Raw genomic sequence first — 72,089 nt, 5'->3', positions numbered from 1 at the left:
CCCCATAGGAGTTGGGAAAAAAGACCCTAAAAGTAGGTGGTCTGGTGGGTGGGTACCTACAGCATCATCTGTGGCAGGCTTAGGAGATGCACAGGTGTGGGGGAGAAGGGGTACTCTGAATGATGGTGCAGGCTTCCACAGCTGCTTTATTACCCTGCAAGGCCTCCATGGCATCCTCTGAGATCAGCTCTTCTTCAGATCCAGAACCTTCTTCTGCAGGGTGCCTGGGTTTTCTTCCATAGAAACACGATAATCCTGAGGAGGTGGTGGCCCTCTTCTCTGTACCACAGCAGCCTTGGTGCCATTGGGATGGGCCTATTCCTTTTTGTAGTCTCCCTGTAGCAGCAACACCTGGAAAACAGCTCCCCAATCAGCCTGATGAAAGATTTTCAGCAGCACTACTTTCCTGCTCCTAGGAGCCGTGAGGGTGGGACAGATTTTCTTCTTTCAGGCATTTCTTTCCCCACTTTTATGGCAGCGTGGAGCAGCCTGGGGTTGGCTCAGGGAGCACTGCTGCCTCTGTATCAGCCTGAGAAAGAGTCGACCAACCAGCAGCAGGACTGTGCCAACTGGGGACAGCATGGCCATCCAAGGAGTAAGTAGCTCATGGGAGAAACCTGGGCCCCACTTTTTTTCTTACATAGCATAGCATTTAATTTTTTCGATCTTAAAAATGTTTTATTAGTGCATTATAGTTATTCACAATAATTAATAATAGTGGGGCTCATTTTGACAAAAATCATACATGCATGGAGAAGAATTTGCTCCATTTTAGTCCTCAGTGCTTACTCTATCTGTCCCTCCTTCCTCCCTCTGTTCCGCTTCCCCTTCTCTACTTGTATTCAACATATTTATTATATTAAATGGTGCTTTGTAGGCATACACAACGGTGAAATTCATCATGGTATATTCATATATGAACACGGCATAATTCAGTCAATTTCATTTGACAGTTGCTTCTTTTCCTGTCTTTCTCCCTCATCCTCTATTTCCTTCTTCTACTCCACTGATTTCCATCTATTTTCTTTTTTATTTGATATTTTTAGATACCCATGACAGTAGTGTATATTTTGATGTATTATACATACATGGAGTGCAACCCATTCCAATTTGGATACAATTCTTTTGGTGGTACATGACATGAAGTTACAGTGGTCATGTATTCACATATAAGCATAGGCAAATATATCCAATTCATTCTACTGTCTTTCTTATACTGACCCTCTCCCTTCCCTTCATTTCTTTTTGATTAATCCAATCAACCCCTATACTTCCCTTTCCTACCCTCTCTTGTCATGGGTTAGCATCCACATATCTGAGAGAAAACATTTGGCCTTTGGTTTTGTTTTTTTTTGGAATTGGCTTATTTCACTTAGCATGATATTTTCCAGTTCCATCCATTTACTGGCAAATGCCACAATTTCATTCTTCTTTATGGCCAAGTATATTCTATTGTGTATATATACCATATTTTCTTTATCCATTCATCTGATGAAGGGTACCAGGTTTGGTTCGTTAACTTAGCAATTGTGAATTGAGCAGCTATAAACATTGATGTGGCTGTATCACTGCAGTATTCTGATTTCAACTCCTTTGGGTATAACCCAAGTAGTGGGATAACTGTGTCAAAAGATGGTTACACTCCAAGTTTTATGAGGAATCTCCTTATTGTTTTACAGAGTGGTTACACCAATTTGCACTCCCACCAGCAATGTGAGTGAACCATATTCCCCATATTTTTGCCAACATTTAGTGTTGCTTGTGTCCTTGATAATTGCCATTCTGACTAGAGTGAGATTAAATCTCAGTTTAGTTTTAATTTCTCTGACTAACAGAGTTATTGAACATTACTTTATATATCCTTCATATAGTTGTTGACCATTTGTATTTCTACAGCTGTGAAGGGCTTTTGTTTTGTTTGTGTACTGAATGATCCCAGGACTCCTACACACATTCATATTTGTTTCTCTTTCCTCATTTCTAGTCTTTTTTTCTTTTTTCCCCCCTGAAGATGTAATTTTCCCTTGTTCTGTATTTTCAGTGTTAGCAATTCTGATTAGCTGATTTTGATTTTGTTTTATGTATCGACTTTGCCACTACTCTGTCTCCCTTATCTCCTGTTCTCTAATTTCTATTTCTGACACCAAAATTTCAATCTCTCTTTCCTCCTTTAGATTCTTCTGTTTTCTCTTCATTTTCTCATTAACAACATATCCTAAGAACCAATTGCATCTGCCCTATTCACCCTTTGAAATTGCAAACAGTTTTCTACTCTCTTTTCTCTCCTTCTTTCCTCATACTCAACTCTATCCTTAATATTTTTAAAACTAATTGAGATACATAGCATCTACACTTACCATCAATGCCATAGCAATAATTAATATGGTGGAAACCATAGACAATACCTATTATTTGACTTTAAGCCACATATAATGCATAATTATTTACTGTTTTTACTAATGGAAATTACTCATCCCACTATCTACATATTGTACCAATTAACATTAGCTAGCTAAATAGGATCTAAGGACTTAGTCTACTGCTATATAATGTTTACATACATTACTATTATGATTGGGATCCCTCCACTCCAATCTAATGACATAGAGGGACACTATAAACTCATAAGGTAAAAACTCTACAGCATCAGACCTATCCAGATAGATGGGTAGACTATTTCAATAAGGAGATAGAGATCCTGAAGAAGAATGAGTCAGAAATCCTCAAAATGAAGGAATTAATAAGCCAACAATATAAAAAAGCAAGGGAACCAATGATCCCAAATAACAGAAACTATGGACAATAGACTCCATTGACACCACAGTGGAAGAAATGTCAGAGATGGACTTCATAAAATTCATGGTTAAGCTAATCTACCAGGTAAAAGATGGCATAAGAAATGAAATCAGAGAGAAAATTCAAGAAGTAATAGACTATTTCAATAAGGAGATAGAGATCCTGAAGAAGAATTAGTCAGAAATTCTCATAAAGGAAGGAATTAATAAGCCAAATTAAAAATTCAATGGAGGGTTTCACCAACACACTAGACAGAGTTTCAGGCAATGAAGACCCCCATCCTCTCTTGCAAGGTTTTCACTCCTTTGTCTTAGAAATTGGCTTCATGGCAATTAAGTCTCCCTGGGTCTCCAGAGGCTTAAAGGGTGATACTCTTTACTCTTTGCCCAGCCCATCTGTCTCTCTGTGACCCTCCTCCTGCTCCTTACCCACCATGATTCCTCTGGCTGCACTTGGGCCCTCTCCTCTCCCTTTTCATTACTCAAAGGAAAGGGAGGTGACTGGTTATCATAGATTTTACAATTTGGAATACCTGTTCAGGACTGGACTTCCATAAATGAGATCCTGTGAATCTGATATTTCTGAAGAAGCAGGAGCAGATTGGATGATCCAATTTAGGTGTCAGTGCCAAGTGACAGAGAGTTTATAGTCATAACTGAAAAGGCCAAGACACATTAGCCAAGGTCATTGGGAGAGAAGGGTGAGGATCTGCCCCCTCCCCACCAGCACATGCATATTTTCATGAGAGATGATACTCTGCTGGTAGAACTGGGGAATAAGTTTAGGCAAAAAGCTATAGAAAGTACAATAGAATGGCTCTTTTGGATCTGGGACACTTGTGCCGAAGATATACTCTTACTAGAGTAAACAGAGTAAGAGCATATCAGTTACCACATGCCCTACATTAAGCTGTATATATTAAACTGTAAATGAGGACACTGTCATCTCTTTATTTTTCTTGGTGATAGCTTCCTGAAACTATGCTTGGGACAATGTGGCGGAGTCACCCATGGCATCCTGTGATGGAAACCCATGGAAGAACTCCAAGACCTCCTAAGGCAGTTAGGGATGAAGCAGGCCCTTCATGCAGCAATCTTCATTGTCCTGATAATGAACCATTCACAGCAGAACTGAAGGACCACTCTTCAAGTATCTATGAGGCAGTGTCATAGATGTCTATAGTCATTTCTGAGCCCTTTACAGGCACTTCATATTTCTCAAGCCACTAGAAGGCAAAGGAAATACAAGAGGTCCAATGAGGAAAAGAAGGTCAATATATTTCCACATGAGGAGTGCAACAATGGTCTTTGTTCTTCCACAAGTGTATTTACATAATCTTATCCTATTTTATGTGATTGTGGTGGCAGCTGTGACTTGGACATAATCTGAATGAGTACTGAAGTTTTATTATGTTGATCATGTGGCTTTAATTTCTGTGTCATTATGCCACCAGCTCAAAGAGTGTAGGCACACTTCCAAGACAGAGGATGGGGTGTAAACTCCTCCAAGTTGGAAAGGCTTGGGGTCTCTCTCTGATGTTCAGGGGTTATTTGGCTGAGTCCTGCTATTGTACATAAATTTTCTAAATTCCAAAACAGACCTTCCTAGATATTGAGAAGCTGACATCACTCTACTCCATAATTAGGATGAATCTTAAAGACATTGTGTGACTTAATAAAAGCTTGGTCTTATGGGACTGGTAATTGGAACATCTCAAGTGCTTTTCTAAACAAAATCATTATAGAGGCATGGGGAATGGCCAGCTTCTTGTTGGGGAGTTGTTCTTCCTGCTGGGGAGGGTGTAAGCCACCTGAGAAATTAAAGTGTAGAATAGTTAGTGAAGTACAAAAGACAAAGAATCAGAAATATGTTTTCAAAAGTGGAGCCTCTGATAGGTTTAGTCCACACAGGTGTTAGAGCTACACAAAGAAAATTGCTCTAGTCGGGGGTACATCAAAGGCAGGAATAAAGTTTCAAGAGCAGAGTCTTGCTTTATGTTGTCTTGCAGTTCATCAGGTTGATTGGCATCTTGGCAGGAAACACCCATCTCAGGTGCCATGTGGGACATGGAAGAGCAGGATAGAAATTCACAATGTCTCTGGGCACTCTTACACAAAGGAAATGTCCACTGGAAGTTCCCAGACACCAGATGTTACTATCCACTAGGCTGAAATGCAGACAAAGTCCACACATAGCCCATGGATGGCTTGCAACATAGAGGAAATACATGCCTTGGGTATATTAGCACAAGAACATCCCTATAATATTTTTTTACTCCTGCCCTGATGGGTTTGAATGAGTCCTATGGAAATGTAAGGGCAATAAATGAGTTCAATTTGGGCCTTGGTCACAGCTCTGAAAGAGGCCAAAGATAAGGGATGCTTTTATAATTATGTCAAAATGAATCCTACTATTATGTATAACTAAAAAGAACTAATTAAAAAATAATTGATATCTCCACTTTGAGTACTACCATCACTAATGTAATAATTCATTTCCACCCTGAAGTCTACGTACATCCTCTCAAACCAAATTCACTATATTTGAGTTTTAGATTAAATATTAATTCCTCAGTGGTTCTTTCTTTGAACATCTTGTCTTTATTGGACACTTCATTCTATCCTATAATTTCTCACTATATATTTATTTATTTATTTCCTCATTTCTTTATTTCCTTTACACCCCTATTATACTAACTGCAGATAAGTCAATTCCATTACCACAGGCCAGTTTCCCTTTGGCTATTACTTCTAAACTCTCAGATTTCCCAAGAGATGAACAATAAAACTGAAACAGAGTCAAATGTAAATGCATGTGCAGAGTGTCCTTCTGGAGTTCCTTTAAATATGTGGAATAAATTTCAAGAATTACATAAAATCCATTCAGAAGGAAGTGAATGTTTCAGAGAGAATAAACTGAAGAATGAAAAAGAATCTCAAAGAGAAAAGTACTCAAAAACCAGGGGAAGGCATCAGTGATTGATTTGAAACCTCTGTTAAAAAATTAAAAAGGTGAAAATTCTGGTCTTGAAAAAAGGATAGACAATACTATGGAGGAGTGGGATTTTGAGAAGTTATAACCAGCTAGTTATTCAAGAAGTGAATGAAATGGAGAATTTTGTTGTCTGTCTATGAATCCAAGCATAGGGAGAAAGAACAGGTTTTAATTTATTTCCATAGAACTATAGTATAATATCAATATTGCTTTTCATCTATTTGGAATAGCATAGTTAGTGAGCTCCTTGTACTTACATATTTGTACCTGGTGTATTTGAACTTATTCTGGAACAGTTTTTTTTAAGATTCCCATTAGTTTATAATGGATTAGACTTAAGTGCAAAAAGTCTCAACTGATATTTTACATAAGTCTTTACAAATGACTTTAATTATGTTAAAAAATTGATTCTTTACTGGAACCAGTAGACTTTATTTTTCAAAGTCACAGAAAAAACAATTGATTAATTTTGTATAAATTTATATAAAGTATTGCAATTAAAAAAGGTCAGAATAGACAAAAGATCATATCAATATGTAACACCAGTAAAGTAAGGACATCATCCAATATTGTTATAAAGTTCTACCCAAATCCCAACACAGTTTGAAACTAATAACACAGTTATGAAACTAATCAACCTATGTCTAAATGCTCCCACAGAGGAGACTCTGTATGAATAATATGTTAACAGCTATGGTGTCTTTGGTGTTGTACATTATTTTGAGATATTTTTGGAATCAGCTTGACTTTTTGAATTTCATTTTCCCACATAATACTTTTCCTCTACTGAGTACAAATAAGGCTGTTTCCTCTTTGACCAAAAAAAATGGACTAAATGTGGCTCTCAAAGTCAGATACACAAAGAAGTTATCTTAAACACATTATTGAGAGGTTGCTTCCATAAAATCCAGGAAAGTAAAAATAAATTGGTTTTGTATAAATAACATACTTAAACTTGAAATAACATGAATTTAAATGCACTTGTTTTTAAAGATATTTGCAACTACTTTAACACTGTAGGAAAAATAAATGATATAAGTTAATGACAGGTGGACACATGAGCACACATTTTCCCTTTTAATTTGGGCTCCGACAAGATTCTGCTGGCTCTGGCCTGTCCCTGTAATGGGGGTCCACTTCATGCTTTGAGTATAAACTTTGCTGCTCGACTATAAGCAGCTTATTGTAAAACTTTTTCTCTTTCCTTTTCTTCTTGTTTTGCCTCTCACATTCATATCAGCAGGATAAACAGACCAAAATTGTTCCCGTCCTGTACTAAATTATCCTGTCCTTCACTGTCCGGGAGGAAGGGAGGAAGTGGGGAAGGGAGGGAGGAACTCTATACCTGAGGTCCAGCTCAATGGGTCACTCAAGGACAACTGATGGACACTAATGATTTATATCTACTGATAATATTTGGATTCCCCACCCTTGTGTTCCTCTTCTAAAAGCCCTGTGTTACTCCAGGCAGAGAAAATCACAGCCTCTAGGGCGGGAGTCCCAAGTTCCTCCTGTGCTAGCAAGTCAAGAAAAACTTTTTTCTTTTTCTCAAAACCTTGTCTTTGTTGTTAGATTTGCAATGGAGAAAAGACCAAGCTTTTTATATCATCCCAACTCATTGACCACAAGTCCTGATGTTTTGTATTCACACTGTATATGTTGGTCCCTTTCTAAATCTGTGTCAAGTGTTCTCCTAAAGACCCAGAGATTTACCTCTAAGAATTTTTTAATCTCCTCCTTGATGTCTTCTGTAACACATAGTTCATTCAGTTGCATATTGTTTAGTCTCCAGGTGAGGGACAAATTTTTATTTTTTATTTTGTCATTGATTTCCAATTTCATTCCATTATGATCTGATAAAATGCATGGTAGTATCTCTACTTTTTTGTATTTGCTGAGTTGCTTTGTGGCATAGTATATGGTCTATTTTAGAGAAGGATTCATGTGCTGCTGAGAAGAAAGTATATCCTCTTGATGCAGGTTGAAATATTCTATATATTTCAGTTAAGTCTAAATTGTGTTTTTTTATTGGTTGTTCAAAACATTACAACACTCTTGACATATCATATTTCATACATTAAATTCAAGTGGGTTATGAACTCCCATTTTTACCCCAAATACAGATTGCAGAATCACATCGGTTACACATCCACATTTTTACATAATGCCATATTAGTAACTGTTGTATTCTGCTACCTTTCCTATCCTCTACTATACCCCCTCCCCTCCCCTCCCATCTTCTCTCTCTACCCCATCTACTGTAATCATTTCTCTCCTTTTTTTTCCCATTCCTCTCACAACCTCTTATATGTAATTTTGTATAACAATGAGGGTCTCCTTCCATTTCCATGCAATTACCCTTTTCTCTCCCTTTCCCTCCCACCTCATGTCTCTGTTTAATGTTAATCTTTTCCTCCTGCTCTTCCTCCCTGCTCTGTTCTTAGTTGCTCTCATTATATCAAAGAAGACATTTGGCATTTGTTTTTTAGGAATTGGCTAGCTTCACTTAGCATAATCTGCTCTAGTGCCATCCATTTCCCTGCAAATTCCATGATTTTGTCATTTTTTAGTGCTGTGTAGTACTCCATTGTGTATAAATGCCACATTTTTTTTTTATTCATTCATCGATTGAAGGGCATCTGGGTTGGTTCCACAGTCTAGCTATTGTGAATTGTGCTGTTATGCACATCGATGTGGCAGTATCCCTGTAGTATGCTCTTTTAAGGTCTTCAGGGAATAGTCTGAGAAGGACAATAGCTGGATCAAATGGTGGTTCCATTCCCAGCTTTCCCAGGAATCTCCATACTGCTTTCCATATTGGCCGCACCAATTTGCAGTCCCACCAGCAATGTACAAGAGTACCCTTTTCCCCACATCCTCGCCAGCACTTGTTGTTGTTTGACTTCATAATGGCTGCCAATCTTACTGGATGGTATCTTAGGGTGGTTTTGATTTGCATTTCTCTGACTGCTAGAGATGGTGAGCATTTTTTCATGTACTTGTTGATTGATTGTATGTCCTCCTCTGAGAAGTGTCTGTTCAGGTCCTTGGCCCATTTGTTGATTGGGTTATTTGTTATCTTATTGTTTAATTTTTTGAGTTTTTTGTATACTCTGGATATTAGGGCTCTATATGAAGTGTGAGGAGTAAAAATTTGTTCCCATGATGTAGGCTCCCTATTTACCTCTCTTATTGTTTCTCTTGCTGAGAAAAAACTTTTTAGTTTAAGTAAGTCTCATTTGTTGATTCTTGTTATTAACTTTTGTGCTATGGGTGTCCTATTAAGGAATTTGGAGCCCGACCCCCAATATGTAGATCAGAGCCAACTTTTTCCCAGCACCATTTGTTGAAGATGCTATCCTTCCTCCATTGCATGCTTTTAGCCCCTTTATCAAATATAAGATAGTTGTAACTTTGTGGATTAGTCTCTGTGTCCTCTATTCTGTACCATTGGTCCACCCGCCTGTTTTGGTACCAGTACCATGCTGTTTTTGTTACTATTGCTCTGTAATATAGTTTGAAATCTGGTATCGCTATACCGCCCGATTCACACTTCCTGCTTAGAGTTGCTTTTGGTATTCTGGGTCTTTTATTTTTCCATATGAATTTCATGATTGCTTTATCTATTTCTACAAGAAATGCCATTGGGATTTTGATTGGCATTGCATTAAACCTATAGAGAACTTTTGGTAATATCGCCATTTTGATGATGTTAGTTCTGCCTATCCATGAACAGGGTATATTTTTCCATCTTCTAAGATTTTCTTCTATTTCTCTCTTTAGGGTTCTGTAGTTTTCATTGTATAAATCTTTCACCTCTTTTGTTAGGTTGATTCCCAAGTATTTTATTTTTTTTTTTGAGGATATTATGAATGGGGTGTTTTTCCTCATTTCCGTTTCAGAAGTTTTGTCACTGATATACAGAAATGCCTTTGATTTATGCGTGTTGATTTTATATCCTGCCACTTTGCTGAATTCATTTATTAGTTCTAGTAGTTTTTTTTGTAGACCCTTTTGGGTCTTCTAGGTATAGAATCATGTCATCCGCAAATAGTAATAATTTAAGTTCTTCTTTTCCTATTTTTATGCTTTTAATTTCTTTCGTCTGTCTAATTGCTCTGGCCAGTGTTTCGAGAACTATACTGAATAGAAGTGGTGATAGAGGGCATCCCTGTCTTGTTCCAGATTTTAGAGGGAGTGCCTTCCATTTTGAAGTTGATCCAACTGAGCCCTTGAGGGGTTCAAGTCCTGTCCAAAGTGTCTGCAAGTAGAAGCTCGGGATCTGTCTGGTACCACTATTGGGACTCTTCCCATGTTGCCTGTGCCCCATCCTTGCCTCCTCCTCTCCTCCCTCCTCCTGCTTCTCTGCAGCCCTCCTCCTCTCTGGCAGGTCTCCCACACTGCCTGCGCCTCCACACAGGATGTGCTTCCTGAAGTTCCTGGTCCAGATGGCCCGCGGAAGCTGCTCCTCATAAATCACCAGGCCTCACAGAGCTGTGCTCAGCCACTTTCTCCTCTCAATCTCCTCAAGTCCCGGTGCATGGGCCCCATCTGTCCAGTCAGCAGAACTGGCTCTTCCAGCCCAGGAAACATGCCTGTGGCCCCCTCCCCACCAGTGCCAGGAGCCGTGGAACAGATTCCTGGGAACTGGTGAGGGGCCTCCCAGACATCTCTGTTAGGGACTTGGAGGTGAACCCATGGGATGGGCAGGATACAGGAAGAGTAGTGCTTAAACATTTGCCTCAGGTAGATGTGGAGAGTGCTCTCGAATCCAGCTACCAGCCAGACTCCATCACCCCTGGACACTCAGACTTTTGCTCCCTAAGATACCATGTCACAGCGCCGATACATGCTTGGCACCACAGTGTCCTCAAATACCTTCCCAAATACAGAACAGCAGCTTCAGTGACAGTCCAAGTCTAAATTGATTGTGATATTGAGTTCTATAGTTTCTTTATTCAACTTTTGTCTGGAAGATCTATTTATATTGAATTTGTAAAAAACAAACAAACAAACAAACAAAAAACCACAGCATGTTAATTTTTGCCTTTTAACCCCTGCAATGATTAATATTTCTGTAAGGTAAGTTTTCATAAAATTTTGTCAGAAAGAAAAGGGTAACTTAACATGGAACATTCCAGAAATGTGATCTTCTCTGTAGGCTGTTAACAAATATCAGGGAAAAGCCAAGCAAACCCCCTCCTTCGCCAGCTTCCTTTCTCTGCCAATGATGCTGCATATAGGAAGGAGCTTTTTACTCCTATATTTCCAATGAGCTCCCCAGCTTCCTCCCCCAGTTGCAAAAGATGGCACCCTTCCTGAGTGAAATGGCTCCTCTGTCTTCGAGACTGCCAAGGTGGGTTCATGTTCCCCTTGTTGGCAGCCAGGGCACAGCACAGGATGCTCAGAGTTCATTGTTGAGTGGTTCCTGGCTGCCCCCTGTTGGATCTCCAGCTGAATGGTTGGACGTTGATAAGCAGGTATTTGATGTCACAATTTTGTAAGTGCAAAGGGAAATGCATCAAAGCAACTATCCCGTGTTTTAGTGACGGTAGATGGAGCTAACAGGAACCAACCTACCATGTCAAGACATAAAGTTCACTGAGTTTCCTTACACCTGCAATGAACAACAGGACTTTAAATCTTTAAAAAATACCATTTACAAAATCACTAAGAAATGGAACAGCTATAACTATAGCAAAATATGTACAAAAGTATATCCACAGAAAGCTGTGAAGTACTGTGGGAAGGAAATAAAATCTAAATAAATGAATAGATCACCTTTTTCATTATTTATAATTGAATATTTTTAAGATGCCAATTCATCTCAACTTGGTCAATACAACATTCCAAATCAGATTTTCATTAGCCTCTTTTATAGATTTTCACCAACTATTCATAACCTAGACTAGCCTACACAATACTGAATAACATTTTAAAGAAATAATACCTTCTCATTCCAGTACTTATTATAAAGCCCCAGGAATTCAGAGAGTGAGCATAAGGAAATGATAGTGCATCAATAAATAGAAAAGAAACCAGACTTCACACAGAGACTCATGCAAAAAAAGTCAAAGCAGCAATGGCAAAGAGTACTAATTTCTTTTTTATTGATTATTTTTAAAAAATAAATGAAAGTGGAATGCATTATAATTCTTTTTAAAAAAATTTTAAACATTTATATATTTTAATTTTTTATTGATTTTTTAAAGAACAAATGACAGTGGAATGCATTACAATTCTTATTACACATACACAACACAGTTTTTCTTATCTCTGGTTGGATATAAATTATGTTGACATCAATTTGTGTCTTCATACATGCACTTTGGATAATGATGTCTATCACATTCCACCATCCTTGCTAATCCTTCACCCCTCCCTTTTCCTCCAACACATCTGCCCTATCTAGAATTCATCTATTCCTCCCATGTTCCCCCTCCCTACCCCACTATGAGTCATCCTCCTTATATCAGAGAGAACATTCAGCATTTGTTTTTTTTGGGATTGGCTAACTTCACTTAGCTTTATCTTCTCCAATGTTATCCATTTACATGCAAATGTCATGATTTTATTCACTTTTATTGCTGAGTAAAATTCCATTGTATATATATGCCACCTTTTTTTTATCCATTCATCCACTGAAGAGCATCTAGGTTGGCTCCACAATTTAGCTATTGTGAATTGTGCTGCTATAAACATTGATGTGGCTGTGTCCCTGTAGTATGCTGTTTTTAAGTCTTTTGGGTATAGGCCAAGGAAAGGGATAGCTGGGTCAAATGGTGGTTCCATTCCCAGATTTCCAAGGAATCTCCATACTGCATTCCATATTGGCCTCACCAATTTGCAGTCCCACCAGCAATGTATGAGTGTACCTTTTCCCCCACATCCTCATCAACACTTACTGTTGTCTGTCTTCATAATAGCTGCCATTCTGACTGGAGTGAGATGATATCTTAGAGTAGTTTTGATTTGCATTTCTCTAATTGCTAGAGATGATGGACATTTTTTCATATATCTGTTGATTGATTGTATATCATCTCCTGAGAAGTGTCTCTTCAGGTCCTTGGCCCATTAGTTGATTGGATTATTTGGTTTTTTTTTTGGTGTTTAGCTTTTTGAGTTCTTTATATACCCTAGAGATTAGTGCTCTATCTGATGTTTGAGGGGTAAAAATTTGTTCCAAGGATGTAGGCTCTCTATTCACTTCACAGATTGTTTCTTTTGCTGAGAAGAAACTTTTTAGTAGCTACACTAACGAAGAGAAGGAGAAAGAAAACTCAAATATTCAGCATACGTGATGAAAAAGGTAATATCACAGCAGATACTACAGAAATACTGAGGATAATTAGAAATTATTTTGAGAATTTATACTCCAATAAAATAGAAGACATTAAAGGCATCCACAAATTTCTTAAATTATGTGATTTGCCCAAATTGAATAAGGAAGATATACACAATGTAAATAGACCAATGTCAAGTGATGAAATAGAAGACACCATCAGAAGCTTACCAACCAAGAAAAGCCCAAGACACACAGCCAAGTTCTACAAGACCTTTAAAGAAGAACTAATACCAATACTAATCTGGAAAAATAAGGGACTCTACAATTTATTTTAGTAAATATAAAAAGAGCAGCACTTCCAAACTCATTCTATGAGGCCAATATCACTCTGATCCCCAAACCAGGGAAAGACACATCAAAGAAAGAAAACTTCAGATCAATATCTCTAATGAACATAGATGCAAAAATTCTCAATAAAATTCTGGCAAATTGAATACAAAAACATATCAAAAGGATTGTGTGTTAAGGTCTGTAAACAAGTCAGATTGGCATCTGTTATTTTGCCAGAGAAATGTTAGAGTCTGTAAACAAGTCTGGATGGCGCCTGGCCAAATGCCAGAAGGAGCGGTTTGTGAAGTAACAAAATCGAGCCATTAAGTGTGGAGATTCCTTATTGGTTGACTGCTGTATCTAGTTTATGCTAATTAAGATAAGCTGTGCAAAATGTATAAATACCTCTGTTATCCTACAATAAACGGCTTCCATTCCTGCTGCATCAACGTACACAAGTCATTCGTCACCCCCGGTTATTTTGCCCAGCCAGCCGGGCTGCGGCAATTGTGCACCTTGATCAAGTGGGATTCATCCCAGGGATGCAAGGTTGGTTCAACATAAGGAAATCAATAAATGTAATTCATCACATCAATAAACTCAAAGATTAAGAATCATATGAGCATCTCAATAAATGCATAAAAAGCATTTGACAAAATACAGCACCTTTTCATGTTCAAAACACTAGAAAAACTAGGGATAACAGGAACATATCTCATCATCATAAAGGCTATCTATGCTAAGCCTCAAGCCAACATCATTCTAAATAGAGAATAATTAAAAGAATTCCCTCTAAAAACTGGAACAAGACAGGGATGCCCTCTTTCACCACTTCTATTCAACATAGTTCTTGAAACATTGACCAGAGTGATTAGATAGACTAAAGAAATCAAAGGGATATGTATAGGAAAAGAAGAATTTAAATTAGCACTATTTGCTGAAGATATGATTCTATTCCTAGAAGACCCAAAAACTCCACCAGAAAACTTCTAGGACTAGTAAATGAATTCAGCAAAGTAGCAGGATATAAAATCAACACACATAAATCAAAGACATTTCTGTATATCAGTGACAAATCATCTGAGAAGGAAGTGAGGAAAACTACCTCATTTACAATAACCTCAAAAAAAAAAAAGAACTTGAAAATCAACTTAACGAAAGAGGTGAAAGGTCTATACAATGAAAAATGCAGAGCCCTAAACAAAGAAATCAAAGAAGACCTTAGAAGATAGATCTACCTTGCTCTTTGATAGGAAGAATTAATATTATCAAAATGACCATACTACCAAAAGCACTATTCAGATTTAATGCAATTCTGATCAAAATCCAAATGGCATTCCTCATAGAAATAGAAAAATCAAATTTGACCCAGCTATCCCTCTCCTCGGGCTATACCCAAAGGACTTAAAAACAGCATTAAATCATGGAATTAATTTGGAGAAATAAGAGACCCAGAATAGTTAAAGCAACCCTAAGCCGGAAGAGTGAAGCATATGGCATCAGTATACCAGACCCTAAAGTATACTACAGTGCAATAGTAACAAAAACAGCATAGTGTTGGCACCAAAACAGACTGGTAGACTAATGGTACAGAATAGAGGTCACAGAGACTAACCCACAAAACTACAATTATCTTATATTAGACAAAGGTGCCCAAAACATGCACTGTTGAAAAGTTAGCCTCTTCAATAAATGGTGCTGGGAAAACTGGAAATCCATTTGCAACAAAATGAAATCAAACCCCTATCTCTCACCATGCACAAAACTCAACTGAAAATGGATCAAGGATTTAGGAATAAAACCAGAGACCCTGCATCTAAAAGAAGAGAAAGTAGGCCCTAATCTCCATCATGTGGGATTAGACCCCAACTTCCTTAATAAGATGCCTATGGTGCAAGAATTAAAATCAAGAATCAATGAATGGGATGGACACAAACTAGGGTATATAAAGAACTCAAAAAGGTAAGCACCAAAAAAACAATTAACCCAATCAACAAATGGGCCAAGGACCTGAACAGACACTTCTCAGAAGATGATATACAATCATTCAACAAATATCTAAAAAAAATGTTAATCATCACTAGCAATTAGAGAACTGCAAATCTAAACCACTCTAAGATTTCATCTCACTTCAGTTGGAATAACAGCTATTATGCACACAAACAACAATAAGTGTTGGTGAGGATGTGGGTAAAAAGGTACACTCATACACTGCTGGTGGACTGCAAATTGGTGCAGCCAATATGGAAAGCAGTATGGAGATTTCTTGGAAAATTGGGAATAAAATCAGCTTTTGATCCAGCTATCCCTCTCCTTGGTCTATACCAAAAGGATTTAAAAAGAGTATACTACCAGCCACATCAATGTTTATAGCAGCACAATTCACAATAGCTAAATTGAGGAGCCAACCTACATGCCCTTCAGTGGCTGAATGGATAAAAAAAAATGTGGCATATATACATTGGAATATTACTCAAGAATAAAAGAGAACAAAATCATGGCATCTGCATGTAAATGGATGGAGTTAGAGGAAATAATGCTAATTGAAGTTAGTCAGTCCCCCAAACCATATAAGGAGGCTGATTCATAGTAGGATAGGGAGAGGGAGCATGAGAGGGAGCATGAGAGGAATAGACGAACTGTAGATAGGGCCGAGTGGTTGGAAGGGAAGGGAGGGGGCATGGGGTTATAAATTATGGTGGAATGTGATGATCATTATTATCCAAAGTACAGGTATGAAGACATGAATTGGTGTGAATATACTTTGTATACATTTAGAGATATGAAAAATTGTGCTCTATATGTTTAATAAGAATTGTAATGCACTCCGCTGTCATATATAAATAAAAAATAAATCCAATAAAATGATAAAATAAATGTTTGTGAAAGTCATCTGCTTTCTATGCAGATTCTTTAAGAGCTTAAGAAATTATTTTTGTTTATGATCTTTATTTTAGAAAAAAAGTGGGCTAAATAATTTGCTTTCATCAAAAGTGTCTTTTTGACAATGTAAGATGAAAAAACTGCTGAAGTTTGTAGAAATATGTGCTTGGAAATTTCTTTTTAATTATCAAAATTCAGATGAACTTTCCACAATTCTACTTTTAAATTGTTTCTAAATGTTATTAGATGTGACAGTAGAACCACCTCATCTACAAAATAAAACAATATTCACACAGGCAGTTACCTTTAAACACGGATAAAGTATTGCTGGATTTTAGAAGGTTATCTGAGCCACTGATAGAAGTTTCTAAATATTCACAATTGGTACATGATGGTAGTAATAATAGGATTTTAAATATACATTTTAATGATTCTTAAAAGGATACACAGGCTTTAAATGAAATAGTAAACCTTCATGTTTAACTTTAAATTAATCTCTCTTGAAACGGAGAACTCAACAAAAATAATACAGGGTAAAGAATCTCCAGGCTGACATACAACTTGTTTGGATACGAAAATTTTGTCACAATAAAATCCTTCTATGCTCTCAGAATTGGCAAAAGAAGACTCTCTAAGTAATAATCAATAATTAGTTGAAAGAAAATTAGGATCATATAGAAAGAACACCCTATATTATGACAAATTCAGTAGCAACCACAAAGAACTAATATAACTTCTGGTGCCAAGGAACCAGATGGTACTGCTGGAAAGAATTATAGTTATGGGCTTCTAACCTAATTTTTTCCAAGGAAGGACAAAGCAGAAGAAGAGTGCAAGAAGTGTGATGGGGATAAGTCAATCACCACCAACCCAGTACATCCTTCTTATGACACTCGAATAACAAATTACAAATATCACGCCAGTGAATGTTTAAACGTTTAAATAGACTTAACATTAGTTGGCAATGATAAAATAATATGTAGTAAATAGTAAAATATAATCACAGTTTTTCAGCATAAGCTTGGCAACAGTACATTGATAATTGATTCAACTGCATATGATCTACCTGCAATAAATACTAAAGCAATTTTGTATAACTGTTGTGGAAGGGAAAAAATAAAGGTATCTTTTTTTTCTGATTTTCCCTTTTGCTTTATATTCAGTGACAGCATCTGTTAAAAATGTATATTTTCCAAAAGGAAAATTATGGCCAGATAATGGTTGCACATGATGGCTTGCTTCATAACTAAATATTTGACTTGCATACTTTACAAAGAATACTTTGTTCATGTTTTTTCAGAAAAAAATATTTTCCATTTTGTGCCATCTAAGGAATGTTAAAGGAACAGCAACATGTCAAGACATGTTCAAAGTCCAATCATATGGTAAAGACATTTTAATGATCTAAACTAAAAAAGCTTACATTGTTAATTTATACAATTGTGAAAAATTTAGTATCTGCTTTAGTCATGCTTTAAAAATGTAAGGCAGCTACACACTTAGGAGTAACTGGCAAAGCTTATGCTGAGGAAATTTGTTTTTTTCTTTCATTACCATCTTCCTTCAGCCTTCTATCACTAATGAATAAATACAGCTGTTCTGCATTATTCTAGCTTTAGGAGTTCAGGTACTAGAATAAGAAAATTAAAAATATAAAGATATTAGAGAAAATTCAGATTGTTAATTTTTTTAAATCTTAAGACTATATAAGAATATGTAATTTTACAATATAAATGTGTACAGATGCACTTAATAATATAGCAATTACACTGGCAGCCTTTGGATTTTGTCTCAAAGATCAATCAGTGACAGGCCAATTAGATTTCATTAATAAATACACTTGATATGGCAAAAAAGTTTTCTGCTGAATTAGTTTTTTTTTTTGTTCTTATAAGAGCAAAGATTGGATTGTTATCCAATCTTTGTCTTATACTTAAAGCTCCTAGAACAGTATTAGTAAAATCACAGGCACACACTAATTTGATCAATGTTATCTGAAACCTTTCTAATACATTCTCTAGCTTGGTATAGAAGGATAGGGAACACACGGTTAACATGAGTTGCTATTGCTGTACTTGAATCCTTATTGTAGGCAATGACAACCACAATGATAAAAAAAATTAATCTAAGAAGATGGGCTTTACCCAAACCACACCTAAGTCACATTTCCTTATTTAATAAAAATTGTGTAAAAAAACAGCTTGTCTAAAAGCTTGTAAAATGTAAAATGCACATCAGTGTTGAAATTCTTAGGACACATTCCTCCACAATAATTTTGCACTAAATAGCTGTTCAACCTTCATATTTCTGTACTAAATAACAAACTAACAATACTTTTTATCACCTTATAGGAATACAATTAATTCCCAGGTCCATAGTTTTCTATCCATAAAGATTCATAAAAATACACTAAAATATATTTTCAAATAAAAATCAGATAAAAGAGTGCAGGATTTAAAATAATGTTGATAGAGAAGAAATAATTTTTGATAACAAGATACCCTATTAATAAAGTTTAAAAGTAGCAAAACAGCAATAAATATATTGGGGAACAATTTTAAACTAAAAGAGCTATTAGTATGTAAAACCGAAATATTGTTTATGTAAAGAAAAATGCTTACCTCTCATGCACTTTTATCATCAAAAGGAAAACTGTAGATATCAGATAACCAAAGAATGAAGTCTTTCTGAATTTCAATATAATTCACATTTTTATCTCATTATTACTTTTCTAACAAAATATCCAGTTGATGGCTTTCAGGTTCACTTTGGTCAAATTCTCATACTATTATTTCATTATTTTCCTATCATCTGACGGAAATAGGAAGCTAAATACAATTTATCCAAATAAAAATATCACTGAAATTTAACATAGGCCATGACACACATGAATCACCACATGAAAGTGGTTAAAGTAAAAAACTGAATATTCAATTGTAAAAAGATCACAGTGTTATAAACTCTTCTTTTAGCTACTTCCATTTTGAAATGTAAATAGCTATGATATGATTAAATGCAATATTATTTAACACAACTTACATTACCTACATTCAAACATTTTGTAACGTCATAATAGATAAGAGCTAAGAGTGGGTATGTCCTTTGTGCCAGGACCTTCCTTATCCTTACTACAATTTTATGAGATACTATAAATGTTCATAAATTAAGAAAGTAAGGCTTACAGAGAAAATATTTTTTCCAAAGTCACCATGTCAAATCTAGATATGACAATCCAAAAAATGGAATAGGTGTTAATTTATTCAACTTACGCATAAGGAAAAGAAGGCTCAGAGAATTTGAGTCTTAACCAAAGTGCACTTAACCAAAAGTGCATAGTATGATCTGGAACCCAGGCACACAGCAATTCATCCTTCCCTTTCTCCCCTGTCCTTCCTCCTCTCCAGGCACCCATCTCCGCCTCTGCCTCAGGCCATGGGGGTACCAACCGCCCACCCTGAGTTCCTTTAGCGAAGATCCTTACTACTTACCTCCTATAAGCTGTGCTTTGTGGACGCCCCGGGTCCACAACTCTAGCGTGCGCAGCGGCTACAGCACCATGTGCTCCGCTTACTCCAGCTATTTGGTGCCTGTCTCCTAGCTCCCCGTGCACCACAGCTACTCGTCCTGTTCTGGCTCTTTGATACACAGTCTGGAGAACCTAGACCTGAGCCAGGTAGCCGCCATTAGCAATGACCTCAAGTCCATCGGCACTCAGGAGAAGGCGCAGCTCTAGGACCTCAACGACCACTTTGCCAGCTTCCTCGAGCATGTGCAAGAGCTGGAGCAGCAGAACAAGGTGCTGAAAGCGGAGATGCTGGTGCTGCTTCCTAAGCACTCCAAGCCGTCCCACTTCTGGGCGCTGTAGGAGCAGGAGATTCGCGACTTGCTCCTGGCGGCGGAAGACGCTACCACAGAGAAGCAGATGCTCCAGGGAGAACGCGAAGGGCTGGAGAAGACTGAGCAACCTGCAAGCGCGCTATAAAGAGGAGGTGCTGAGCTGCTTGAAGCCGAGGGCTGGCTGATGGGGGTGCACAAAGGCGCAGATGAGGCGGCGCTGGCCGGCGCTGAACTCGAAAAGCGTATCATCAGCCTGATGGATGAAATCTCTTTTCTGAAAAAAAGTGCAAGAAGAGGAGAATGCAGAATTTCAGATGCAGATCCAGTACACAGAGATCTCGCTGGAGATGGACCTGTTCTCCAAGTCCGACCTCTCCACCGCGCTCAAGGACATCCTCGCGCAATATGAGAAGCTGGCCTCCAAGAACATGCAGAATGCCTAAGAGTGCAAGAGCCACTTCACCGTGCTGCCTGTGAATACATCAAGAACACCCACGCGGTGCGCGCCTCTTAGAAAGAGGTGAGGAGAGGTGATGAGAGCCATCGCTTGCTCAAGGCCAAGACCCTGGAGATTGAAGCGTGCTGGGGTATGGACGAAGCCCTTTAGAAGCAGCTGCAGGAGCTAGAGGACAAGCAGAACGCCGACATCAGTGCTATGCAGGACACCATCAACAAATTACAAAATGAACTGAGAACCACAAAGAGCGAAATGGCACGTTACCTAAAAGAATACCCAGACCTCCTCCGCGTGAAGATGGCTTTGGGTATGGAGATTATAGTTTAGAGTAAACTCTTGGAAGACAGAGACCCGGCTCAGTTTCACCAGTGTGGGCAGCTTAACTAGCAGCTACTCCCAAAGTTCCCAGCTCTTTGGCTGATCTGCCTTTGGAAATGGAAGTCTGCAGACCGGCTCCTACTTGATGTCCGCCCACTTCTTCTCCTCTTAACTACACCATCCACGTCCAGGAAGAACAGATAGAGGTGGACAAGACCATCGAGGCTGCCAAAGCCTAGGAGGCCAAGGACAAGCCGCTCTCTGAAGGGGAAGCTGAAGAGGAGGAGAAGGAAAAGGAGAGGCTGAGGAAGAGGAGGGAGCTGAAGAGGAAGAAGCTGCCAAGGAAGAACTGAAGAAGCAAAAAAGGAAGAAGATGGAGGAGGTGAAGGTGAAGAAGAAGAAACAAGGAGCCCAAGAGGATGAGAAGAAAGATGAAAGTGCTGGGGAGGAACAAGCAACTAAGAAGAAAGATCCATCCAGCACCCTTTCCTTAATTATTCCAGGAAAAATTCTCCTGAAATCAGGTCAACCTCATCACCAACCAACCTGTGGAGTTCCAGACCTTTCATAAATTAAGAAGTCAATATATGTATAATTCTGAGATGACTTTGGTTGGACATTCAGCGTTGTGCTATGAATTTTCTCCGTATGCAGAGTATCCTTCGGCTTGCCAAGTGTGGCTTTCTGGCTTGCTGCCAGCCTGTGCATGGTCCACACTTATGAGTTCAGGATTTATGGCAAATGTGAGTCATTCAGAGGTTTACCATAAAAACATAACATGAATAAATGAATTCACTAATGTCAAGGTCAGACTTCATGGAAAAATAGTCCTTTGAACCTTTGGTGGCTAGAAATTAAAGTCCTTGAGTTATCTGCAATAAATAGTAAATAAAGTTACATTGAATAACATATTTCTTGCTGTGGTTGTTGACTTAATTAAAATCCCTTAATTATGGCATAATATAAACTATAAACAAGTGGACTATTGATCTACAATTTCTTTTTTTGTAAAATCAAAATTTTAACAACTAAAATATCTTTTCTTCTTTAATTGGAAATTCTTAGGGCTATAATTAGGTTGTGACTATTCATAAAATCTTTTCTCTCAAAAATTTTATTGGTACTAAACATGAGTAAGTACGAGAGTCCATAAGTGAAAATATACTTTGCCCCATATGTGTACTATATTATGTGAAGAATGGTTTCTAGGAGACAATTCTGAAATTATGTGACAAGTATATCCTTTATTGTAAACTAGTATGTAATAATACAATATGGGTAGAATAGGAATTCTACATATTTGTCATTATTAACATTTTTCATCTAATTATCATGGTCAGAAGTTGAAATCTGAGCACGTGATATAGTCAAGAGGAATAATTTTTTAAATTAGCATGTAATTTAGGGAGAAGAAAGAATACCAAAGGTCATTTGCCACTGGAAGTATGTTGCCTGAAATCCTGAGCTTATGATTCAGTGTGGTATTAGCTTCCTTCTATTGTCTCAAATAGACAATATTTAATGCCAAACAGTTTAAAACCCTTTAAAAACTACAGATACCAGTAATGAAATTGTTATCAGTCACTTAGGGGAGAGATAATGTATTTGTATGTTACATTGGCATTGTTCTGCATGTCTTAATTGGGAAATACTTGGATTCCAGTGAAAACTTATCTAGTTGGAAGTTTCATTGAATGTACATCCCATCTGTCCACATGCACCTTAAGTTTATGAATACTCTTGCACTTGCATTTGGTATGGAATAGAGAGGAAATTTATTGACTATTTTCTGCTCTGCTTCAGTTTTTGAGCAATTGCTTTGTTAGCCAGTTTTGCTCAATATGTGTTTTTTAGGACTTTAAAGGTTATGGATTTCACTTGAAACCAAAGTGGTCTACATTTAAAGTTATTTGATCTTTTTGCACTGTATCTAGTCAAACATATGTGACTAAGCAAATAGGTAAAATATTTCTTTATCTATCATGATATGGATGGTACCAAGAAGGCTCTCAGCATTTCAGCCTGGGTAAAGATTAGGAGCCTCCTCAGAAACCAGGCTCTTCCCATTGATGCCGATGGGATGATGCATGTGGTAATTCTCAGACAGATGCAAAATACATGTAAAACAATTTGCCAAATGGAAACTGCTGGTCGGTTTGAGGAACACTTGGTTGAAGTAAGTCCACTGTCCATCTCTCTCTTGTGTGCCATAATAAAATATTCAAAAACCTAAAAAAAAGAGATCTGGAAACTGGAATTCCCATTTTTCCCTACCCACAAAAAACAAATGTAGACAAAACATTAGGGCAAGGATCAATGACCAGTGGAATGGGGTTATGGGATTTCCTTAGTATGTATCTATACTTTCCATCCCCTTATCCTTCATTATCTGAGCCCCAGATCTCCTAAAAAGTTAGGGTTAAGCATTCTCTTTCACACATCTCCAAGTGTGCATCAAATGAATTGAGAGGCAACTTGATAGAGCTAATACATTCATGTACTCTTCCTAGGATATCCCAGAGAGAGGTATTTGTCTGTTTATACGCAGAGTCCTTACCTGACCCAATGTGAAACACAGAATAACCTTGTCCCCCCAAATTTGTTGAAGATTCACAACAAACCTCCAGAATAAAAATGTTAAATTATAGACAGAGTTCATAAAAGTCATACAGAAAATGAGAGAAGTTACTTCCATCTCAGCTGAATAGGCAAACTTTAAAGAAAGAATGGAATGAATGAGTATAATTTGGATATGGAAAAGGCCTAAGGGGTATGCTGGGGTATTTGTTTTTTTATGTGTATGAGTGAATAATTTTTAATTTTAGAGTGTAAATTTTGCACAAGGGAGACTGAATACAGCAAGGGATACTAATCTGGCTATGAATAGGCTTGTAGAAGGAAAAACTGGGTAAATAAATCATTTAGAAAGTTATAATCCAAATTCAGCATTCAGGGTGAACCAAAGTGGTAGCAGAGACAATAAGGACAACAATCTTCCCCTGCCCAGCCTGACTCACACACAGGATCCTCGCAGAAACCGATCATTCCATGCAGTGATAATCATATCAACTGCTTTGTGAAGGCTCAGAGATGATTTACGTTTAAGGAGGTATTTTTTAAGAGTTGAGCTACCAAATATAAAGACTAGCCCTTTTCAAAAAAGCCCATCATTCCCTCTAAAAAGCAGCCCCTTACATTTTCATCTTTCTTATCTACCAAACCTAGTTTCATCAGTGTAAGAGAGAAAGGTAATTCCAGAGCAATAAGTCTTCTGTGGAGAGTGCTCTACCTTGGACAGCTATCACCAAAGTTCTGTTTTGGTAATTGATGCTGTATTTGCAACATGGTGGTCACAAGGCATACTTGATACTTCAAAGAAATTTAGAGATAGAATGAATGCTGAATCAATTAATTAACAATGATATGACACAGCAAACAAACAAAAACCAGAAAGTCTAAGGAAGTCATAGAACAGCAAAACTCAGATACCAGTGTCTTCACCTTTGATGAATTTAAGACAGAAATGACTCAAAAATATTGCCAGCATTTCTTTTTCTGTTGATTTGTTTGTTTTCATTTTCAATCACACTAGGGAATTTAAAGACTGCAGAGTCTGCAACACAAGAGATTGTCCTAACAGACTTACTTGTAATGTATACATTTAGCAAAGGACACCTTGTTTTTAAAGGAATATCTTCATTGGATAGATTTTAAAGGATTTTTAAAATTTATTTTTTAGGGGTACTGGGGATTGAACTCAAGGGTACTCCACCACTGAGCCACATCCCCAGCCCTGTTTTGTATTTTATTTAGAGTCAGGGTCTTACTGAGTTTCTTAATGCCTCGCTTTTGCTGAGACTGGCATTAAACTCATGATCCACCTGCCTCAGCCTCCTGAGCCGCTGGGATTATAGGTGTGCATCACCATGCTCAGCTTTTAAAGGATTTTATATGCTTTATTTTCAACATGGCATCCAATACTAAAACATCCTTGTTAACCTTTCATGTATAACATATGATTCCAGGATCATTACCACAGAATTCAATGAAACTGGTTGAGTGTTCAGGTCAATTGTCCTGTTAAAAAACCTCATTTATTTCAGGGAACTTGAGCTCTTTTCCACCAGAAACTGAACCAATGGAAAGATTCATCAACTCTATGAAGTCAGGCAGTTAGGTTTATAGTTGGACTCTGTCAGCAGTATATTTAGAACTCTGAATAAAGAGGCTGACTTTCAAACTTAAAAGTTACTCCCAGTGTACATTTTCTCCCATATCCTTACCATGCTATTTTGAAGTCTTACTGATTGCCATGCAAGCATGTGATTTAATTGTTAACCTAGCCTTCTAGGATTTCTTGGCAGCCCAGAGTATGTAACAATGTATAATGCAAGTACTTCATTTCTTATGTAAACTGACCTATGCTAATTTTCTTTTTCCCTATTTTGGTAAATAATCATATTCCCTTGGGATTAGAGGTAGGAGTATCAGTGGTGTCCTCTTACCACTTCTCTACCAATAGTCTGCTCTATGAAAGCAACTCTTAGGGTAAATACCTCTAAGCCTTATATGGTTATTTATAAGTAATCACAAAATAGACATTATAAACCAAGGGAATTCCCATTCTCTATTGTCGGACACTTTGGCATGTGCCTCATGAGAAGTGTTCATGTGGAGGCAGTTGCAACCATCTCGCAAAGTAACCAGCCAGAGACATCTGTCAAGTTAAGTGGCAGACCCCCCCCCCTCGCCGCCATGAAATAGAAAATAAGGATCAATAGCACTTTGACTGTGACTATTACTTGATTCAAAGGTGCTGGTAAGTTGGGCTAGCAGGTTCGATGCTCTCTCTAGCCAATCAAATAATCTAAACATCTCATTTCCAAAATGGATATTTCATACATTTCCTAGGATAATTACCATGACTTCCATTATGGTATAATAGGTAGAATTCTAAGTTGAATCCCAATGATCCATGAACATGGGTAATTTCCTTCTTTTGACTGTGAACAGTACTTGGAACTTAATTCTTAACCAATAGAAAATGGCAAAGGTGATGAGATGTCAGGTCAATTATGGCAAAGGCAAAGATAGTGTGGTATGCCAAAAGTTCCTAACTATATTTAAAAAGTCCCTAACTATATTTTTTGGAGTAATACATCAATAAATGCAAATACTTAAGCAATAAAAATGTACAAATAAATAAATGCAAATACTTAAAATCCGTTTTGTTAATTTACTCCAATATCAGTGGTTCACCCAGTTGGAGAGCTGGTTAAAACATGAATTGCTGTACCTTTTCCTCCAGAATTTCTGATTCAGTTTTGAGGTGAGCCCTAATGAATTTCTAAGTTCCCAGGTGATGTTGGTGCTGCTGATATATGGAGCACAACTTGATCACTACTCTTCTGGATTTAGCTAGCTTTGGCTTCATTAAAAAGTTTATCTAAGGGGCTGGGGTTGTGGCTCAGTGGTAGAGCACTTGCCTCGCACACATGAGGCACTGGATTTGATCCTCAGCACAACATAATAATAAATAAATAAAATAAAGATACTGTATCCATATACAAATAATATGTTAACAAAAACACACATGCACTATATAAAAGCATGAGAATTCACTCAAATATTTTGCTAATAGGGGACACAGGAAAGAGTTTGAGCTTGAGATTTGAAAACTGATAAAATATTTCAAATCTGCTTTATGGAACTTGGTGCCACACATGATTTTGTGACACTGTAATTGCCTTATAAAATCAACAATAAGTGTCATGTTATTTAATATTTTCAATATGGTCAGTGTTTTGTAGTTCTCAGAGCACTCTTTGTTGTTCTATATCAATGGGAATGCCAAGAGGTCAGATGGGTATTTCTGTACTCACTTTCCCCTATTATAAGGCTGAGGCTTGAGGACCCCGGTCATCCTGATAGATAGCAGGAGTTAGACTTAAATATATGCAAAGGATGCCAGGCCTTTCCTTCATAGTCTATTCTCACAACAGCCTTGAAAAAGAATGAAGTGATCCCAAGAACTGGTATAAAATGGTAAGAATGTAGGCAATAATGTGTGGATGCATGGTTTATTTAATTTCTCCATGAAACTCCTATAGTCTTCATGAGGAACTTTCCACAAAGAAAAAAATAAATAAAGAAAGAAAACAAATCTGTGTCATCCCACATTTTTTTAACCAAGAGCTATGGCATAGATACTCAGATAGTTGTCAAGGTTTGACTAAAATTATCACTAATCATTCAGCACCAGGGTGTTCTGCCAGCTGCACTTGAAGCACACTTTGTCATCTTAAAGCAAAATAAACTAACTAAGGCAAGTGAAGAGTGCCTGGAATATTTCATTGCTATACTCACTGGGATTTCACTGACTAAAGTTAATAGAGTTTCCTGAGCAGTGAGAGTCCCCATTGGCTCTGAGTGGGCTTTGTACAATTTTAGGAAGGAATAAATTACTTACTAATCTGCAGTTATATCTGGCCTTTCCACTAAAGTAAGAGTTACTAGGTGTTCTACTTCTTTAGGGAATGCACTACTTTTCACAAATTACACTGTGTGTCCAACCCAAAGTAGGGCAGTAAAAATGCCTCTTTTTCTGTGACATGCCAGATTCTTCTCCTCCCTAGGCTTTGACACCTTTCAGTATCTGAGTTAGAAACATTTCCCAGAATGAAGAAGCCCAGAATCCATAAGCCCCATGAATCTAGTCTCATGGATTTTTATAGTAGCATAATGTGACCACAGAGAGAAAAATTTGCACCCAAAGTACAAAGTGAGTCAAGCTCTTTTGGTTATATTAACAACCTTGGATTATTGCTCCATATAGAAGAATCAGCTGTGGCTGATCTGGCAATAACACCAGCCCAGCATGAAAATGTCTACTGCATGATGAATGCTTAAATGTCACCTGCTATAGGAGCCCTTCACCCATCCACCACATGCTCTGTATCACCCACACTCCAAGCTGGAATGAACCTTTCCATTTCTCTGTCCTTCCATAACTTTCCTTTCCTACTACTCAAAAGGAATTGTAGCGGGTTGTCTAGTATCTTAGAGATTCCAGTGGGACAAACTTCATAGTCCCTTCCTCTCCTTATATATCTCCGTGCATTTGTTTTTATAATAGATTTTTTTCATGTTCAGTTCTGAAAATTAAAGATTTTATTCAACTTACAAATATCCTCCAATTGACCCCATTTTTTTCATGCCTCCTTTCAGTTATTTAAAGTCTCCTTCACAGTCTCAGGCACTTACATATTTCTCTTATACTACTTGCATTGTAACAGGATAATTATTATTTTACATATCTGCCTTCCTCACTAGACTATGAATTCATCAAGATAGGCTAAAACCAATGGCCTGTTAGTTGTGAGTGCTCTGTACCACTTAATCATTCCTAACCAGTATCAGTGACAAATTTCGTGCTGTCCATGGTTCATTGAGCAGGTGTACATAGTAGATTGTCCTCAGGTAGAGCTGGACAGCAGAATTACCCATTAACAAGGGCATGGATATTTATTCTCAAATCTGTTTATGACACTTTTTTGTAGTTATATTATTTGATTTGATAAGGGCCAATGATAAATGAGTATTTTAAAAGATAGATTTTCTTATGAAAACCAAGTAAAATGCTTTGTAAATAGTAGCAAATACTCTCTAAAAATGAATGTTATTTTGTTTAACTTTTTGTTTTGCTGTGGGCGAGACTATTATAAAGAATTGGGAGGTGGAGTTGTGGCTCAGTGGTAGTGCACTTGCCTAGCATGTGTGAGGCCCCTGGGTTCGATTCTCAGCACCACATATAAATAAATGAATAAAAGAAAGGTCCATCAACATCTAAAAAATATTTTTAAAAAAAGAATTGTTGTAAACTCTAGATGAACTTGCAGTTTGATTGCCTTTCAACTATCTTAAAAGAAATTAAACAGAAACTCATACACAGTGAGTGTGATTTGAGCAAATATGAAAGCACAAGTAAGTTTGTCAATGATGGATCCTTAATGAAAAATTTTTAATTGTTCTACTAAAATATAGTGAATAAAAAGTACATTCACACACTTTAATTAAAATAAAACCTGCATTTATTTTTAAATTATTTAAAATTCCTGCTTTGACACCTATATTGACTACCAGGCATATAATAAGAGACATCCTATTATAATTATTTTACATCCGTCCTGATTAACTCAATCATTAGTTTATTTGAATAAGTATATGATAAATCCTATGCTTCATTTCTTTTGCATTACTTAATGCAGAATTTATGTCTTGAAGCATTCATTTGAGTGTTGGATCTAGTAGTGGCAAACAAGAGGTACCTAATCATTGAATAATTAATGAATGTTTACCTATTATCCCTTATTTTGATTCTGCTTTTAAATGAATCTCTTCTTTTGGCACTTTCTCTTTCTCAGAAAAATGGGGGGAAAAGATGACAGGCATTTGTAGGTAACCAATAAAAGTCACAGAGAAGAAATTCACAAATTCTATACATTCTTTTCATATTTTAGAGCAGCTGTGTTTGTATATCTTATTTGGCACTTAAAAGATTTCATATATCCAGATAAATTTGATATGATTTTCATCCTAAGCTAGACAATAAAATAATAAAGATTCAATTTTAGAATTGCTTATATCTTCCACCATGTTTGTCAGAAAACTTGCCACTAAAAACTATCCCCCAAAGATTTGGTGATTGTCATTCTGTTTTATATCTTGGTAGAGTACAGCATTGCTCAAATTTAGTATAAAATAAGGAATGATAATAATGACCATATTTGTCTTATGACAAGGCCTGTGTCAAATACTTAAATTTGCACCATCTCTCCAGATGCACAGCTCTGACAGTTTCCTGGTAGCTGCAGGTATTACTATTATCCCTATTATATAGACAAGAAAATAAATTTTTAAAGAGGTTAAACAATTTGCCAACTAAGTATGCTTATTGTCCTTTTCATGAATCTGTGTGGTGAATTTTGTCAGTCTGTTTGGCAAAAAACTACTCAACCAAGGGTACAGAGTCATAGGAATCAAAGACAGTACTATCTGAGATGTGTACATGACTTGGGGAGGCGGTCATAATGAATAACATCTATAAGCATTACTCTCAATAGCAACTTTAAAGACACAAACAATGCATTCCTATATCCAGAAGTCAACTTTAGGTGACTTACAGACCTAGTGATAGGCATCTCTGACCTCATAATGCATCAGTGCATTACAAATCATTTGTCATTTATGTACTATTTAAAAATGTTAAGTATTATTGACTTGTTCACTTTTTATTGCATTTATTAGAAGGTGTCTTGATTTGCTCTGTGTATTCTTAGGCACTGTTTTCCATAGATGGATGAAATTTGATGAAGATTCTATGAGGGAGTCCGAAGTGGAAGAGAACTGTCAATGATAAGAATAACACACAACAGTCTGTAATAATTTTTAAAAGGAGGTGCACTATACATCAACATCATTATCATTCAAGAAGAATGTAGAATATAAAATTTAATTCTCCTATAAATGACTAAATATATTCACTCAGCCTTCATTTCATCACCTAAATGGTTTCTACTTCACTTATTTCTTCACAGTAGTATGGCTGTATTTTGTCTGATCTTTTATGTCTAGACTTTAAACTCTGTAGCAGACAGATTTTTGTTATAAAGTGAGACCATAAGTTCAAGGGGCTAGTCAAAAGTCTTTTGAAAATAAAATTTATTAAAAACCTTAATTTGTTATTGATTTCACATTTATGCATTAAAAAATGTATTTGGTTTGACATTTTTCCTCATATTATCTCTCTTCCTACAATTACTGTCTGTTTTTGGTGTGTGGCCAGAATAGTTAAAAATTTTTTTTCTATAGATTAACAACTGTTACTTATAATAACAAATGTAGTTTCACAAGTTGTAATCAAGACCAAGGCCCTTTCCCAATGTCTACCTTCAGTTCTCATGTTTATCTACTTCTTCCAAATTGGTATAGTACTTTCTAGCAAAATAAAATTTATGCTCTAAAATAATCATAAATATAAAAATAATCATAAATTCATGTCACTGTTTGATTCCTATAGTTTTTAGAGATCATTGCAAATAATATGGTCATTAATTATCATCACATTTTTAATGACAAATATGTTCCTACATATTTTTGAAAATAAGAGATATAATGGTAATAACACTGGTCCTGAAGGGAAAACCCCCTTTCTAACTAGATTTGATGAGCAATGGTCTTTGAGACACACCACTGTAACTTTAGGTTTTTCTTCTCTTTCAGTTATGAGACACCTAAAAAATCATTTGTCATTTATGTACTATTTATAAATGTTAAGTATTATTGACTTGTTCACTTTTTATTGTATTTATTAGAAGGTGTCTTGAAGGTGGTATCTGTCAAATACTACCAAGTCTAATATTCATTTAGTTTTTCCTATTTTCCTACTTGAATCGCCTGAAATCAATATTTTTCAAAATATCAATTATTTTTAGGGAATCTATCAATTACTAAGGAAGACTGAAGGATAAATGTAGGTGAGAAGATTTATAATAAAGAAAATTACAGGGTAACGATAATAGCATCAGTATAATATAAAAATAAGCATATTAATACAAATCAAAATACTGTGGGGAACTCAGGAAAATACAAGGTTAATCACAGCAGGCTGCATCCAGGGAAGCATCTGAAGATGTGATGTACCATCTTTCATCCATCTTTCTCAAGAGCAGTTTGCCAGTGTGCAACAAAAGGTTTTAAAATACATGCTTTTTGATCCAGTAAGTCCCCTTATAGGAATCTGCTTTAAAATCAGAATCTTGACACATACATAGGGATGAATAAGCAATAACAACAGTTTTTAAAATTTAAAAATTCAGGAAATAACAACACATCATGAGACAGGAGAATTGGACCTATACAGTGATCTACTTTATGATAGAATATTATCCAGCCAGTAAAAATATTTGGGGAGTAGATAGGACATTCACAAAAATGTAAAAATTCCGAATAAGATAGTAGGTGATTTTTGTTCTGTCCTTTTACCTTTTAAAGTTCTCCAAGTTTCCTTTAAAAATTTTTATTTGTACTCCAAATATATTCTCTAATGTGTTTTAAAAGAGTATTTAAGAACATGGAGGATACTAATTATGTAATTGAGATAAAGACTATTATTCTAATGTTGGGGAAAAAAGAAAGTTCAGTGTACCCAGGCACATACATAAAAGGACTAGAAGGAAACACCTGTAATTTTTGAGTTGTTATTTATTATTAGTGGATTGGAAATTTTTTTGAAGGTGACTTTTATTATTTTAGTTCAAATATTTTTCAGATTTCATAACTTTTACTTATCCCCCCAAAATTGTTAAATGAAGGAAAATATATATAATTTTAAAAGAAGAAAGTCAATATGCCTCCCTAGGTTAGCCAGATTTCTTTTCCTTGGCTCTAGCTAAAGCCTCTATGGCAAACCTGAACTTCACCTTGGTTAAAGATCTGATTGTGTTAGATAAGATTCAATAAGTAATTGAAGTTATTCAAACTTGCCAAAGAACAACGCATGAAACATAAATCCTATAATTTAGATTAGATCTTAAAAATAAACAGATAAAAGGGATGCTGAGCAATGGACTAATCTTTTATTACAAATAATATATTGGGTCTAATAAATCCAGCATCAGGCAATCAAAATCAGGAAAAATACTGAAAAGGGAAAATAGTATAGTTTCTATATAAAGTTTTAATAAATATCTGTAGAAAAGGGCAATAATTTCAGATGTTCATATAAGGAAACAAGATCCAGGTTGAAAGAACAGAGGTTACCCTGTATTGGTGGGGGTTTAATGCATAAGTTGGCTAATTTTCTTCTTTGTTGCTTTGTGAATTTTGTTACTTGATGTAAATAACAAATCTGTCAAATACCACAAATGACAAACACTGTCCTCTTGGTTATCTTCTGTCTTTAGCATATGGTCATTTTATTTCAATAGATCACTTTCCACACAATTATCTTTAAACTTTCCCATAAAGTACACTTGAAAAAGGGGCCTGGAATCCCACAAGTTACTTTCATCCCGAACACATTTTGGGGGGTATACTGCATTAGTGAATAGGACTTAGCAACATTTATAAAGATCCAAATAACTGATGGTTCATTGGAAACAAATGTGTTCCAAATGTCTGTGACATAGAGCACGGGACCTCAGGTCCAACCTCTATAATAATTACTTGAATATTCTGTGTGTGCGTGTGCACTCACACCTTCTCTTTAGAGAATTATTGTATTTGCAAGACCACCTTTATTTTAGCTTCCCATTCTTGCAGCAGGTTGAAGAGCAGCAAAAGAAAATGAGAGTGGAATTGACATAAAGAGGGGAGGGTGGAAGAAATAAGCTTCTTAAGAACAGGCTAAAATGCTCAAAACTCATATACTTTTTCCATGTTTGTGTAAATATAACTGAAACCAAATATAAAACTTTGTAGCCAAACTCTGTCACAATTAGCTATGTTAATCATGTTGAACTAGGCTCTTACCATAAAGACAATTACTTAGGGTACTTAAGAATTGAGACTGATGGGGCACTAGATAAGGTCATTTATTATCTCTGTTAAGTAATTTGGTCAAATTAATATATATGTATAGATGAAATCCAAACTCTAGGAAGCATCTCAGATTGACATATCTAAATTGTTACTGGAAAAACACATGGTTCCTCTTCTGAGAGAAGAACTGTAAAAAAATGTTTTCTTTTAGGTCAAATAAATCAATGTTTATGCCACTGATGAGTAGAGCCACTAGGAAATCATCACCTGCTTTAGGGATTAGAATGCTGCATTTGAGAACAAAATGAAATGCATGAAAGTATTTACACATGAATTGCCACAAAATTTGGAAGTGATTCAGAAATGTTTTATGTATCACATTAATGTGTATATGAACCCAGTAAATATAAAGCATATATTTATTGGTGCAAAATGTGTTCTGACATCACAGAAGATGTACACATAAGCAGTATTTGAAAAAATGACTAATGATAGAAAAAATAATGACAAATACCCTTCCAATAGTGACTTCAAGTTCATAGACAGTATAGTATCGTGAAAAGTTATGACACCTTGGTTAAGGTTTTTGTTAAGCTCACTGCTTTCTGGTGATTTTTATTGGACATTTTCATTTTCTAACTTTCCTGTTTTATTCAAAAGCTTGCACCAATTCAAATGATAACCCAAAGTGAGCATCACTCTTTTAGTGAGTCACAAAGCAAGGAGAACTCCAGCATGCTTTATGATTGTAACAATCAAGGTGATTTAGAAAGAAAGAGTATTAACATTGTGAAGAACTTAGAATCAAAATCAGGGTTGTATTTTATAAAACAATTAACCAAGAATAAAACCAGACAAGAAAGTCATTGAAGACTTTAAGTTAATTATAAAATACCGAGTGAATCTAAGAAATGATGAAGCCAAATTTTATAAAACAAAAACTGGCTCCTAATCACATTATATAAGAATATATATATGATATCAGAGAATTGAACAACCCAGGAGCCCTATTTTAGTCAGCTTTTTCACTGCTGTGACTAAAGGGCCTGACCAGAATAACTGTAAAGCAGGAAAGGTTTATTTGGGGGCTCATGATTTTAGAGGTCTTAGTTCATAGAAGGCTGTTTCCATTCCTCAGGGCTCAAGGAAAGTCAGAACATCATGGTAGAAGAGTGTGTCAGGGGAAAGTAACTCACATGGTGATCAGAAAACAGAAACAAATATATATACACCAGAGCCATGTCCCCAATGAACCATTTCCTCTAGCCACACCCTACACCCCACTGTCTCCAGTTCCCACTCAGTTAATTCCATCAGGAATTAATTCACTTCAGTCATAGGTTGAGGTTATGAGCTAATCATTTCTCCTCCCAACCTTCTTGCATTGTCTCACATGTGAGCCTTTGGGGGACATCACATCTAAACCATAATAGGTCCTTAGCTACTGAGTCACATCCCCATCTCTTTTTATATTTTATTTTGAGACAGGGTCTCACTAAGTTGTTTAGGACCTCATTAAATTACTGAGTCTGGCTTTGAACACACGATCCTCCTGCCTCAGCCTCTTGAGTTGCTGATTACAGGTGTGTACCACCATGTCTGGCTAAAAATGTAGCTATCTCATGCAGGTTTTTGTATTTTTGCTAAGTGTGTGTGTGTGTGTGTGTGTGTGTGTGTGTGTGTGTGACGTTTACAATGATGGCTTTAAGTTTTACCTAAAATACTTCTATCTTATCTTTGATCATGTTGATAGAAGTATTCAACAGAGGGTGATCTGAACTTCTGATTCTGAAACACTTTGGTGCCAAGCTAAAACCATCAGTTCTCAGTATTTCCTCTTTATGATCTAATTCAAGTTTCTAGTATTTTCCTCACCCTGAAAGACACAAAAGACACTTAAACATATTCATCACTAATGGTGGGTTTTAGCAATTAAAATCACTACAGTGTGATTGATACTAATGTGGTTATAAAAATCCTCCTGTCAATTGCCAAAAATTCCAAGTCTACCACTTAGACAATTTTTATTTCCCACCAATACAGACGTATTGTCCATGCCATGCAACTGAGAAGCAGTAACATTCCCCCATTGTTCCTCCTTTCCTAACTACTATGTCAGTGTGGGGGTCTCATTCCTAGGTGTGGGGGATCAGAGGAGAGTCTATGAGAAATCTTTCTCCAGTTTTTAGAGGGAATGCTTGCCATTTTTCTTCATTTAGAATGATGTTGGCCTTGGGTTTAGCATGTATACCTTTTACAGTGTTGAGGTATGTTCCTACTATCCCTAGTTTTTCTAGACATTTGAGCATAAATTGATGCTAAATTTTGGCAAGTACTTTTTCTGTATCTATTGAGATAATAATGCAATTTTTTATTTAAGTCTATTGATGTGATGAGTTAAATTTATTGATTTCTGTATATTGAACCAAACTTGCATCACTGGAATGAACCCAGCTTGAATGTGAGGTGTACTAACTTTTAAATATATTTTTGTATGCAATTTGCTAGTATTTATTAAGAATTTTAGCATCTATGTGCATCAGAGATATTGGTCTCAAGGTTTCTTTTCTTGATATGTCTGGTTTTGTATCAGGGTGATACAAATTTTCTGAAAGGGCAAGTAGTAAATCCTAGAGTTCCCAAATGGCACTTTGTGGATTTATCTCGAGGAAAGTCTGGCATGTTGTGTTGCTGTTTCTGGAAAGATTATTGATAAGACAGATTGTATTATGGAAGCTACTTTTATTTCCTTTTAATTTTTCCAAGTAGGAAAATATTGCTCTCAACAAGGGCTCTTCTACTAATCCTTCCTAGTAAGCATTCTATTTCACATGCATATAAGAAATAGATATTTCTTATTTCACCTATATATATATGTGTGTGTGTGTGTGTATAGATAAACTCAATTTGGGTGGAAAGCATACTTTGAAGAAAATCAGTTTATTTAAAATTTAGCAAGGCAAGGTGATGCTGGTGTGTCACCAAGGGATTTGAATTAAATAGGATTATGTGTCCTTTTGAAAACAGCAGAGCACTGAACTAGAAATACTTCCTGGAAGCTGCACTCTTCCATTTTAAGAAAATCCAATTGTTCTGGCTATTTGTAAATTAGGAGCTTATAGCCCAATTTCTCTCCTTCTATTCAATGTGGGATAGTCATACAGCCATAAGGAATTTGACACTTACCATAAAATCTTCTCCTATAAAATCTACAAGAGCATTATGTTTCATCCTCTTTCCTCCCAGAGTCTTTCCTTCAAATTCTCCTGGGACTAGGAGAGTCCTGAGCAATCATCCAGCCCCCACACTGTAGAACTCTTCATCCTAGACTCTTGAATTACAGAACACAGGGGAAGTTTAGGGAGAACAGAAATCAAACACCTACATTTGGCAGCTGACAAAGTGAAATAGGTAGATGAAAAAGTTTATCCACATCACACAGTGATCAAGAATCAGAGTTCCACCTAGTGAGAGAGCACACTCAACTTCATGTCACCAACCTCCATTTCTATCAATGTCGTTGACTAAATGCCCTGACCACTGGAAAGTGTACACAGAAATAAACCAAGTTCTCCATGATCAAGTTCAGCTTCATGTCTTCTGAGTTCCCAAGCAGAGACAGCAAAGGGCTGGTTGTCTTCTTCAAAGGAACAAAAGATTTTTTTTATCATAGCTTTTATCATAGAATTTCAGAGAAGAGAGATCAAGAGGCCATTTTATCTACCCCTTACGACTGGACATTACCAAACAGAGAATAAGACATCTCTTCCCTGACTAAAGATTTCCAATAAAGACAAGAAATGCCCTGGTGAGTTAGGGCACCTGAGTGTTCAGGCTCATTTACTGATAAGCATGAGCAAAATGAAATCGCCCTATAATGCTGTGTAGAATCATGGGTGTGTGAGGCTGGTATCAATTGTCTTACACAAATTCTAGCTGCTAAAGACCTACAAAATTTGCTTTTGTGCTTTTACTAAAAATATCTTTGAAATACCTAGAGCTTTCTAAGATTTTATAAGATACAATCTTTCCCTTTTCCACATAGCCTCTTATTTATTAGTAATGAAAGCTGACAATCACAGTATATAAGGAAAAATTAGTCCCATCTTGGTAATATTGTGTTTCTCAAGCTTGGTTTTGAGGAATGCGTGTTCATGCCACAGCTGTTCTCCCAGGATAATCCCCTACCTCACATCCTTAACTTATCGAGACATGCAAAGCCCCTTTGTCCAGGCATAGAAATACCCACGAGTGCTGGGGATTGGGGAGTGGTCATCTTTGGGGTCATCACTCTGCTTACCAGTGGACATGTGGTTTTGCCCTTGGTGAGGTGTAGCAATTCCAAATGATTGCTTAGGTAGAGAACCTGTCCCTGGACTCTGGTGGTAAGGATGAAGAAGGAGCACCAACTGGGCTTCCAGGTGCCAGGTGAACTTTAAGCACCAGCACTCATGACTCATTTGATCCTCTCTGGGTTGTGCAAGGCAGGAACATTCTGGGCCTCCATACTACAGATTAGACACCTGGAAGCTCAACAGAGGCAGGTCGACCGGACACAGGGCAGTCACTGTGGAAAGAAAAGAAAGTAGATAGATCTCCATAAATATCCACATTTCTAGATTCCCTCATTAAAAGAACAAACACCTGCTACACAGAGCCCAGGATCCTCCAAGGCAGCTGCTGTCCTGCGTGGATGGTGAGGGCTCCAACCATGCGGCATCAGCCGCCACTCCTGGTGCCCCACCAGCCACTCAGACACGCCTGGCTCCTGTGTGCTTTTGAGTCACAAGTGTCTAGCACAAAATATTTCACTCTGAACACTAATGGAAAGCAGTATAGATTGCTCCAAGGATCTCCCAAAAGTTACCATGGCAACATCCTCTAAGAAATAAGTGTGAGGCAACAATATTTCACTATTTCTGGTTTATTGCATTAAAAAATCCATATCAACCCTCATTTATGAATCAAAGTGACCACATTATTCACAAGAGCCAAAAATTAGAGACAACCCAAATGTCCCCCAGCTGATATCAGCCAAGTGGACAAGACCAGTGCCACACATGTGAGCAGCAGTAACAGAGGTTATCAGCCATGAAGGGGGACATCCCAACACATGCTGCCACACATTTCACGGATGAGCCTGGAAAACATCATGCTGTGTGCAAGGGCCACACATCACATAAGTCATCTTACATGAATTGTTGAGGACACACCAGTTTACACAGACAGAGGAGGACGGAGAGTTGGTGGTGGGAGGGAGTAGAGAGTGACAGTGTGTGAATATGGGGTCTCTTTGGGGAGAACAAATCAATTTCAGTGGTGCTGTCCCAACCCCATGAATGCTCTGAACCCATTGATCCATGTACTATAAACAGCTTAATTTCAGGGTGTGCGAGTTTCCCCTCAATAAGTTTTTGTTGAAGAAAACAACTGAGACTAGTGCATCCACCAAGGCACTCAGCATGGCTAGACACAGTGACGCCTGGCTGCTGCTGGGAGAGGGAGACCATCAAGCAGTGCTGGGCAGCCCCAGGACCCACATCCACCTACACATGAGGCCTGGGGCTCCCTGTAGGGTTGCCCCATCCCTAATTCAAAGCTGAGCAGGGCAGCTGCAGGCAGCAAGTAGGCTGCTCACACCGTGTCCTGTTGCCCAGGCCTAGGGTCACCCAAAGGGTTGGTTACTTAGGGTCCATTTGGGTCCACATTTAAGCTTGCTTGGGCCAACTCAGCTGCCCTGCTCCCAAGTCTAAGGCAGCAAGGGCAGCAGCCCAGACCCCAGGACCCACATGTCACATGCATCCTCTTCCATGAAGAGTTGAGGAGACACCAGTTTACACAGACAGAGGAGGACGGAGGTGGGCTAGGACAAGGAGACTTGGTGGTGGGAGGAAATAGAGAGTGGCTGTGTGTGAATATGAAGCCTCTTTGGTGTGAACAAATCAGTTTCAGTAGTGCTACCCCCACCTTATGAATGTTCTGAACCCACTGATCCATGGACTTTAAAGGGTAAATTTCAGGGTGTGTGAGTTTCCTCTCAATAAGTTTTTGTTGAAGAAAACAACTGAGACTACTGCATCTAGTAAGATGCTCAGCATGGCTAGACATAGTGCCACCTGGCTGCTGCTGGGAGGCTGTGACCATCAAGCAGTGCTGGAAAGCCCCAGGCCCCATGTCTGCCTATTCATGAGGACTGGGGCTCCCTGTGGGGTTGCCCCATCCCTATCTCAAAGCTGAGCAGGGCAGCTGCAGGCAGGAAGGAGGCTGCTCACATCATGTCACGTTGCCCAGGCCTGGGATCACCCACAGTGTTGGTTACTTAGGGTCCATTTGGGACCACCCTTTAGCTTGCTTGGGCAAACTCAGCTGCTCTGCTCCCATGTCTGAAGCAGCAAGGGCAGCAGCCCCTCACTGCCCAGCCAGGCTGGCTGCACTATGAGCACTGTCCCAGAACACTTGCTGACCTCAAGAGCAGCCAGCCAGCCCCAAGACATGAGCCTGTCCTTCTATTGCTCATCCTGGATTCTGTGGAGGACACAGAATGAATCGCGGGGAGGCCCTGCCCCAGAAGGTGCCACTCCCCTCCACCCCACCCCCAAACCTGCCACCCTCTGTGCACATAGGTCGTTATTACCTTCTTGAACCTGAGCAATTAAAAATGGAAAGAGCTCATCTCCTTCCAGCCTCCTGGCCTGTCATGAACATCCAGAGGCTTGGGAAGCATTGGGCTCAGCCTCCTGCAGCAAGAGGGGATGGGCTGAGTGACACACCCCCCTCAGATAGGAGAGAGCCCTCGGGCCCCTGCCTCCACTACCCCCTTTCCTCTAGACCCAGGTCTCGCTCACATGTGAACTGGGTTCCCCAGAGAGTTTGCAGTGCGTGAGTCTTGACTTGCTCAGCACTTCAGCGAGCTTCTGAACCTGGCCCCATCTCAGGCAGCTTGTGAAAGACCAAAGGACCAGCCATGGGGCCAGCTATAGCCAAACTGCTCTGCATTCCTATGACACTCCACACTGGAGCAATTCAGATGGACAGCATGGTCCCTAGGGAATGGTGCCTCTTATCCACAGCAGCTCCTACTGGGCTGTGATTTGTGACTACCTGTGGCACCTTGCAAGGAAGACACACACAGGTTCAGCAGCACCTCACAGGACGAGGCCCTCAACACCCACGTCCTCTATCCTCAGAGCTCAGAGGCATCACAAGGTCAGGGCCAGCCTGCCAGGCTGCATGTGAAAAAGGGGGCTCCTTGTGCACAGACCCACCCAGCAGAAGCCAGCCTGGCTTTCTGTGGCTGTTTCTCTCTGGGAACTGGGAATGCACCAAGGGAAACTCACAGGGAAATCTGGTGGGAACACAGCCCACCCAGGATGACAGGTTGTGGTGTGCCCTCCCATACCCTGATGCCTCCATCCACAGTGCCCCTTCCTGCAGAGAAGGCTGGCCTCACAACAATCACCAGCCAAGGGCAGAACTTCCTAGAGTCACAGCAACAGCTCTCGGCCTGCTCTATATGTTCTCATTCCTTTCCTCAGAAAAGAATCCAGCAGCTTCTCCAGTTTGTTCCTAAGATAGCATGGCTCCCTCAATCTGCCTCAGGACATCAGTGTTCAGAGCTCTATCCTGAGTCCTGGGTAGCATCCCTCCTCCATCACTAAGGAGATTTCACAAAAAAAGTAGAGTTCTGTTCCTGGGCAGAGAGCTTGGAGATGTCCCTGATGTCAAGAATTGAGCTCCTCACATCCCAGCCCCCAGCCCAGGGGAGCACAGCCCCTCACCAACATGTGTGAAGGAGGGACTGCCCAATGCTCACCAAGCACAGGGGGTGGGAGTGTCTTCCTGTTCAACACGTGCAGGCTGACCACATGGTGAACTTCCTTGTTCTCCCTCAAGATCTCATTGATATAAGACTAAAGGTATGGAAAGGTAGAAAGCTCTTGTCCAAAAGGAGCCCCTGGTGGCAAAGAGAAAAGTCCTTTCTGGATCAATAGCAACTGGTTTTGGAAGCAACACTCTTAACAATGCACTACTGCTGAAGTGGAGGCCCTGCTCCAGGAGAGACTGGGCGCCATATCCCGATAAGATGCAGACACATGCACATGATCAGGTATTACACGTGTCACACGGGATGTATCTTGTTAACTTTACTCATCACCAATACCTATCCATGCAAAGTGCGGGAGCTTGAGGTGCTGCTTGTTTCTGTCTGTGGAGAGGCTAGTCAACACCAGCACCATTCAACACCCTTTCTTCCCAAGTACAATGTCCTAATCTCCAGGGAAATGTGATAGCCACTCACTGCAGGGGTTGAAGGGCACTCAAAATGTGGCTACTGCCACTGTGGAACTAACTTAAATTTTATTTAACTTTAGTTGATTCCAATTGTAATAGCCAAAGATAACTAGTGGCCACCATATTGGATAGTGCAGATGCTACACTACAATTAAATGGCACATCTTACAGAGTGGACACAGCTGTCATAGTATTAGTGATGTTAGTAACAGTAACAAAGTAATGGCTCCAATCACTAACCTGTTTTTACCATAAAATCATCTGCCTAATCATGGCAAGGTGTTTTAAAACCAGTACCTTGTGGTGGTTGATGGTTTTTGAAGTACAAGGATCTCACATTAGATTTCTTGCCTCTTCTTAAGTAGAAATGAATGGGGTACTTGACATCTCTTTAAATCCTAGCATGTAGAGCAGGAGCTCACAGCTACAAGGTGTAATGTCCATGCCCATCTCTTTGTCCAGCCAGTGTTCTCTGCACAGCGTTGACTTAGATAAGCTAATTGAAACAGGAGTCATACTGGGCATGTGGGGATTTTGATTTATCCATATGTTGCTTAAAATTTTTATAATGAGCATCAATCATTAGAAATAAAAATAGTAAAGACTTTTGAGGGGAAAAGTCCACTGGGCGTCCATCTAGCCATGGGGTCTACAGTGGTGTGGAGAAGGGAAGTGGTGCCTTTCCTACCTGCCAGGTGCCAGGTGCTAGCTGGGCCAGGTGGGTGACAGAAGGGAGCCTCTTGCTCACTCTCAGGGAGACTAGGCAAAGCCAGTCTGCCTCAGGTGTTCTGGAGTCCTCTAGGAGTGGGGAGAAGGGCACACCTGTGGCCACAACATGGTCTTTCAGCGCCGTCTAGTGGTTACATTAGAAATAGTCACCCATAATTCCCTCCTGGGAAAAGAAAAACCAAGCAGAAAAAAAAAATCTTCTTGAATATTGAAATTTAGAAATTTTTTCTCTGGGCTCTGTCATAAGCCAGGCAAGAATGAGGCATGAGGGCACTTGCTGTGTGCTTCGAAGCTGGTAGACGAGGGAAAGGGCAGGGCCATCGTAGATGTAGAAATCATCAAAGTATAGGAACAAAATTAATGAATGTTTGCACAATATAGGAGGATTTCTAAACCTCAATGTGGAAAGCAAAAAGACAAAGTTAGTTACGAATGCATGTTTTGTATGTATATGGAGGTGTATGTGTGTGTGTACATGTACACACATACACCAGCACACATTGCTCTTGTACTTTGGTGGTGTTAAAATAAATCTTTGAAATAATCAAATTCATGTGCATGGCGAGAGAAAGGGATTCAGTTTCATTTTGTTGCATATGGATTTCCAGTTTTCCCAACACCATTTGTTGAAGATGCTATCCTTCCTCCATTGCATGCTTTTAGCCCCTTTATCAAATATAAGATAGTTGTAATTTTGTGGATTGGTTTCTGTGTCCTCTATTCTGTACCATTGGTCCACCTGCCTGTTTTGGTACCAGTACCATGCTGTTTTTGTTACTATTGCTCTGTAGTATAGTTTGAAGTCTGGTATAGCTATACTGCCTGATTCACACTTCCTGCTTAGCATTGTTTTTGCTATTCTGGGTCTTTTATTTTTCCATATGAATTTCATGATTGCTTTCTCTATTTCTACAAGAAATGCCGTTGGGATTTTGATTGGCATTGCATTAAACCTATAGAGAACTTTTGGTAATATCGCCATTTTGATGATGTTAGTTCTACCATGCACAAAAGTTAACTCAAAGTGGATCAAGGAACTTGATATCAAATCAGAGACATGGCGTCTAATAGAAGAAAAAGTTGGCTATGATCTACATACTGTGGGGTTGGGCTCCAAATTCCTCAATAGGACACCCATAGCACAAGTGTTAATAACTAGAATCAACAAATGGGACTTACTCAAACTAAAAAGTTTTTTCTCAGCAAAAGAAACAATAAGAGAGGTAAATAGGGAGCCTACATCCTGGGAACAAATCTTTACTCCTCACACTTCAGACAGAGCCCTAATATCCAGAATATACAAAGAACTAAAAAAATTGGACAATAAGATAACAAATAACCCAATCAACAAATGGGCCAAGGACCTGAACAGACATTTCTCAGAGGAGGACATACAATCAATCAACAAGTATATGAAAAAATGCTCACCATCTCTAGCAGTCAGAGAAATGCAAATCAAAACCACCCTAAGATACCATCTCATTCCAGTAAGATTGGCAGCCATTAGGAAGTCAAACAACAAGTGCTGGCGAGGATGTGGGGAAAAGGGTACTCTTGTACATTGCTGGTGGGACTGCAAATTGGTGCAGCCAATTTGGAAAGCAGTATGGAGATTTCTTGGAAAGCTCGGAATGGAACCACCATTTGATCCAGCTATTCCCCTACTTGGTCTATTCCCTAAAGACCTAAAAAGAGCACACTATAGGGACACTGCTACATCCATGCTCATAGCAGCACAATTCACAATAGCAAGACTGTGGAACCAACCTAGATGCCCCTCAATAGACAAATGGATAAAAAAAATGTGGCATTTATACACAATGGAGTATTACTCTGCATTAAAAAATGATAAAATCATAGAATTTGCAGGGAAATGGATGGCATTAGAGCAGATTATGCTAAGTGAAGCTAGCCAATCCCTTAAAAACAAATGCCAAATGTCTTCTTTGATATAAGGAGAGTAACTAAGAACAGAGTAGGGACGAAGAGCATGAGAAGAAGATTAACATTAAACAGGGATGAGAGGTGGGAGGGAAAGGGAGAGAGAAGGGAAATTGCATGTAAATGGAAAGAGACCCTCAGGGGTATACAAAATTACATACAAGAGGAAGTGAGGGGAAAGGGGAAAAATATAAGGGGGAGTAATGAATTACAGTAGAGGGGGTAGAGAGAGAAGAGGGGAGGGGAGGGGGAGGGGGGATAGTAGAGGATAGGAAAGGCAGCAGAATACAACAGACACCAGAATGCCAATATGTAAATCAATGGTTGTGCAACTGATGTGATTCTGCAATCTGTATACGGGGTAAAAATGGGAGTTCATATCCCACTTGAATCAAAGTGTGAAATATGATATATCAAGAACTATGTAATGTTTTGAACAACCTACAATAAAAATTAATTTAAAAAAAGAAATAATCAAATTCATATAGACAGGAAGTAGAACAGTGGTTACTGGGATGAGGTACAGGGATAATTGGTAAGATAATATTGAATGAGGACAGGTTGAATTCATGAATAGAAAAGTCCTGGGGATGGTCAAATGATTGTGATGGCTGTATCATAATGGGATTCTCTTGAGTGCCATAGAACAATACTCCTTTTTAAAAAGTTAACATGATAATTGTCTCATATCATGAACATGTACAACTACAGCTGTGTTAGCTTTTTTTTTTAAAGCACCATCTATATTCTTTTCTTATTTTTTTTCTTAGTTGTGGATAGATCTTTATTTTATGTATTTATAAAGGGTGCTGAGAATGGAACACAGGGCCTCGGACATGCAAGGCAAATGTGCAATGGCTGAGCTACAGTTCCAGCCCATGTGGTAACTTTTTAAAAGTGTGTCTGAGATATAATTCTATAGGAATATGTATACAGATATGTAAAAGTATTTTTAAGAAACAAAACACTGGGGAGACTGGGGTTATAGCTCAGCGGTAGAGTGCTCAGCTGGCATAGAAGAGGCCTTGGGTTTGATCTTCAGCACCACATAAAAATAAATCAATAAACTAAAGACATTGTGTACAAATACACCCCCCAAAAATCCTAGTAAAATATATTTTATATATGCATGTAAAATGATTACAGTGGACAACTTCAGTGTCAAAGTAAAAAATTAGCCACAGAAACAATGGATGACTTATTTAAATTGAAATTCTTGAGCTAAATGTAGGCATGCACTTTAAATTTTGGCATATTTTCTAAAACTTCTCTGCAGAAGAGGTATGACAATTTTGTATTGCAATTATCAGAGCTTGAGAATTCAATTTTCCAACACTGTTGACATTAGATTTTCTCACTCTCTTTATTCTTTGTATTTGATAGGCAAACACACACATGTACTTTATGTTTTCTTTGGATTACTCTAATATGATTTGGATTACTTAATTTTTGGTATGTCATCTTTTATAAACAGCCGATACTGGGTTTTCCCATTTTTGTAGGCTGTTTGTTTCTCCTTATTGATTTGTAGGGGCACGGTATGTGATTAAGCTCTCGTAAGTGATGCAGACACCCACAGGAACATCACCAAAATACTGTTTTCTAGCAACTGGCCACAGATTTGCCTCTTACAGAGAGCCCTTTGCCAGCTTGAGAATTCTGGTTCTTCTTCTCAATATGCAATTGAAATCAAGAATTTTCCAAGGCTCCAGCGGGAGTCTGCTCATGGACAGAAGTGGTCCTGGGCAGAGCCTGGACTCAGGCTGGGTTCCATGGTGACAGGATGAACCCAGGCCTATACTGGGCTCCATTGCAGGTTGGCAAGACATATCTGGGCCAAGCCTGAGCTCTGGCAGCGGTTGGTCTGTAAGGGGACAGACCTGTGGCTATCTTGTGCCTGAGCTTCCACCACAGGATATCCTGGCAGATATGGATGGATCCTAACCTCCCAAGGTTGTCTGCTGATGACTGACGGTAGTCCTGGGCCAAGCTTAAGTACCTACAGACTTCAGCAGGTGACTGGTAACCTGGGGCTTGGCTTTTGGGCAAAGCTTCAATTGCAGCAGGGGTCAGCAGGTGGCAGCATGGAACCGGGTGTACCCTGGGCATGGTTGCCAGGCAGTTTGGTGAGGCAATCATGAGCCAAACTGAAGCTACAGCGGCAATCTGGTGGGGGCAGGATGAACTCTGACTTACCCTGGGCCTAGACTCCCATGCACTTCTGACCAAGTGAATCTGGGTGGAGTCTCAGCTCCTGCTGGCATAGGTGGTGGCTGAATGGACTAAAGTCTACCCTAGGTAAGGACTCCTGCACAGGTGGAATAGGCTGATAAAGGCAGAGCCTGAGCTCCAGTGAAGGTCAGCCAGTGGTGGGATGGAACCAGGATTACCCTGAGAATGAGCTCCCATGCAGTTCAGCAGGGCAGATAAGGCCTGGGTCTGACCTCCACAGGGGTCTGCAGGTGGCAAGATGTGACCCAAAGGCAGACCTCCTCCAGCTACACCCCATTGAACTTCAGTTACCAGTCAAGTGATACAAGCAGGTGAGAAGTTCACAGATTAGGTGAGGGCTCTTGACACCCAATGAACTTCTACTATCCAAAGACTCAAAGAAATAGAGAAAACAGCCTCCTCCACCCAACAGTACACAGCATAGTTGCAAAATATTCAACAAAACCACCAAAGACTATAAATATGTATCCAAAGAGTTGTGACTAGATGAATAGAGTACAGAACAGCCACCTTTGTCAATACCTGCCATTGCTGCTCAGTCAGGTGAGAACAAGTAAGATATTCCTGCACCATCTCTTCCTCATTTTATCAAAGAAACATCAAAAGGTACAAAAGCTAAACAGAGGAAAAAGAGAAAAGGCAGTACCAAGGACCAGCTCTCTTTTGTCATTGCCTATATGTTGCTGAGTGCACATGGAATTGGATTTCCAAGCTGACAACTAGTATTAGGCAACCTAATTTTATATACAGCCAAAGAGCCTGCCTCAGAAAGGTGCTACAGAACAAACACTGGAGCACCAGCCCTAGTGGCCGAATGAAGGTGAAGGGCAGGTGGGTGGGCCCCTTGCTTTCTAGGGAGGGTAGCAGGGAGTCCCTGAACATGGGTGACAGAGGGAAGGAGCAAGAGAGCAAGGGAGCTTCCTGTGCAGTGGACACTCTGCACCAGACAGGCCCCACTTTGGGGAGAGCAGCTGAGGTGGCAGAGGTTGCTGCTGCTGCTGCTGCTGCTGCTACTGCTGACCTGCATCAGGTGCAGTTTGGGCCTGAATGTCCAACAGTCCCTTCCATTGACCTGCAGAGGCAGAAAAATCTAGCCAGTTGGCCTGAATTTGACTTCCCTGCTGAACAACTAGTGTTAGGCCACCTAATTGGACATAGAGCCAGAAATCATGCCTCAGAAAGGTACTAAATCCCAGTGCAGGTTCTCCTTTGATTTCACGACCTGGAATAATTGGGAGCATCCTTTCTCCTTCGAGAAGAGGCAGAGTAACACCCCACACTCAGTGGACAGCTAACCCTGGATACAATGTGTGGTACCAGAAAAAAAAAAAGAAAAAGAAAAAAAGAAAAGAAGAACAACAAGAAGGCTCACTGAACCATGATCCCTCCAGGTGATCTGATCCGATTTTCTGCAACCCATATAAGGGATCATGCCAAGGACATGAGTTTGCAGACATTTACTTTCCTCAAACATCTCAACATGCACTCCACTCAAAATCCTCTCAGGCTGGTTTCGATTCTTCTCTAGGAAATGCCTGAGTGTTTTAACCATGCTCTTACGAAATGACTGCAGAGCAGGGGCGTGTTTGGCATTCAGGGTGGAAGCGTCCGGCATCCATCCTTATTCAAGTCAGAGGCCTGGAGATTCTAGGCTCTGGCAGGAGAGTGCACTTGTTTGTGTCCCCTGTGGGTCTTCCTGGGTCTTGTGTGTCAAGGGACCCGCTTGGTGACTGCTATGCCATCCTGGTCGCTCTACAGATATCTACTGGTGTCACGGACAGGCGGACTGATAGCATCATGACATCACCGTGAGCCAGCCAGCAGAAAAGCTTTCCCTCCTGGTGGCATCCCAGGAAGATCCAAGCCCAGCAGGAGCTCTGTGGTCATGTCAGGAGGGGAGACCTTGGGACCGAACCCCATGAGGGCATGTTCTTTTCAACACATGCGGCCCCAACTTCTTCAGCCCCTGGAAGTGGAGCGTGGTGCTGCTGGTGGCCTGTCCAATGTGCCCTCTGGGCACTCCTGCTCCTTCCAGAGCCCTGGATGCAGCAACTGCCACTTGCCTGCCAGCACCAACCTGCAGTACCACTAGGCGGCGCCATAGGCGGTTGGTGGTACCAGACAGGCAGAGTGCCCTGCAATCCCTTATCCCAGATCCAGCACTGGAGGCTCTGCAGGTGCAGTGAACCTGGGAGGGCTTGAGGGCTTGTGTGCATATGGAGGACATTAAGATCACCACAGCTGCCTTTCAGTCCTGCTTCTCCTGGTCATGGCTCTTCTGAGAGTTGGGCAAGTCAGCGAACTTGCCTAGGTTCCTTGCATCTCCAGGGAGTGGCCCCTGTGGACATCTAAAAAACAGCTCACAGCTCAGCCTGTTATGGGAACTTTAAGCTGGACAATGTCCCAGGAACTCAGGCGGGCTGCTCCTCCATTCCTAGAAAGCCAATCAAGGAGATTTCTGTGATCAGGGCAGAAGGAAATCTAGGGCATGTGGGTCGTCCCATTGCCTTCTAGTGAGGGCAGCTGTGAGGGAGTCACTCAACATGGGTGACAGAGGGAAGGAGCAAGAGAGCAAGGGAGCTTCCAAATCAGTGCCCCCTCTGCACCAGCCATGCCCCACATTGGCGGCAGCTGCTGCTCCTTCTGCTGCTACTGCTGCCACCTCTATTCACCAGGTCTAGTCCAGAAATCTCTGGGCCCAGTAGTCCAACAGTCCCTTCCATTGACCTGCTGGTGCAGAACTATCTAGCCAGTCAGGCTGAATCTGATGGTTCCTCCTCTTGGCCTGACACTAGGCTCTCAGACAGAAAACCCTCTGCAACAATGCCTGGGGTTCTTGGGCAAACTCTGGAGGAAGAGATTTCACTGGAGTGTCACAGCCCCTGCCACAAAGGTGGTCCAAAAAAGGCCTGTTGGATGAGTGAAACCAGTGCCTGATAGTGTCCTGATTATCAGGTTCAACCAGTGCTTTCTGTCAAATTCACACATCAGCCTTGCTATAGGAGTGGAAATGTAGAATTTTGTAAAGATGGATATTAAATAACGGGAAGAGCTCAGAATTTTTCTGTGGAGCACTGAATCCAGACAAGAGTTGGGAATGAGAGGATATTTTACAGATACTGAAAAAAATTGTAGTTGGTATTTGTTAGCCTCTGAGAAATACCAGTAGCATCACCAGGTTCAAGATACCATAAGCAAGAAGTACAGGCAGAAGATTCTGAAGCAAAAATCAGAATGGACAAGAATTCAACTTCCATAAAATATAAGGCTCTTTCAGGTTTGGAGCCATTTCTTGTTGATTGCATTGGATAGTAGATCACACAATTGCTAATTTTGTTTTTCTGGAAGAAGACATAAGAGAGAAGACTTTCCTGGCAGAACAGAACCTTCACCCAATTTTAAAATAAGAAATCTTCCATTCTATGAGTCAGGTTTCCATTGCTTTAATGAGATACCTGAGATAACTGATGTATAAAGACAAAATGTTCATTTTTCTTAGGATTCTGGATGTTCTAATGTAAGAACTAAGAACCCCTTGTTTTTCTCCTCTATAACAGGAAGCACAGCATGATGTAAGCACATGGCAGAATAAGCTGCTCATCTCATAAGTTAGGAAGCACAATGGCACAGGACAGGCCTACAATCTAACCTTCAAACATCTATGGAAAACTGTGAGCATTATACAGTAAACCTGGAATGGTAAATTCTTTAAATTTCAGTAGATGTCTCATTGGTCATCCATTCCCAACCTATCCTCCTCTGGATATAAAATATGTTCCCTTTTAAGTATGTAGAGTGTATGTTTTTGTCAGTATAAGAATTGTAATATTCAGATAAATGTACTGCTGTTTGGCGTCAATGTGCTTATGTATTTACCCACATATGTGCATACATGTAACACACTTCTTCCTAAATCAAAACTCCCAAGTTTCTAAGAAGGCAGATGGAGCTCAAGCTTCAAGTTGTTCCATGAACAGAAGAGGGGCACTTGTATATTGTTAAACTTTATTCATTGAGAAAGGGAAGAGAAAGTTAATCTGACATCTTCACATGTGTAGCCCTGCAGAAAGTTTGGATGAGAGGTGGGAATGTAAGTTAGTATAAACACTATAAAAAAATTTATAAATGTTCCTCAAAAAACTAAAAATAGATCTACCACATGATACAGAAATCCCACTTCTGGTTACACACACATAGGGAATAAAATTTATATGAAGAAATATCTGCTTTCGTTGATTGTGACACTATTCACAACATCCAAGACATGACAATAATCCGTGTCTATCAATAGATGAACAGAAAAATAAAATGTGATATATATCTATAATGAAACATTATTCAACCATAAAAGCTGGAAATAGTGACATCATGACAATGTGGATAAATGCATAGGGCATTATGTTAAGTGACATAAGCCAGACATAGAAATATAAATATGACGATATCTCATTTATGGAATCTAAAGCAACCCAACTCAAATAAGCAGAGAATGGAATGGTGATTACAGAGACTAGAGGACAGAGATGTGGAGGTATGAAGGTCAAAGTGTTCAGAATCTCAGGAGGGATATAGAGTTTTTATATAACTCTATTATGTAGCATGATACAAATAGTAAATAATTTTGAGATAAACAATATTAAGAGTAAGTTTCCAATGTTTCATCAAAATAATAAGTATTTGAGGTAATGTATATGTGAGGTAATTTATATTCCATATTGTGTTCATAAGCCATATTGTAGCCCATAAATATGTACAATGTAAATTTTCAATTTATAATACTTCTTTTTTGTATTAAGGATTTATCCCTGGGACACTTACCACTGAACCACATCCTCAGTATTTTTTTTTTTAAATTTTATTTTGAGACAGGATCTTGCTAAGTTGCTTAGGGCCTTGCTAAGTAGATGAGGATGGCTTTCAACTTATTATCCTCCTACCTCAGCCTCCTGAGCTGTTGGGGTTACAAGTGTGCACCACTGTGCCATTACAATAAATTTGAAAACAGAAAAGAGTGGTGAGATGGGCAAGATGTGGGGCTATCTGAATTCCCTGAGCTCTCAGGAGAAGGGGCTGCTGCTATAAGCTGAGGGAGACAAGGAGCTCATTTCAAAATCAAGTCTTTGAGAAGAAAAGTTTGGAGGGTCACTAGGCTGGTCTGAATGACAGATGGAGGCAAGGTGGAAAGAGGAACATCTCCCTTCCTCTGGTTTAGATGAGTTTGAAAGTAAGCACACACTAGTCTGATTTTTACTGCAAAATTCAGGAATACTGGTTGTTAGCTGAAGGAAGGTGTAACATAGTGTCAACCCTCATCTGGGGATGTAGCAGCTTGTCTTTGATGCAGTTTGGCACAGTGAGATTGGCTGAATTTGTATTAATGTGACTTTTAAATAAAAAATAATTTTACTTCTTTTAGAGAAGATTGAAATTTATCGTCTAGAATACGGGCTTTAAAACCATGAGGACTGCCAGGCATGGTAGCACTTGACAGAAATTCCAGCAATGTGGGAGGCTGAGGCAAGTTGATGGTAGGTTTGAGGTCAGCCTCAACAACTTGGTTTGAACATGTCTTGGAATAAATAAAATAAAAATAAGTAAATAAGTAAGTGGTGGGGAGGGAAGTTCAGTGGCAAAGTTCTCCCAGGTGCTGCTGGGTCAGATTAGACAGAGAGAATAAAAGTTGCTTTCCTGACTTCAGAAAGCTCAGTCACAGTCCTGCTGTGGGGATTGGGGCTTAACTAGAGAGAATTTCAATGTGTCACCATGGGCAGATGAACTAACAGTAGCTACTTATAAAATTAAACTTGGAGCAATGACAGCAGGATGTGTGTGGAGCTTCCTTTGAGTCACAGACTTTCCAGGGCAGAATTCCAAAAGAACTTCTCCATTTCCAGCAGGCAGGGGCCAAGTGAAGTGTGTTACTCTGGAAAGGTTTTTCTTCCCAAATGATGTCACTTGTTCCCACCTGACTTAGGGTGAGGAAGAGCCCAGGTGAGAAAAAGACCTTAGAATATCCTCCTGATTTCAGTTCAATAATCACCAAAATGGACAGAGAAAGAATTTATTTCCCTGAAACTAATAAAAGTAGGTTTTTCTATATATTCTACCAAAAATGTTTACAATATTAAGTTTACCAAAATATTTAAAATCTTTTGTGTTTCTGATGTGGAATCAGAAACTATTAATTATAAAACTGAACATGTAGATGACACCATGGTTAATAGGTTGGATTCAACAAAGGGCTTCTCCATACTTCTGGCATTTGGGGCCATTTAACCTTTCCAAGACTTACTGAATTCTAGTACCCATTCATTTAGGACAACAATAAGATTTGCCTTTTTCTGATTAGTATACAAGGAAAAATCATGTAAAACCTTTAGCAGGGAGCTCAGTATTAAGTCATGCTTTTTCTCAAACCCCAGATTGATTGCCAGCTTGGGATTTCTTTCATGGGGAAGGTGAAAACATTGGATAATGGTTGCTCTGGTGAAGGATTTCTTAGGTAAAGGGCAGTTTCCAGCTTGGTGAATAAATGCATTGTCATGGGGTATCACTTCCAGACAGGTCTTTTGACAATGAAGTTTGTCATATCATATACTCCCCACCTATCACACTGGAAAATTTTTCTTTTTTGGGTCTATGCTCAGCTGAACAGTCTCTTTTTCTTCATCCTCTTTCTCCTTTGTTAACAGAAAAGGCAATTCTTTGCTTCCTGTTTGCTTTTCTGAAAACTCCAAGGTAAATTTTCATCCCTCATGCTAACCTAGTAGCAGATACTTTCTGTTGTGACTTCATGTTGTTTCCCCATTTTTAAATTATCACCTTGTCTTGATTTTTTTATCAAATAATATTAAAATAGACATTTCTCTAAGATTCTTCAAATTCTTTTTTTGTAATGAGAGTATATTGAAGAAAAAGTTTTCTGTGTGGAACATTTTTGTCATTGTTAATGGTTGTGGGGATGCTGGAGCTCTGGCCTACTTTTTTTTTCTTTTATTGTTAGATATAAATTTTAATTTTTACAACTTTGGGGATTTTTTTGAGCTGTTTCCTATCTACTCTCCAGTTCATTTATAAGAAAAGCTTGTTTGGCCAACCACTGAGTGAGCAACAGTGGGGGGGGCTGAGTGTCAAGGTTTTCTTGTTTTTCTTAAATTGTTGGGTAAATAATATATTTTCATGAAGGCTTCCATTGTTAATTCACTCTGACGTCTTCCATAGTCAAGATGCTCTGGTGACACATCTCAGAATCTTCCTGGCATGGTTGATCATTAGTTTTAATCATTATTCTGTGTAATAAGTCTAGGGTTCTTTTCTGATAATAATACTGGGACGGGATGCTAAGAAACAAACAAGCATGCACACAATACTGTAGATGAAGGGAAGTCAATTTAGTGTGAAGCAGACACTGAAAATCAAACCCTTCTTCAGACAGTAATCTGGCCACAGCCTCCTCAACTGCCTGAACCAGAACATCAATGTGGATCTTATCTCTTAAGCTGGGGGTTATCAACCTCTGAATTACTGCTTCCACTCTGTAGGGTGCTTCCAGGTTTTGAACAATGGCTATTTTTCATTCTAACTTCTACTTTTACACACCCATGTCTTTTCTGGAATGGAATCTAAATAATGAGACCACATCACTTGTTGAGTTGGACATTGGGATCAATACCATTTCCACAGAGACTTTTCTTTGTGTTAAATTTCTCCTGATTATAACTAAAGAAGGATTCAGCCATCAAATCAAAGGTCATAAATGTCAAATTATGAGGTGCTTTGGGTAAGAGTTGACACAGAATTTTTCTTGATGAATTGTCATAGGGAAAAGATGCATAATTCTGATTTTTGTTTGACTATAGGCAACTTAGTGGACCTCTGCTACTCCTTTAAAATTGATTATAAGATGAAATACTTTATGACAATTTATTAAGAACTTGACAATGCTAATTAAAGTTGACTTCTAGCCAAGATGTTACTAAGATACAAAATCTCCACTGTGCAAATCTACATGCAGAATGTTGACTTGCCTAAAATGAATTATAGAACATTCATTTTAAAATGGCTGATCAATGCATCTTCATAGACATCATTTTAAATTGCTGTTATTCTTAATTTCTCATATTTAATATTCAAATGTGTGCAATTTAACTTCAACATAATCAATTTTGTTGAGAATTGTTTAGTTAATCCCAGAAGGCATGGTAATGCACAATTACTTCAATGGGAGTATATATAATAACTGTATTCTGAATAGATTTGAAGCCATATGACATATCCTTTAGACTTTAAACATAATTGTCCCACCTACCTTATTTGGTAAGTTTTCATTATATATTCTGCTTGGGAAAATGTGCTATTGAAGGCAATTTTAAGAATCAGAACAATTTGAATAATATAGTTTTAAATTTTATATGAGATTTATAAAAGCACATTATGTAGAATGAATATTTAATATTCAGAAAAGCAGGAAGATTTAATAAGCCTCATGATTTTAAGATTAGAAATGACATTAAAATCTGACCTTTCTGTTGGAGTCAGAAATACCTGAGTCCTGGAGACATCATATGATTGACAGGGTTAGTGATGAAGGATCATGGATCCTGGCTGTTGGATGCAAATGCTGGTCAGCAGGGCCAGAGGTGTAGAGTACACCTGCTTGCACACCACTCCTCTTTGTTCTCAGTCCTTCTAAATAACCATCATTAGTGCTCATAATTACTGGTTGGTTATAATGTGTAGATTTGTCTTCTCCCTGGAAGCAAGTAGCATTGTCAGCAGTTGGAGTCAGACTGTCAGAGGTTGGAATCTGCTGTCAGAGTCCAAATCCTGAGGCTTGAACCCCAGCAATGCAAGGGAAGGCTCCTTTTGAACCATTTCTCTGGATCTTCTTTCCTGTCCCTTCCTCTTTTTCTCTGGATTATCACAGCACCTCCTGCAGGCCCCAGGTAGGCTAGGGTGAGAGCAGGTCCTGGAGAACCCAAAGGGAAAGGGCATGAGTAAGAGACCAAGCAGGGAAAGAAAGGGGAAATGTGATTTACAAGTGTATGTGTGTGTGTATGTATGTATATGTGTGTGTGTGTGTGTGTGTGTGTGTGTGTGTGTGTGTGTGTGTATATATATATATATATATATATATATATATATATATATAAATGGATTTTATTCAGAGAAAGACAAAAAAAAGAGAGAAAGACAAAAGAGATCAACACACTCAGAGCTCTATCTACTTGGGGAGTAGTTTGGTTAGCAATACAAACATTTCTGTAATTTTGTTAACGTGTAAAGACTTTTCACTTACCCTTCATTGAATGTTCCCTGTGGTTTGTGATTACCAAGTTCATTTAGCAGACAAAGCATAGACAGACTGCCTCCCATCATATAGCAACAACTGAAGAGGGGAAGGCCAGTGTGCATTGTGGGCAGTGCCATACAAGAAAACCATATGAGGTCCAAACACTAAGTTAATCTTTATTACTCGTGTGTGCAGGCAAAACACAAATACATATGTTTTCTCCTTTACTACTTTTGAGCATTTCTTAACTGCCTAGAATTCATCAAAGCTTAGAGTTTGAATCAGATTTTGTGGTCACTTGTTTTAATATCTTACATGCACAAAAGTACTCTTGCTTTTGACATGACTTTTCTCAGACTATTTCAATTTTCAGAATGCCAATATAAGCGCAATTGTTTCAGGCCTTATTTATTTTTCTCAATTTAGGAAACTTGCTATGGTTTTCCCCAGGATGCAAAAATTCTACCCCCAGAAAACCCATAATGATGCACTTTGGTGGGGGGGAACCAGCACAGGAAAGAAGTATGGTTTTGTGAGTAAGTACTTAAGGAATGGATAAGTCAGTTGAAGTCCTTTATCTTAATGGATCCATGAAGCAAAGGGTATTCTTTGTCTGTCCTCAGAGCTCTGGTTTTCATCATAATAGATCCCAACAAAGTTCATTTTGTCCTTCATGTTTTTTTGAGTACCTGAAGATAATTTCAATTTAGAGGCTAGGTTGTTAGCTGTTTCCATGTTTCTGCTATGTTGGAAATCCTCTTGGGTAATGTTTGCTTGATTGATTGTCCTTATCTTTAATTGTTTAAAAAAATAAGGATGGCTGATTTTTCTCATGAACATGAGGCCTAACTTGGTAAGCAAGGCTGTCTTTATTCTCTCTCTGTGGCTGTATCAGACAGTGGCTGGGGCCAGATCTTCGTAAAGTCTCCTTTGCTCCCAAGTCTCATCCTGGACTAAGAAGGATCAGAGTGACTGGAAGCTTGGTGTCTTTTTTCTCTCTCTAGTGTTCCTATGTGACCTCTCCACAATGTGAACTCAGTGAAGGGGCTTTTTGCAGGGCTGAAAATGGAGAAAGCCCAAAGAAGCTGGCAAAACCTCAGCCTTCTCAAACCAACATCAGACATCACTCAGCATTTCTTCCACACCAGAGCAGTCACACAGGCCACCCAGGGCCCCAAGATGGGACAGAGACCATGTATCAATGAGAGGGATGTTAAATATGGGGATGGACTATGAAACCATCAGAATCAGATCTCCAGCCACAAAACATGTACATTCTTCCTGCTTGAAAATGATATTCACCTTCCCAAGCCTCCAGAGTCTCAATGTCATCTGAGTGACTTCTGGATGCAGATGAGGATTTTTGGTAAGGTTCTTCCTCATTTGAAGACCTGGGGACAAAAGGGACTGGCTCCTTGCCCCTCCCTTGCCCACTTACAACCCTAGGGCAGAAATAGGATAACCCCCACAGAGTCTCTTACAGGAAAGGATTGAAGTGGGGAAACCATGACTGTCCCTGGTCTGCATCACCTCAAACCCATCAAATGATTGTGCAGCCCACGCAGTAGATCCAGGCCACTGCCTAGAAATGTTTCTTCATGGTTTCTGGTTTAGTCATCTGGAGCTCTGAGTAATCCTTCTTTGTCCCATGGGGAATGATGGGTTTTTGCTGAGTATTTTCTCAGTCTGATTGCCCTGTGTAACTACCAGAAATTAGTAGCTTAAAACATCACCAGTTTATTGTGTCCATGGTTTCCAAGTACAGACCCAGAATAACTCGGTTTCCTGCTTTGGGCCTCCTTGGAATGCAGCCAAGGTGTTGGTCAGAGTAAGGATCTCAACCCAGATCAAGATCATTTTCCAAGTCCATTGGCTGCTGGTGTAATTTATTGCTGTGTTCTCTTGCCACATCTCTGCTGCTGGAGGCTGCCTGCAGGTCTTTCTCCATGGAAAAAGAATAGTTTACAGTCCCTGACTTCCACCACCACCCAGAGAGCAATTTTAAGAAGCCCACCTGATTGCATAAGGCTCCCCATATTAAGTTCAGTTGATTGAGGACCATAATCACATCTGTGAAATACCTTCAAAGGGGCAGCAACATTACTGTTGAATCATACAGCTGGAGGTAGGTACAAGTTCTCTAGGGGCTGAGGATCTGAGAGCATCTTAGACTTTTTCCCCTCACATCACAACTAGCAGTTTGGGATCCAAAAATCATTGTTCCCTTGTGTATTATTTTTGCTCACTTTAACTCAAACAGTGCTGTTTTTATATAGCAATTACATTAAAGGTTCATGGATGTCTCACAAGTTTTAAATGTATTCCACATAGCAGGTACCAAACCACAAATGTCTCTGAGATGATTCTCCCTACTCTGGGTTCCTGAATGATCATGGTAGGAAGGCAAGATCATTTAAACTTCTTAGAAGACTATTTTTTAAAATATTTTTTTAGTTGTTGATGGAAGTTTATTTCATTCATTTATTTATATGTGGTGCTGAGAATTGAACCCAGTGCCTCACACATGTGAGGCAAGTGCTCTAGCACTGAGCCACAACCCTATCCCTAGTGGACTTAATTTTAACAGATAGAATCTGAGAGGACCAAACTTTAGATTATCAGTTCCCCTTCACTGAAAGAATCAGTAAGGCACCTACTCCTGTTTTTACAAGGTCTTAATGAATGATCTTACAAGACTACATTGACCTTCAATTTGAGGTTCTTTCTTCATTTTGGCTTTGGTTGCCATTTGCATGTATTAAGAATTGTTCATAAGTTTGAGCCCTTGTTTTTCCTACTTGAATCATTTAATTTCTTCTTTCTTTCTTTTTTTGCCTAATGCTCTGGGTAGGGTTTCAAGGACATTTGTTGAATAGAAGTGGTGAGAGAGGACATATTGTCTTATTCCATTTTTTAGAAGGAATGCTTTCAGTTTTCTCCTATTTAGGATGATACTAGCCTTGGGTTTAACATATATAGCTTTTATAATGTTGAAGTATTTTCCTACAATAAGTATTTTTTCCTACAATAAGTATATTTCCTACAATAAGTATTTTTCCTAGTGTCTTGGATGCTATGTTTTGTCAAATGCTTATTCTACATTTACTGAGATATTATTAGAACTCAAAATCTCCACCAGAAATGTTATAAAACTCATAAATTCAGAAAATTATCAGGATATAAAAATAACACCATAAATCAATTGCATCCATATACACCAATTATAAATCAACAGAAAGAGAAATTAGACAACTATACCATTCACAATAGCTTCAAAAAAGAAAAAAACAAACAAACAAACTTGGAAATCAATCAAACAAAAGCAGAAAAGACCTCACCAATGAAAAGTACAAAACACTAATAAAGAAGTTGAAAAAGATCTTAGAAGTTAGAAAGATCTCCTATCTTCTTGGGTAGCAGAATTAATATTGTCAAAATGACCATACTACAGAAAGCAGGTTCAATATACAGGTTCAATACCATCCCAGTCAAAATCCCAATGTTGTTCCACAGAAATAAAAATGCAGACATGAAATTCATATAGAAAAATAAGAGACCCAGAATAGCCAAGCAATCCTTAGCAACAAAAATGAAGCTGGTGGCATTACTATTCCAGACCTTAAACTATAGTACAGAGCAATAGTAACAAAAAGAGCATGATATTGGCACAAAAATAGACCTGTAGACCAATGATAAAGAACAGAGAACACAGAGAATAACCCAAATAATTACAGTAATCTTATATTAGATAAAGGCACCAAAAACATACATTGGAGAAAAGATAGCCACTTCAACAAACGATGCTGGGAAAACTGGAAATCCATATGGAACAAAATGAAATTAAACCACTATCTCTCACCATGCACAGAACTCAACTCAAAGTGTTTCAAGGACCTAGGAATTAAACCAGAGACCTTATTCCTAATGGAAGAAAAAGTAGGCCAAAACCTCCATCTTATAGGATTAGGCCCCAACTTCCTGAATAAGAATACTATAGCACAATATTTTTTCAAAAGTATCAATAAATGAGATGGATTCAATTCAAAAGGCTTCTTCTCAGCAAAATTAGCAAAAATAACAATTAGTGAGGTGAATAGAGAGCCTACAAAATGAGCGCAACTCTTTACCACAAGCACATCAGATAGGGCACTAATCTCTAGGGTATATAAAGCACTCAAAAACCTTAACACCAAAAAATCAAATAACCCAAAAAATAAGTGGGCCAAGAAACTAAACAGATACTTCTCAGAAGAGGATATATAATCAATTATCAGGATATTATATATATATATATATATATATATATATATATATATATATATATATATATACACAAATATATATACACAAATGTTTAACATCTCTAGCAATTAGAGAAATGCAAATCAAAACTAAGATACCATCTCACTTCAGTCAGAATGGCAGCTATCAAGAATACCAACAACAAAAAGTTTTGGAAAACATATGGGGGGAAAGTCAAACTCTTACATTGCTGGTGGGACTGCAAATTGGTGCAGCAAATCTGGAAAGCAATATGGAGACTCCTTGGAAAACTTGGAATGGAACAACCATTTGACCCAGGTATCCCACTCCTCAGTCTATACCCAAAGGACTTAAAATCAGCATACTATAGAAACACAGCCACGTTAATGTTGATAGTAGCTCAATTAACAATAACTAAACTGTGGAACCAATACAGACACTCTTGTATAGATGAATGGGTGAAGACACAGTGGTGCATACACACAATGAAATATTACTCAGCATTAAAAGAAAATAAAATTATGGCAATTGCAGGTAAATGGATGGAGTTGGAGAATATCATGCTAAGCAAAGTAAGCCAATTCTGAAAAAACCAAAGGCCTTATGTGCTCTCTGATAAGTGGATGCTGATCCATGAAGGGGGTTGGGGGGTGAGAATGGAGGTACTTTGATAGGGCAAGAAAAAGGAAGAAGAGATGCAGTTAGGAAAGATGGTGGAATGGGATGGACATAATTACCCTAGGTACATGTATGACTGCACATGTAGTGCAACTCCACATAAAGTGCAACCGGAAAACATAAAGTTGTGCTCCACTTGTGTACAATGAATCAAAAAGATTTCTGCTGTCATGTATAAATGAATAGAAATAATAAAAAATCAACTAAGAAAACACTTCTTTTCTTTATAAATTACCCAGCCTGTGGTCTTCTGTTGTAGCAATGAAAACCAGAGAAGGACAGGGCTCCTGAGGGAAGCAGAGATCAGAAGCTCAGGGTTGAGCACCAGAGCCAGGCACTCTATCTCCCATGGAGAGCTTGTTTCTCTCCAGCTCCACAAAGAGAACAAACAGAGGCAATTCCTCCTGATGGCTGTTGGAAAGGAGGTCACTGGGAGGAACTACTGCTGGTACACTATCCTCTGGTTAACAGGTTCATTATCTCCCATCTTCTTCCTTTCATTCCTTTGTTACTAATAATCATATCTTACTTTTCAAACCCAAACCTAGCACAAAATGTTATTCCAATAGAAGCTGTATTTAAGATGCAATATGAAGAAATCCATGGCCTGACTCACTAGAGCAGTTGAGGAGGATCCAGGCTGTCCTGCCCAGGCTTCAGATACTCCCCAGGGGGACCAAGGTAAAGCCAGACCCCCAGCAAGGAAAGGTATGTTTGGAAAAATAATTACTTACTGCCCCTAGGTTTCAACCCTGGATGAAGCAGCTCTATATGCCAGGACAGTGCCATGCCACTAGACACCAGAGTACATACTACATGCTGCCTGTAATCACAGGATGCAATAAAAAAGACAGGACAGAGCAGAGAGCATCAGCACTCCACAGGCTTTCCTAAGTTAGCAGGTAAAGTAGTCAGCCTGATATTTCAGAAAAAATATGAAGGAAAGCAACATTTCCTGCATATATCTGCTTTAAAATTATAGTTTAAAAGCCACACTTCAAGAGTAAGTAAATAAATAGGATTAGGACTTATTTATAAGAAAAAAATTAGAAGTCCCAGTCTCATACATAAGTCTGGGTCATATAAGTCCTAATCTTATAAATAAGTCTATATTACAGCAAGAACATCTCATTATACAATTCACAAAAGTACATTAGGTTTACAAGGCATGCATGTGGACAAGGAGTCTCTGATCTTCAATATCGCTCTCCTCAGCCCAATAGTAATGAGCCCTTCCCCTGGTAATTGGTGATGGCTTGATTTGGGAACCTGAATTCACATTCTTGCCTTCAGTGTGATTAATAGTATACAATACATTTCATAATTTATGTATAATCTATATATAATGGCTGATACTATCAGTATAAAGTCATTCTAAAAAAATCATCTTGTTTGGTGTTGGGGAGAGAACCTAGGACTGCATACCTGGTAGGCAAATGCTATACCACGGAGATGAACTCCCAACCCATTAAAAAAGCATCAGTTTTTTGGTTGGGCCTGGGGCTCAGTGATAGGACGCTTACCTCACATACGAGAGGCATTAGCTAAGAAGTCAGTAAGATGTTACAAAAGGGCAGTAGGAGAGGATACCCTTGATTGTTCCTGATCTTAGTGGGAAAGTTTCAAGTTTATTATCATTAAGAATGAGGTAGGTGGTGGTGATATAGCCACCAGCGCCCAGGTGGCAGGAGCAGACCGCAAGCTGGGACAAGTTGCCAACACTGAGGGAGAACTCACCCAAGCCCGAGGGCAGAAAGGTGAGGGAAGGAGCTAAGGCCCAGTGGGGTAACTGGGCCAATAGTGGGGAGTCACTGGTACAAGCCCAGGCCAGTCCTCTGTGTTTCCAGGTAGAACACAATGGTTGGCAGAGTCTACCCTTCATGGAATTCTGAGTGCTTGGGTCATAATTGACTCCTTGGTGTTCCAGGAGGTTCACAGCAGAGGTGGATAGAGACTGAGGTGGTTTTCAGAGCAGCTCTGATGGCACACTGAAATTGTGACAGTATTGTCCTGGTTTAGAGGCCTAGGCTCTGGCTTGGGCCACTCCTTGGATCAGGAGGGGGGCAGCTTGGCTTCCCTCATCAGCCATATCTCCAAAGTCACTGAGGATGAGGTTCTCGATGATTTAGAGGATGTAGAAGCAGGTTTACCTAATTATTGGAGAAAGAACCTTGAAGATACCAAATGGATGATCAGATATGACAATGAAAGACTTAAAAACTATTGTACTGATCTGGAAGAAAGGTATTCAGCATCTGAGCTACAGATCCAACATCTATCTGCAAATTACGGGAATGAGCTGGAAAAGAAAGTAGAAATCAGGCCACTTAAAGCAAGACAGTTTGCACTAGAGGATGAGTTGTCCGCACTGCAGTCAGTAGATTCAGGAGCAGGTGGTGTACCAGCAACACTGCCTCATCTTCATCCGGTAATGAGATCAGTCATTTTCCAGCTTTTTCCAGTGATGACATGGACTTCAGTGACATCATTTCATCCCAACAAGAAATCAACAGACTGTCAATTGAAGTTTCAAAACTTGAATCTCCAGTTAGCCATTGGAGGGATATAGTTCAGGCAAAGGGAACACATAATTCTGATCAAAGTGAAATCTGCAAACTACAAAATATTATTAAGGTACTTGAACAAAACCAAAGTCAAGACCTTGATCATCATCAAGAGGAAATGTCATTTTTGCAGAATGCACATCAAAAGAAACTGGCAGAGATAAGTTGCCAGTATCGAGAGAAATTAAATGACTATGTGGAAAGGATTGAAAAACTTGAAAATCAGTTTAAGGTCACTCAGCTGTTACAGTAATTGATGAGTCTAAAATCGGTGAAATGGAAAAAAAAAAACTATTCAGTTTCTACAAACTGAAAAAGTAGAGTCTGCGACAAAGATGGGAGAACATAAGGATCAAATAAAAGACATAATTAAAAAAATATCTTTGGCATAATATGACAGAGATGCCTTGAAGAGGGAAAAAGAGCAGCTTGTGTGACAATGTGACAAATAATTGAACAGTGTGAAAACTTGAAACTGGAATGTAGTCAATTGCAGCCTTCTGTGATGGAACAGAAAGATGAGGAATTTAAGAATTTGTAGAAAACCATCGAATAAATAAAGCCCAGTTGCAAGGAGACACACACAGTACTCCAGCAGACAATTCTGATAGTTTTCAAGAAACAAAATTTAAAAGCCTTCCTATAGAAAATGGAAGTGAAGAACACAACCTGTGTAACTATGAAACTGAAAAATAAATGAAAGGAATCCAAGAACGAGAACTTGATATTCAACTTCTAAATGAAAAGAATATATCTTTAACCAAACAGACTGATCAGCTGTCCAAAGATAAAGTTGGCAAACTCACTCAAGTTATCCAGCAGAAGGATAGGGAGATACAAGCTCCTCAGGCTAAAATTTATTCAGGAAAACTTGATATGAGTATACCCCAGCTCTTGTCTGCATCATCACTTACCTCCCAGTCCTCAGTTGAGACAATCACTGCAAGAAAAAGATGCCACTATTAAGATGCTCCAAGAAAGTAACCATAGGTTGTCTGATGCAACTGCTGCCACCTCCAAGAGAAAAAAGAAAGAACATGAACAATTAGATTCCAAAATTAAACAGCTCAAGTAAAAACAAGATCTGTTACAAAATTTACTGAAAGAAAAAAACTTCTTTATCCAAGCCAAAAGTGATCAGTTACTTTCTTCAAATGCAAAGTTCACTAACAAAGTGAATGAAAATGAGTTGTTGAGGCAAGCAATAACTAACCTCAAGGAGAGAATAATAATTTTAGAAATGGACATTTCTCAACTAAAAGGGGAAACTGAAAAAATAATAGAAACATCCAAAGAGAAGGAAATGGAGAATCAAGCATTACAAGAGATGAACATGAAGTTCTCTGGGATGCTGCAAAAACAACAGTTGGAGTACCATTCAATGAAGGAGCAACTTTTACAAGAAAAAGAACAGGGCAAGGCTGGGGAATTAAATTGGCTTTTAAATGCAGTTGAATCCTCGCAGGAGAAGACCATTCTATATCAGCAGGAGACAGACTAACTCACCTTGTCCCTAAAGAACCAACAGATGGAAAAGAGTACCCTCCAGCAAGAGGTTCAACACTTACATGACAAAGAATTACTCTTAAATCAAGAGATACAAAGACTGGGGAGCCATCTTTTAGAATCAGAAGATTCTAATACCCAGGAAATTTAGGCTGCAGAGAAGAGAGAGATGAACCTGAGAGAAAAAGACACACTATTGGAGGAAAAACTACTTTCCTCTTTTAATGCAACTCATCAAGCCAGTGTGCAGGCAGAGTCCCTGAAGAAACAGGTGCATTTACTCTCCCAAGAGAGGGATGAGAATGCACTGCAGCTTTTGCTCTACCAAGAACAAGTAAAGCAGTATGCCATGTCATTAACTAACCTGCCAATGGTTCTAGAGCATTTCCAACAAGAAGAAAAAGCTATGTATTTGGCTGAATTAGAAAAAGAAAGTCAATATATAACTGAATGGAAGGAAAAGGCAGAAAATCTAGAGAGGTATTATTATTACAGGAACATTTGGATGAAGTCAACGGTGTGTTGGATTCAGCAACCAGATTTACACAACAGTTACATCTAAAGGAAGAACAGATTGAAAGACTTAAAAAGAACAATGAACTCCAACAAGAAATGTTGAATAATGCACAAAAGAAATTGATGAACGTGGAAAATGGCACAGAAGAAAAAGTGGACAAAGCCCTAATGAGAAACCTGTTCGTTGGGCATTCCCATACATCGAAAAGTAAGCATCATGGAGAGTTACAGTTATTGCGAAGCATCCTGGACATTCAAAAGGAGAAAATGGAGCAGTTGTTGAATGGAGATGATGGTGACGTTACTAAGTGGATGACAGGTTGGCTTGGAGAAGGATAAAAAAATGTCCCCAGCACATCTTTGAGACCAAATGAGTAGTCTCTGCTTAATAGTTCTTTTCTAGAACTTTTTTTTAAATTTCTGGAAACAAAATCTCCTTCATCTGTTCCACCACCAAAACTTTCTACTCATGCCATGAGATGTTTAGACTCCAGAGGAAGGAGAAAGGAAGGTTAGAATGTACCAAGAAGTTTGAAAGATGCAGCAGAATTCAGAGCTGGTAAAAGAGTGGCTGTGAATCTGTTCTTGGCACCACATTCTGCGGCAGTGCCACTGATTATCCTAGCTGGACTTGGACCAGGTGGACCTGGGAATCCCCATTTGAATCCCATCACAGACTTCATGCCCAGTTTTACACCATTGCCAGTGTCCCCTGACAACAGCGCCAGGGTTGTACCAAGGGATTTTAAAAGCAATAGGTGATTCTCAAGCCAGAGATGATTTAGCAGTTTAAAGAAGCCATACACAATTTGAACTATTTACAGAGTGGCCTGTTTGAAAAGAAGTTGTGTATTTGCAGAGAAAAAGAAAAAGAAAAAAGTTGATATATAGAGATACCAGGTGTTTTGACTCCCCTCCCCCCCCATTTTTTGTATGTTTTTTTTTCTGTAGCACTTATTAAAATTTTATTTGTGTTTGTTTGCTGTAGCTTTTTTATATAAAATTTTGTTCCTGTGCTATCAGGTAATCAACAGCAAAAATAACTATAGCTCCAACCTTTTTTATAATTATATTTGTTAAATTTAATTATATTAATATAAAAAATTATTCATTTATATTACTGAAAAGAAGAAAAATCCAACCCATATGAAAAAGATATATATACCTCAGAATTTGGGCTATATGCAAACAAAATATGATGCAGTAAAGTTGTGAATTCTTTAGTTTATAAAAGAAAACACTGTATAACTACTAAAATAAAATTACAGTGGGAGGGCCTGAACATGAAGTTTAGTGCATAAATTCTAAGATTCTTTTAATTCAAATTCTATGACACCTATCCCTTTTACATATCCTTATTATATTAAAAAAGTCACTTGACATTCATTCCCTTTTCTAGATGTTAAATATGTTCAGAAGGAAGATGAATTTTGTCAGTGAAACCAAAAGTATAATCACATGCATCCTTTTTAATTTGTAAGAATGTATCATTAAATGTCTGGACTGTTTACATACTTTTTTGGGACCTACAGTAACGCTTATAAACACATTTAAAAAAAACATTTGATCAAAAACAAAGTGGGGAAGATAAACAAAATAATACAAAGTTTTGAAAGATGAAAAAGTTAAAAAAGGAGTAGTTAAAATCTTTTTTTATTTTGTAAATTACGATAAAAGATAAACCAAAATTTTCTAGCTTATGTCAGGTGATACCTGAGAACTGAAAAAGCAGATTATACAGCAAATGCTTCTCTGACACTTCAAATGTCTAAAACCATTGAGAATATTTTATTAAAATTAATTAAAATTTAATATAAATTAAATTATTTAAAATAAGTCAAATTTTAAATTTATGAATTAATTTCATTAATTTAAATTATTTGATTAATTTTACTGATTAATTAATTTTATTAATTAATTTTATATATAAATTTAATAAATTAATTTACATTAAATTTTGATTTATATTTAAAATTTTATTGGATTTTTAAAAAATTAGTTTAGTAAAGTTAATTTAAATCAAATTATTTAATATATAGTTTGATATGAATTTTAATAAAATTCAATTAATTTTGGTAAAATGTTCTGAATGGTTTTAGAAATTGCATGCTTCAGAGAAGCATTTGTTATATAATCTACTTTTTTTCTCTGATTTCACCTAACCTGAGCTGGAAACTTTTGATTTATCTTTTATCTTAATTTACCAAAATAAATAGTGAAGACAAAATACATAGTGGCTATATTGATCAGCTTTTTCTTTCAATTTTTAATTTTCTCTCAATTTTAGCTTCTTTCTTGATTTTCAAGCTCCTTTAGGATAGGAACATGTGGTTTTATCTTTTAAACCTCAAGCAATTTACAAATAGAAAAGAAAGTATCACTCATGGCTTCTTTGTGTAGTGCACAAAGTAGACCTGAAGCAAATATGAATCATCTTAGAATAATTTGTATCAAAAGGCTGAGAACAAGATTTCCAACACCAGTCCCCTACAACTCTGATTATGTGGCACTATGAATTTCATCATGCATATAGGTTGATGTGACAACCACCACAACAGCCACCAGACATACTTGCATCCTAAGGATCAGTGAAATCACCTCCTTGCACCAGCACCAGCTGTTTAGAACTTAAGAAATTTTTGCCAGCCCATTATTAAAAAAATCCTGACTTAAAGCTTAAGTGTATGAAGATGTTCATATTTATACTTTGAAGTTGTACATTGAAGAGCTTTTTCTTGCATAATTTGTCAATGTAGCTATGCCTTAGAAAGAGAAACATTTGTATAGCATGAAAACAAGTTGAGTTCAAAAATGTAAAGAGCTCTGGCTCCAACAAGAGTGAAATTTGATTGTCAATTTTGCTGTGATTACTGTGTATTTCTAATGTATTTGGGAGACTCGAAGTTTTGATTATCGTTTGGTGGTTAAAACTTGTTTTTCCAAAAAATTAACAAGCCACACTCCTTCACACAGTGTCACCTTTCTTCTTAGCTAACTTATTTAAATTGCCATTCTTCCATACACTGTTAAAAAAGTTCCCATAACAGTTCATATGAGAAATGTTCAACTGCCTCCCGAGCTCTGCCCAGTTGGCATCATAGATGCTCCTCTACTTAAGCACACCATAAATGAAAACATCTCAAATTGAAAATGCATGCACCACACCACATGCCTAGAAGCACAGTGCTCTGCAGTGTGCTGCTTCCTTCCCCTGATGATCCTGTCACTGATGGGGAGCTGCCACTCAATGCTGCTGCCCTCACCAAGAGGGTGTTGTGCTGTATATTGCTAGCCTAAGACAAAGAAAAATCCAAAATCTAAAGTACGAATTCGACTGGACATGTCCTACATTTGAACTAACCTGACATTGAAAAATATTATTTTAAATAAAAGCATTTTTAGCTATGGTTATAATTAAATTAGAGCCTTTCTCTATTTTCCAGCTTATTTAGCTATCTCCTATAAGGTTTTAAGAGTTACCCCAATTACTTTCACATTACATAAGAAATTCAGAGATTTACAACTCTGTGTATGTGGTTCACTGTGATTTCATCATGCATATAGGTTGAAGTGACTACAACCACCAGAGCCACAAGACACACTTGTATCCTAAGGATCACTAAAATCATTTCATTGCACCAGCTCCAGCTGTTTGCAACTTAAGAATAAGAGTATTTCTTTAATTTTAATAAAATATCCTGACTGAAGTTTAATTGTGTGAGGATATTCATATTTATACTTTGAAGTTGTACATTGAAGAGCTTTTTCTTGTAGATTTTTTCATGTATATGCCTTAGAAATAAAAACTTTTTTTCTTTTTATGCTATGCCATATTTCTTGACTGTTAAGCTCATGGCTTCATACTATTTACACTATGTGATCTACATTCTTTTCAAAATTATATATATCTTCATATCTGAGGTCCTTTATATCTGAGGTCATACCTTCATTGTCTGAGGTCCTGTCTTCCAAGTGGTCTAATTTGCTGGTGATGCTTTCAATTGAACTGTTTAAATTTGGATTATTGTTTCTTTTGTTTCAAGGATTTCTTTCTTTCTCTCTTTTTTTTGAATCTCTCTCTCCCTACTGAAGTAATCTTTTGCTTCCAATATTTGTTTTGTTTATTTAGCTGTTTGTCAAAATGATCTTTTGCTTCCAGTATTTGGTCTTTTATATTATCCGTTAATTTGCAGAACATTTAAATTATGTACATCCTAAACTCTTTCTGTCATATCTTCTGTTGTGCTGGCCATGGATTCTAATAATATTGTATCTTGATTTGTTTCGGGCCTTTTCTTCCCTTGTCTTTTCATATTGCTTGTGTATCTTCCCTTCTAGCACCGTGGATCCTAGGCATTATTCTTTTTACCCTATAGGTTTACAGTGCTCCTGTAGGGATCACCTCCTTTGAGGTGAAGGACAATGTTATCAGATCCCAGTATAAACCATATACTCCCTAAAAACCAATGTTTGCTAATAAGATGTTTACCTTTGGTCACAATGTACAGATATTGTGAATTCAATTATTATCTACAATATAGCCAGTAGGTTTGTAAAAGTGTTTACAGCTACAAAGGAGCAGAGGAAGAGTAAGATGATATGCTGAGGAGTTAGGAGGTGAGGATATAGAGTTGTTATGTCTTAGGAACTGTAAAAGAGAGATTTAAAGAGGAAGATTAGTAGTAGGAGAAAGGAGAGGAAATAAACTTGGGCCAACAAGTAACTGGGAAGACAAGAGAGTACATAAAACAAACACACACATATATATATAAAGAAAAATAAAAAAATGTTAAAGTAGCAGAAATGGTGGGAAAAAAGTAAAAGAAAAAACTAAGAATAAAAAGAGTGTACAACTCTACTGTAACATACTATTCAGGAGTCCCCATCCTCGAAGTCCTAATTCATGCGAAGTACTTGGTTTTACATATGTTGGGGATGTGAGGTGGGGAGAGGGAAAAAAATCTTGAAGGAAGAAACAGGGCTTGTTTTGGTTGGAAATCAGTATCTTTCCTGCTTCCCTTCTCATCCAATAGGTGGAGTCATCTGTTGTTAGCTGGTATCTCTGCCCTCAGGATGGTGAAGGTAACCAGGATGCCACCGTGCCAGATTAGCAGCTGCTGGGGAGAGGGGGAGTTAGAAACTAGATACCTGGAAGGTAGTGATGAAGGTGGCCCAAGATGGAGGCTCTTGCATTCAGAAGTGGGGTGTTGGGTTGCGTTGGGGGAGCCAGGTGATAGTGTTGGATGATGAGTTTAATGATGAGCTATGTGGCTTGCAGTGTGGGCGACTTGGGAGCCTGTGTGAAATTCTCATGGTCTGGAAGGCTATGCACATGGGGGGGCTGAGTCCACTGCTGCTGAGTCCCAAGACAGCAGTGACAAGGGGAGCCCCATTTAGGTAGATGGGAGTCCACACAGGGATCTTGGTCTGAGTTCCTACTCATGGGAAGCAGCTGGGTGTCCTCCATGGGAGCCACATCAATGCTTTCTGCTTGAATGGGTGGCCAAAAGTTTTTCATGGGTGCTGCTGCCACCTCTGATGGTCTTGTTGGGGTACCCAGTAGTCCTGTGTGGTGAGTAGTTGGGGGACCTACTCTGATGCTGAGGCCTTGAGCCCTGGACGAGTGCAGGAGGCAGGAAGATGGCTTTCACAGAAGCAGTATTCTCACTACCTGCCACCCAGGTCATGGATCAACACAGAATGCTGCCTCCCTCTGGCCCACCATCCTGGATCCATAAATATAAACTTTATATGTCAAGGAAAGGTGAAAACAAGACTCGTCCAAATATGTAAAGAGGTCTGGCTCCAACTAGAGCAAAATTGGATTGTAAATTTTACTGCGATTAACTGTATATTTCTAATATATTTGGGACATTGGAAGTTTTGATTATGTGTTGATGGTTAAAACTTGTTTTTCCAAAAGATCAACAGGTGACACCGTGTGAAACAGTGTTACCTCTCTTCAATCAATTTCAAGCAAGGAAATAGAGGATACCATCAGTAGCCTACAACCAAGAAAAGTTCAGATTTGGAGAGATGCCCAGCTGAGTTCTATGAGACATTTAAAGAAGAACTAACATCAATGCTTCTTAAATTATTTCATGAAATATAAAAAGGGGGAATGCTTCCAAACACATTCTATGAGGACAATATTACCCTGACTCCAAAACCAGACAAAGATACAGCAAAGAAAGAAAACTTCAGACCAATATCACTAATGAATATAGATTCAAAAATTCTCAATAAAATTCTGGCAAATTGAATACAAAAACACATAAAAAAGATAGTGCACCATGATCAAGTAGGGTTTATCCCAGGGATGCAAGGTTGGTTCAACATACAGAAATCAATAAATTTAATTCATCACATCAATAGTCTTAAAGATAAGAATCATAGGATGTTCTCAATAGATACAGAGAAGGCATTTGAAAAAAAATGCACCTCTTCATGGTTGAAAATGCTAGAAAAACTAGGGATATCAGGAACATACCCCAACATTGTAAAGAGAATCTATGCTAAGCCCCAGGCCAACATCATTTACACTATGTGATCTACATTCTTTTCAAAATTATATATGTATTATATTATATATGTATTATATTATATATGTAGAAAAATTGAAAGCGTTCCCTCTAA

At 38.4% G+C, this 72,089-nt stretch overlaps 2 pseudogenes; both read left to right on the top strand.

The window, feature by feature from the left end:
• Positions 1 to 47,514: 47,514 nt before the first annotated feature.
• On the top strand, positions 47,515 to 63,972 carry LOC143398215 (thyroid receptor-interacting protein 11-like; annotated as a pseudogene).
• Positions 63,973 to 64,127: 155 nt separating this feature from the next.
• Positions 64,128 to 66,215, top strand: LOC143398214 (thyroid receptor-interacting protein 11 pseudogene; annotated as a pseudogene).
• Positions 66,216 to 72,089: the final 5,874 nt, after the last annotated feature.

Source organism: Callospermophilus lateralis, chromosome 4, assembly GCF_048772815.1.
Source record: "Callospermophilus lateralis isolate mCalLat2 chromosome 4, mCalLat2.hap1, whole genome shotgun sequence".
NCBI lineage: Eukaryota > Metazoa > Chordata > Mammalia > Rodentia > Sciuridae > Callospermophilus > Callospermophilus lateralis.
This window is presented reverse-complemented; position numbering and strand designations above follow the sequence as displayed.